This window comes from Camelus bactrianus, chromosome 11, assembly GCF_048773025.1.
Source record: "Camelus bactrianus isolate YW-2024 breed Bactrian camel chromosome 11, ASM4877302v1, whole genome shotgun sequence".
Classification (NCBI taxonomy): Eukaryota; Metazoa; Chordata; class Mammalia; order Artiodactyla; family Camelidae; genus Camelus; species Camelus bactrianus.
Window position 1 is genome coordinate 2,963,259 of NC_133549.1, and position 72,089 is coordinate 3,035,347.

Here is a 72,089-nt window from a genome sequence, read left to right on the forward strand (position 1 = left end):
CTGTAAAACCGATTTGGAGCTAGTACCTCCCCATATATATGTATGGAGTGTAGTTTGCAACTGAAAAGGAACTTTGTGGTCCCAACAATATAGGTGAAGGACGGCTTTCACACACACTAATCTCTCAGAACTGAGCATGTGGAGAGACGTTCGTTCATCTAGCACAAAGGGAACGGGTTGCAGGGGAAACTATTACACTGGTTTCTCAGTCTGTTTCCTTGTGCCGGTTTGAAGTTCCTGCAGTTTTCACTGTAAAACCGAGTTTGAGCTTTTACCTCCCCATATAGATGTATGGATTGTAGTTTGCAACTGAAAAGGAACTTTGTGTTCCCAAAAATCTTGGTGAAGTACGGCTTTCACACACACTTATCTCTCAGAAATGAGCATGTGGAGAGACGTTCGTTCATCTAGCACAAAGGGAACGGGTTGCAGGAGAAACTATTACTCTGGTTTCTCAGTCTGTTTCCTAGTGCCGTTTTGAATTTCCTGCAGTTTTCACTGTATAAATGAGTTGGAGCTATTACTTCCCCATATATATATATGGAGTATAGTTTGCAAATGAAAAGGATATTGGTGTTCCCTACAATCTAGGTGAAGGACGGCTTTCACACACACTTGTCTCTCAGAAATGAGCATGTGGAGAGACGTTCGTTCATCTAGCACAAAGGGAACGGGTTGCAGGGGAATATATTACTCTGGTTTCTCAGTCTGTTTCCTAGTGCCGGTTTGAAGTTCCTGCACTTTTCACTGTAAATCCGAGTTGGAGCTTGTACCTCCCCATATATATATATAGAGTGTAGTTTGCAACTGAAAAGTAACTTTGTTTTCCCAACAATCTAGGTGAAGGACGGCTTTCACACACACTTATCTCTCAGAATTGAGCATGTGGAGAGACGTTCGTTCATCTAGCACAAAGGGAATTGTTTGCAAGGGAACTTTTATTCTGGTTTCTCAGTCTGTATCCTAGTGCCGGTTTGATGTTCCTGAATTTTTCACTGTAAAAATGAGTTGGAGCTTGTAACTCCCCATATATAAGTATGGAGTGTAGTTTGCAACTGAAAAGTAACTTTGTGTTCCCAACAATCAAGGTGAAGGCCGGCTTTCACACACACATATCTCTCAGGACTGAGCATGTGGAGAGACGTTCGTTCATCTAGCACAAAAGGAACGGGTTGCAGGGGAAAATATTTCTCTGGTTTCTCAGTCTGTTTCCTAGTGCCAGTTGGAAGTTCCTGCAGTTTTCACTGTAAATCCGGGTGGAGATTGTACCTCCTCATATATATGTATGGAGTGTAGTTTGCAACTGATAAGGAACTTTGTGTTCCCAAAAATCTAGGTGAAGTACGGCTTTCACACACAAATATCTCTCAGAATTCAGCATGTGTATAGACGTTCGTTCATCTAGCACAAAGGGAACCGGTTGCAGGGGAAACTTTTACTCTGGTCTCTCAGTTTGTTTCCTTTTGCCGGTTTGAAGTTTCTGCAATTTTCTCTGTAAAACCGTGTTGGAACTAGTACCTCCCCATATATATGTATGGAGTGTAGTTTGCAACTGAAAAGGAATTTTGTTTTCCAAACAATCTAGGTGAAGGACGGCTTCACACACACTTATATCTCAGAACTGAGCATGTGGAGAGACGTTCGTTTATCTAGCAAAAATGGAACGGGTTGCAGGGGAAACTTTTACTCTGGTGTCTCAGTCTGTTTCCTAGTGCCGATTTGAATTTCCTGCAGTTTTCAATGTAAAACCGATTTGGAGCTAGTACCTCCCCATATATATGTATTGAGTGTAGTTTGCAACTGAAAAGGAACTTTGTGTTCCCAACAATCTAGGTGAAGGACGGCTTTCACACACACTTATCTCTCAGAACTGAGCATGTGGAGAGACGTTCGTTCATCTAGCACAAAGGGAACGGATTGCAGGGGAAAATATTTCTCTGGTTTCTCAGTCTGTTTCCTAGTGCCAGTTGGAAGTTCCTGCAGTTTTCACTGTAAATCCGAGTGGAGATTGTACCTCCTCATATATATGTATGGAGTGTTGTTTGCAACTGATAAGGAACTTTGTGTTCCCAACAATCTAGGTGAAGAACGGCTTTCACACACAAATATCTCTCAGAACTGAGCATGTGTATAGACGTTCGTTCATCTAGCACAAAGGGAACGGATTGCAGGGGAAACTTTTAATCTGGTTTCTCAGTCTGTTTCCTAGTGCCGGTTTGAAGTTCCTGCATTTTTCACTGTAAAATCAAGTTGGAGCTAGTACTTCCCCATTTATATGTATGGAGTGTAGTTTGCAACTGAAAAGGAACTTTGTGTTCCCAACATTCTAGGTGAAGTACGGCTTTCACACACACTTATCTCTCAGAACTGAGCATGTGGAGAGACGTTCGTTCATCTAGCACATAGGGAACGGGTTGCAGGGGAAACTTTTACTCTGGTTTCTCAGTCTGTTTCCTAGTGCCAGTTTGAAGTTCCTGCAGTTTTCACTGTAAAACCGAGTTGGAGCTAGTACATCCCCATATATATGTATGGAGTGTAGTTTGCAACTGAAAAGGAACTTTGTGTTCCCAACAATCTAGGTGAAGTACGGCTTTCACACACAATTATCTCTCAGAACTGAGCATGTGGAGAGACGTTCGTTCATCTAGCACAAAGGGAAAGGTTTGCAGGGGAAACTTTTACTCTGGTTTCTCAGTCTGTTTCCTAGTGCCGGTTTGAAGTTCCTGCAGTTTTCACTGTAAAACCGATTTGGAGCTAGTACCTCCCCATATATATGTATGGAGTGTAGTTTGCAACTGAAAAGGAACTTTGTGGTCCCAACAATATAGGTGAAGGACGGCTTTCACACACACTTATCTCTCAGAACTGAGCATGTGGAGAGACATTCCTTCATCTAGCACCAAGGGAAAGGGTTGCAGTGGAAACTTTTACTCTGGTTTCTCAGTCTGTTTCCTAGTGCCGGTTTGAAGTTCCTGCAGTTTTCACTGTAAAACCGATTTGTAGCTAGTACCTCCCCATATATATGTATGGAGTGTACTTTGCAACTGAAAAGGAACTTTGTGTTCCCAACAATCTATTTGAAGGACGGCTTTCACACACACTTATCTCTCAGAACTGAGCATGTGGAGAGACGTTCGTTCATCTAGCACAAAGGGAACGGGTTGCAGGGGAAACTATTACACTGGTTTCTCAGTCTGTTTCCTTGTGCCGGTTTGAAGTTCCTGCAGTTTTCACTGTAAAACCGAGTTTGAGCTTGTACCTCCCCATATAGATGTATGGATTGTAGTTTGCAACTGAAAAGGAACTTTGTGTTCCCAAAAATCTTGGTGAAGTACGGCTTTCACACACACTTATCTCTCAGAAATGAGCATGTGGAGAGACGTTCGTTCATCTAGCACAAAGGGAACGGGTTGCAGGAGAAACTATTACTCTGGTTTCTCAGTCTGTTTCCTAGTGCCGTTTTGAATTTCCTGCAGTTTTCACTGTATAAATGAGTTGGAGCTATTACTTCCCCATATATATATATGGAGTATAGTTTGCAAATGAAAAGGATATTGGTTTTCCCAACAATCTAGGTGAAGGACGGCTTTCACACACACTTGTCTCTCAGAAATGAGCATGTGGAGAGACGTTCGTTCATCTAGCACAAAGGGAACGGGTTGCAGGGGAATCTATTACTCTGGTTTCTCAGTCTGTTTCCTAGTGCCGGTTTGAAGTTCCTGCAGTTTTCACTGTATATCCGAGTTGGAGCTTGTACCTCCCCATATATATATATAGAGTGTAGTTTGCAACTGAAAAGTAACTTTGTTTTCCCAACAATCTAGGTGAAGGACGGCTTTCACACACACTTATCTCTCAGAATTGAGCATGTGGAGAGACGTTCGTTCATCTAGCACAAAGGGAATTGTTTGCAAGGGAACTTTTATTCTGGTTTCTCAGTCTGTATCCTAGTGCCGGTTTGATGTTCCTGAATTTTTCACTGTAAAAATGAGTTGGAGCTTGTAACTCCCCATATATAAGTATGGAGTGTAGTTTGCAACTGAAAAGTAACTTTGTGTTCCCAACAATCAAGGTGAAGGCCGGCTTTCACACACACATATCTCTCAGGACTGAGCATGTGGAGAGACGTTCGTTCATCTAGCACAAAAGGAACGGGTTGCAGGGGAAAATATTTCTCTGGTTTCTCAGTCTGTTTCCTAGTGCCAGTTGGAAGTTCCTGCAGTTTTCACTGTAAATCCGGGTGGAGATTGTACCTCCTCATATATATGTATGGAGTGTAGTTTGCAACTGATAAGGAACTTTGTGTTCCCAAAAATCTAGGTGAAGGACGGCTTTCACACACAAATATCTCTCAGAACTCAGCAAGTGTATAGACGTTCGTTCATCTAGCACAAAGGGAACCGGTTGCAGGGGAAACTTTTACTCTGGTCTCTCAGTTTGTTTCCTTTTGCCGGTTTGAATTTTCTGCAGTTTTCTATGTAAAACCGTGTTGGAACTAGTACCTCCCCATATATATGTATGGAGTGTAGTTTGCAACTGAAAAGGAATTTTGTTTTCCAAACAATCTAGGTGAAGGTCGGCTTCACACACACTTATCTCTCAGAACTGAGCATGTGGAGAGACGTTCGTTTATCTAGCAAAAATGGAACGGGTTGCAGGGGAAACTTTTACTCTGGTGTCTCAGTCTGTTTCCTAGTGCCGATTTGAATTTCCTGCAGTTTTCAATGTAAAACCGATTTGGAGCTAGTACCTCCCCATATATATGTATTGAGTGTAGTTTGCAACTGAAAAGGAACTTTGTGTTCCCAACAATCTAGGTGAAGGACGGCTTTCACACACACTTATCTCTCAGAACTGAGCATGTGGAGAGACGTTCGTTCATCTAGCACAAAGGGAACGGATTGCAGGGGAAAATATTTCTCTGGTTTCTCAGTCTGTTTCCTAGTGCCAGTTGGAAGTTCCTGCAGTCTTCACTGTAAATCCGAGTGGAGATTGTACCTCCTCATATATATGTATGGAGTGTTGTTTGCATCTGATAAGGAACTTTGTGTTCCCAACAATCTAGGTGAAGAACGGCTTTCACACACAAATATCTCTCAGAACTGAGCATGTGTATAGACGTTCGTTCATCTAGCACAAAGGGAACGGGTTGCAGGGGAAACTTTTAATCTGGTTTCTCAGTCTGTTTCCTAGTGCCTGTTTGAAGTTCCTGCAGTTTTCACTATAAAACCGAGTTGGAGCTGGTACCTCCCCATATATATGTATGGAGTGTAGTTTGCAACTGAAAAGGAACTTTGTGTTCCCAACAATATAGGTGAAGGACGGCTTTCACACACAATTATCTCTCAGAAATGAGCATGTGGAGAGACCTTCGTTCATCTAGCACAAAGGGAACGGGTTGTAGGGGAATCTTTTACTCTGGTTTCTCAGTCTGTTTCCTAGTGCCGATTAGAAGTTCCTGCAGTTTTCACTGTAAATCCGAGTTGGAGCTTATACCTCCCCATATATATGTATGGTTTGTAGTTTGCAACTGAAAAGGAACTTTGGGTTCCCAAAAATCTAGGTGAAGGACGGTTTTCACACACACTTATCTCTCAGAAATGAGCATGTGGATAGACGTTCGTTCATCTAGCACAAAGGGAACGGGTTGTAAGAGAAACTTTTACTCTGGTTTCTCTGTCTGTTTCCTAGTGCCGGGTGGAAGTTCCTGCCATTTTCACTGTAAAACCGTGTTGGAGATAGTACCTCCCGATATATATGTATGGAGTGTTGTTTGCAACTGAAAAGGAACTTTGTGTTCCCACCAATCTAGGTGAAAGACGGCTTTCACACACAATTGTCTCTCAGAAATGAGCATGTGGAGAGACGTTCTTTCATCTAGCACAAAGGGAACGGGTTGCAGGAGAAACTATTACTCTGGTTTCTCAGTCTGTTTCCTAGTGCCGGTTTGAAGTTCCTGCAGTTTTCACTGTAAAAATGAGTTGGAGCTAGTACCTCCCCGTATATATGTATGGAGTGTAGTTTGCAACTAAAAAGAAACTTTGTGTTCCGAACAATCTAGGTGAAGGACGGCTTTCACACACACTTACATCTCAGAACTGAGCATGTGGAGAGACGTTCGTTCATCTAGCACAAAGGGAACGGGTTGCAGGGGAAACTTTTACCCAGGTGTCTCAGTCTGTTTCCTAGTGCCGGTTTTAATTTCCTGCAGTTTTCACTGTAAAACCGAGTTGGAGCTAGTACCTCCCCATATATATGTATGGAGTGTAGTTTGCAACTGAAAAGGAACTTTGTGTTCCCAACAATCTAGGTGAAGGACGGCTTTCACACACACTTTTCTCTCATAACTGAGCATGTGGAGAGACGTTAGTTCATCTAGCACAAAGGGAAACGTTTGCAGGGGAACTTTTACTCTGGTTTCTCGGTCTGTTTCCTAGTGCCGGTTTGAAGTTCCTGCAGTTTTCACTGTAAAACCGAGTTGGAGCTATTACCTCCTCATATATATGTATGGATTGTAGTTTGCAACTTAAAAGGAACTTTGTGTTCCCAACAATCTAGGTGAAGGACGGCTTTCACACACACTTATGTCACAGAACTGAGCATCTGGAGAGACGTTCGTTCATCTAGCAAAAAGGGAACTGGTTGCAGAGGAAACTTTTACTCTGGTTTCTCAGTCTGTTTCCAAGTGCCAGTTTGAATTTCCTAAGTTTTCACTGTAAATCCGGTTTGGAGCTTGTACTTCCCCATATATATGTACGGAGTGTAGTTTGCAACTGAAAGGGAACTTTGTGTTCCCAACAAGCTAGGTGAAGTACGATATTAACACAAACTTATCTCTCAGAACTGAGTCTGTGGAGAGACGTTTATTCATCAAGCACAAAGGGAAAGGGTTGCAGGAGAAACTTTTACTATGGTTTCTCATTCTGTTTCCTAGTGAAGGTTTGAAATTCCTGCAGTTTTCACTGTAAAACCCAGTTGGAGCTAGTACATCCCCACATATATGTATGGAGTGTAGTTTACAACTGGAAAGGAACTTTGTGTTCCCAACAACCTAGGTGAAGGACTGCTTTAACACAAAGTTTTCTCTCAGAACAGAGCATGTGGAGAGACGTTCGTTCATCTAGCACATAAGGAAATGTTTGCAGGATAAACTTTTACTCTGGATTCTCAGTCTGTTTCTTAGTACCGGTTTGAAGTTCCTGCAGTTTTCACTGTAAAACCGAGTTGGAGCTAGTACAACCCCATATATATGTATGGAGTATAGTTTGAAACTGGAAAGGAACTTTGTATTCCCAACAAGCTAGGTGAAGTACGGCTTTCACACACAATTATCTCTCAGAACTGAGCATGTGGAGAGACGTTCGTTCATCTAGCACAAAGGGAACGGGTTGCAGGAGAAACTTTTACTCTGGATTCTCAGTCTGTTTCCTACTGCCGGTTTGAAGTTCCTGCATTTTTAACTGTAAAATCGTGTTTGAGATAGTACCTACCCATATATATTTATGGAGTGTAGTTTGCAACTGGAAAGGGACTTTGTGTTCCCAACAAGCTAGTTGAATTATGGCTTTCACACACACTTATTTCTCAGAACTGAGCATGTGGAGACACGTTCGTTCATCTAGCACAATTTGAACGTGTTGCAGGAGAAACTTTTACTCTGGTTTCTCAGACTGTTTCCTTGTGCCGGTTTGATGTTCCTGCATTTTTAACTAAAATCGAGTTGGAGATAGTACCTACCCATATATATTTATGGAGTGTAGTTTGCTAATGAAAAGGAACTTTGTGCTCCCAACAATCTAGGTGAAGGACGGCTTTCACACACACTTATCTCTCAGAAATGAGCATGTGGAGGGACGTTCGTTCATCTAGCACAAAGGGAACCGGTTGCAGGGGAAACTTTTACTCTGGTTTCTCAGTGTGTTTCCCAGTGCCGGTTGGAAGTTCCTGCATTTTTCACTGTAAAACTGAGTTGGAGCTAGTACCTCCCCGTATATATGTATGGAGTGTAGTTTGCAACTGAAAGGAACTTTGTGTTCCCAACAAGCTAGGTTAAGGACGGCTTTCACCCACACTTAATTCTCAGAACTGAGCATGGGGAGTAACGTTCGTTCATCTAGCAAAAAGGAACGGGTTGCAGGGGAAAGTTTTACTCTGGATTCTCAGTCTGTTTCGTAGTGCCGGTTTGAAATTCCTGCAACTTTCACTGTAAAACCGATTTGGAGCTATTACTTACCCATATATATGTAAGGAGTGTAGTTTGCAACTGAAAAGGAACTTTGTGTTCCCAACAATATAGGTGAAAAACGGCTTTCACACACACTCATCTCTCAGAACTGAGCATCTGGAGAGACGTTCGTTCATCTAGCACAAAGGGAACCGGTTGCAGAGGAAATTTTTACTCTGGTTTCTCAGTCTGTTTCTTAGTGCCGGTTTGAAGTTCCTGCAGTTTTCACTGTAAAACCGAGTTGGAGCTTGTACCTCCCCATATATATGTATGGAGTGTAGTTTGCAAATTAAAATGATCTTTGTGTTCCCAACAATCTAGTTGAAGGACGGCATTCACACAATTTTCTCTCAGAACTGAGCATGTGGAGAGACGTTCGTTCATCTAGCACAAAGGGAACCGGATGCAGGGGAAATTTTACTCTGGTTTCTCAGTCTGTTTCCTACTGCAGGTTTGAAGTTCCTGCAGTTTTCACTGTAAAACAGAGTTGGAGCTAGTACCTCCCCATATATATGTGTGGAGTGTAGTTTGCAACTGAAAAGGAACTTTGTGTTCCCAACAATCTAGGTGAAGGACGGTTTCACACACACTTATCTCTCAGAACTGAGCATGTGGAGAGACGTTCGTTCAACTAGCACAAAGGGAACGGGTTGCACGGGAAACTTTTACTCTGGTTTCTCAGTCTGTTTCCAAGTGCCAGTTTGAATTTCCTAAGTTTTCACTGTAAATACGGTTTGGAGCTTGTACTTCCCCATATATATGTACGGAGTGTAGTTTGCAACTGAAAAGGAACTTTGTGTTCCCAACAACATAGGTGAAAAACGGCTTTCACACACACTTATCTCTCAGAACTGAGCATGTGGAGAGACGTTCGTTCATCTAGCACAAAGGGAACGGGTTGCAGGGGAAACTTTTACTCTGGATTCTCAGTCTGTTTCCTAGTGCCGGTTTGAAGTTCCTGCATTTTCCACAGTAAAACTGAGTTGGAGCTAGTACCTCCCCATATATATGTATGGAGTGTAGTTTGCAACTGAAAAGGAACTTTGTGTTCCCAACAATCTAAGTGAAGGACGGCTTATACACACACTTATCTCTCAGAACTGAGCATGTGGAGAGACATTCGTTCATCTAGCACAAAGGGAACGGTTTGCAGGTGAAACTTTTACTCTGGTGTCTCAGTCTGTTTCCTAGTGCCGGTTTGAAGTTCCTGCAGTTTTCACTGTAAAACCGATTTGGAGCTAGTACTTCCCCATATATATGTATGGAGTGTAGTTTGCAACAGAAAAGGAACTTTGTGTTCCCAACAATCTAGGTGAAGGACGGCTTTCACACACAATTATCTCTCAGAACTGAGCATGTGGAGAGACGTTCGTTCATCTAGCACAATGGGAACGTGTTGCAGCGGAAAATTTTACTCTGGTTTCTCAGTCTGTTTCCTAGTGCCGATTTGAATTTCCTGCAGTTTTCAATGTAAAACGGTGTTGGAGCTAGTACCTCCCCTTATATATGTGTGGACTGTTGTTTGCAACAGAAAAGGAACTTTGTGTTCCCAACAATCTAGGTGAAGGACGGCTTTCACTCACACTTTTCTCTCAGAACTGAGCATTTGGAGAGACGTTCGTTCATCTAGCACAAAGGGAATGGGTTACAGGGGAAACTTTTACTCTAATTTCTCAGTCCGTTTCCTAGTGCCGGTTTGAAGTTCCAGCAGTTTTCACTGTAAATCCGTGTTTTAGCTAGTACTTTCCCATATATATGTATGGAGTGTAGTTTGCAACTGAAAAGGAACTTTGTGTTCCCAAAAATCTAGGTGAAAGACGGCTTTCACACACACATCTCTCAGAACTGAGCATGTGGAGAGACGTTCGTTCATCTAGCACAAAGGGAACGGATTGCAGGGGAAACTTTTACTCTTTTTTCTCAGTCTGTTTCCTAGTTCCAGTTTAAAGTTCCTGAAGTTTTCACTGTAAATCCGATTTGGAGTAGGTACCTCCCCATATATATGTATGGAGTGTAGTTTGCAACTGAAATGGAACTATGTGTTCCCAACAATCTAGGTGAAGGACGGCTTTTACACACACTTATCTCTCAGAACTGAGCATGTGAAGAGACTTTCGTTCTTCTAGCTCAAAGGGAACTGTTTGCAGGAGAAACTTTTAATCTGGTTTCTCAGTCTGTTTCCTAGTGCCGGTATTAATTTCCTGCAGTTTTCACTGTAAAACCGAGTTGGAGCTAGTACCTCCCCATATATATGTATGGAGAGTAGTTTGCAACTGAAAAGGAACTTTGTGTTCCCAACACTCTAGGTGAAGGACGGCTTTCACACACACTTACCTCTCCGAACTGAGCATGTGGAGAGACGTTCGTTCATCTAGCACAAAGGGAACGGTTTACAGAGAAACTTTTACTCTAATTCTCAGTGTGTTTCCTAGTGTCGGTTTGAATTTCCTGCAGTTTTCACTGTAAAACCGAGTTGGAGATAATACCTCCCATATATATGTATGGAGTATAAATTGCAACTGAAAAGGAACTTTGTGTTCCCAACAATCTAGGTGAAGGGCGGCTTTCACACACACTTATATCTCAGAACTGAGCATGTGGAGAGACGTTCGTTCATCTAGCACAAAGGGAACTCATTGCCGGAGAAACTTTTACTCTGGTTTCTCAGTCTGTTTCCTAGTGCCGGTTTGAAGTTCCTGCAGTTTTCACTGTAAAATCGAGTTGGAGCTAGTACTTCCCCATTTATATGTATGGAGTGTAGTTTGCAACTGAAAAGGAACTTTGTGTTCCCAACATTCTAGGTGAATTACGGCTTTCACACACACTTATCTCTCAGAACTGAGCATGTGGAGAGACGTTCGTTCATCTAGCACAAAGGGAACGGGTTGCAGGGGAAACTTTTACTCTGGTTTCTCAGTCTGTTTCCTAGTGCCAGTTTGAAGTTCCTGCAGTTTTCACTGTAAAACCGAGTTGGAGCTAGTACATCCCCATATATATGTATGGAGTGTAGTTTGCAACTGAAAAGGAACTTTGTGTTCCCAACAATCTAGGTGAAGTACGGGTTTCACACACAATTATCTCTCAGAACTGAGCATGTGGAGAGACGTTCGTTCATCTATCACAAAGGGAAAGGTTTGCAGGGGAAACTTTTACTCTGGTTTCTCAGTCTGTTTCCTAGTGCCGTTTTGAATTTCCTGCAGTTTTCACTGTATAAATGAGTTGGAGCTATTACTTCCCCATATATATATATGGAGTATAGTTTGCAAATGAAAAGGATATTGGTGTTCCCAACAATCTAGGTGAAGGACGGCTTTCACACACACTTGTCTCTCAGAAATGAGCATGTGGAGAGACGTTCGTTCATCTAGCACAAAGGGAACGGGTTGCAGGGGAATCTATTACTCTGGTTTCTCAGTCTGTTTCCTAGTGCCGGTTTGAAGTTCCTGCACTTTTCACTGTAAATCCGAGTTGGAGCTTGTACCTCCCCATATATATATATAGAGTGTAGTTTGCAACTGAAAAGTAACTTTGTTTTCCCAACAATCTAGGTGAAGGACGGCTTTCACACACACTTATCTCTCAGAATTGAGCATGTGGAGAGACGTTCGTTCATCTAGCACAAAGGGAATTGTTTGCAAGGGAACTTTTACTCTGGTTTCTCAGTCTGTATCCTAGTGCCGGTTTGATGTTCCTGAATTTTTCACTGTAAAAATGAGTTGGAGCTTGTAACTCCCCATATATAAGTATGGAGTGTAGTTTGCAACTGAAAATTAACTTTGTGTTCCCAACAATCAAGGTGAAGGCCGGCTTTCACACACACATATCTCTCAGGACTGAGCATGTGGAGAGACGTTCGTTCATCTAGCACAAAAGGAACGGGTTGCAGGGGAAAATATTTCTCTGGTTTCTCAGTCTGTTTCCTAGTGCCAGTTGGAAGTTCCTGCAGTTTTCACTGTAAATCCGGGTGGAGATTGTACCTCCTCATATATATGTATGGAGTGTAGTTTGCAACTGATAAGGAACTTTGTGTTCCCAAAAATCTAGGTGAAGGACGGCTTTCACACACAAATATCTCTCAGAATTCAGCATGTGTATAGACGTTCGTTCATCTAGCACAAAGGGAACCGGTTGCAGGGGAAACTTTTACTCTGGTCTCTCAGTTTGTTTCCTTTTGCCGGTTTGAAGTTTCTGCAGTTTTCTCTGTAAAACCGTGTTGGAACTAGTACCTCCCCATATATATGTATGGAGTGTAGTTTGCAACTGAAAAGGAATTTTGTTTTCCAAACAATCTAGGTGAAGGACGGCTTCACACACACTTATATCTCAGAACTGAGCATGTGGAGAGACGTTCGTTCATCCAGCAGAAAGGGAACTCCTTGCCGGAGAAACTTTTACTCTGGTTTCTCAGTCTGTTTCCTAGTGCCGGTTTGAAGTTCCTGCAGTTTTCACTGTAAAATCGAGTTGGAGCTAGTACTTCCCCATTTATATGTATGGAGTGTAGTTTGCAACTGAAAAGGAACTTTGTGTTCCCAACATTCTAGGTGAATTACGGCTTTCACACACACTTATCTCTCAGAACTGAGCATGTGGAGAGACGTTCGTTCATCTAGCACAAAGGGAACGGGTTGCAGGGGAAACTTTTACTCTGGTTTCTCAGTCTGTTTCCAAGTGCCAGTTTGAAGTTCCTGCAGTTTTCACTGTAAAACCGATTTGGAGCTAGTACCTCCCCATATATATGTATGGAGTGTAGTTTGCAACTGAAAAGGAACTTTGTGGTCCCAACAATATAGGTGAAGGACGGCTTTCACACACACTAATCTCTCAGAACTGAGCATGTGGAGAGACGTTCGTTCATCTAGCACAAAGGGAACGGGTTGCAGGGGAAACTATTACACTGGTTTCTCAGTCTGTTTCCTTGTGCCGGTTTGAAGTTCCTGCAGTTTTCACTGTAAAACCGAGTTTGAGCTTTTACCTCCCCATATAGATGTATGGATTGTAGTTTGCAACTGAAAAGGAACTTTGTGTTCCCAAAAATCTTGGTGAAGTACGGCTTTCACACACACTTATCTCTCAGAAATGAGCATGTGGAGAGACGTTCGTTCATCTAGCACAAAGGGAACGGGTTGCAGGAGAAACTATTACTCTGGTTTCTCAGTCTGTTTCCTAGTGCCGTTTTGAATTTCCTGCAGTTTTCACTGTATAAATGAGTTGGAGCTATTACTTCCCCATATATATATATGGAGTATAGTTTGCAAATGAAAAGGATATTGGTGTTCCCTACAATCTAGGTGAAGGACGGCTTTCACACACACTTGTCTCTCAGAAATGAGCATGTGGAGAGACGTTCGTTCATCTAGCACAAAGGGAACGGGTTGCAGGGGAATATATTACTCTGGTTTCTCAGTCTGTTTCCTAGTGCCGGTTTGAAGTTCCTGCACTTTTCACTGTAAATCCGAGTTGGAGCTTGTACCTCCCCATATATATATATAGAGTGTAGTTTGCAACTGAAAAGTAACTTTGTTTTCCCAACAATCTAGGTGAAGGACGGCTTTCACACACACTTATCTCTCAGAATTGAGCATGTGGAGAGACGTTCGTTCATCTAGCACAAAGGGAATTGTTTGCAAGGGAACTTTTACTCTGGTTTCTCAGTCTGTATCCTAGTGCCGGTTTGATGTTCCTGAATTTTTCACTGTAAAAATGAGTTGGAGCTTGTAACTCCCCATATATAAGTATGGAGTGTAGTTTGCAACTGAAAATTAACTTTGTGTTCCCAACAATCAAGGTGAAGGCCGGCTTTCACACACACATATCTCTCAGGACTGAGCATGTGGAGAGACGTTCGTTCATCTAGCACAAAAGGAACGGGTTGCAGGGGAAAATATTTCTCTGGTTTCTCAGTCTGTTTCCTAGTGCCAGTTGGAAGTTCCTGCAGTTTTCACTGTAAATCCGGGTGGAGATTGTACCTCCTCATATATATGTATGGAGTGTAGTTTGCAACTGATAAGGAACTTTGTGTTCCCAAAAATCTAGGTGAAGTACGGCTTTCACACACAAATATCTCTCAGAATTCAGCATGTGTATAGACGTTCGTTCATCTAGCACAAAGGGAACCGGTTGCAGGGGAAACTTTTACTCTGGTCTCTCAGTTTGTTTCCTTTTGCCGGTTTGAAGTTTCTGCAGTTTTCTCTGTAAAACCGTGTTGGAACTAGTACCTCCCCATATATATGTATGGAGTGTAGTTTGCAACTGAAAAGGAATTTTGTTTTCCAAACAATCTAGGTGAAGGACGGCTTCACACACACTTATCTCTCAGAACTGAGCATGTGGAGAGACGTTCGTTTATCTAGCAAAAATGGAACGGGTTGCAGGGGAAACTTTTACTCTGGTGTCTCAGTCTGTTTCCTAGTGCCGATTTGAATTTCCTGCAGTTTTCAATGTAAAACCGATTTGGAGCTAGTACCTCCCCATATATATGTATTGAGTGTAGTTTGCAACTGAAAAGGAACTTTGTGTTCCCAACAATCTAGGTGAAGGACGGCTTTCACACACACTTATCTCTCAGAACTGAGCATGTGGAGAGACGTTCGTTCATCTAGCACAAAGGGAACGGATTGCAGGGGAAAATATTTCTCTGGTTTCTCAGTCTGTTTCCTAGTGCCAGTTGGAAGTTCCTGCAGTTTTCACTGTAAATCCGAGTGGAGATTGTACCTCCTCATATATATGTATGGAGTGTTGTTTGCAACTGATAAGGAACTTTGTGTTCCCAACAATCTAGGTGAAGAACGGCTTTCACACACAAATATCTCTCAGAACTGAGCATGTGTATAGACGTTAGTTCATCTAGCACAAAGGGAACGGGTTGCAGGGGAAACTTTTAATCTGGTTTCTCAGTCTGTTTCCTAGTGCCTGTTTGAAGTTCCTGCAGTTTTCACTATAAAACCGAGTTGGAGCTGGTACCTCCCCATATATATGTATGGAGTGTAGTTTGCAACAGAAAAGGAACTTTGCGTTCCAACAATCTAGGTGAAGGACGGCTTTCACACACAATTATCTCTCAGAACTGAGCATGTGGAGAGACGTTCGTTCATCTAGCACAATGGGAACGTGTTGCAGCGGAAAATTTTACTCTGGTTTCTCAGTCTGTTTCCTAGTGCCGATTTGAATTTCCTGCAGTTTTCAATGTAAAACCGTGTTGGAGCTAGTACCTCCCCTTATATATGTGTGGACTGTTGTTGGCAACAGAAAAGGAACTTTGTGTTCCCAACAATCTAGGTGAAGGCCGGCTTTCACTCACACTTTTCTCTCAGAACTGAGCATTTGGAGAGACGTTCGTTCATCTAGCACAAAGGGAATGGGTTACAGGGGAAACTTTTACTCTAATTTCTCAGTCCGTTTCCTAGTGCCGGTTTGAAGTTCCAGCAGTTTTCACTGTAAATCCGTGTTTTAGCTAGTACTTTCCCATATATATGTATGGAGTGTAGTTTGCAACTGAAAAGGAACTTTGTGTTCCCAAAAATCTAGGTGAAAGACGGCTTTCACACACACTTATCTCTCAGAACTGAGCATGTGGAGAGACGTTCGTTCATCTAGCACAAAGGGAACGGATTGCAGGGGAAACTTTTACTCTGGTTTCTCAGTCTGTTTCCTAGTTCCAGTTTAAAGTTCCTGAAGTTTTCACTGTAAATCCGATTTGGAGTAAGTACCTCCCCATATATATGTATGGAGTGTAGTTTGCAACTGAAATGGAACTATGTGTTCCCAACAATCTAGGTGAAGGACGGCTTTTACACACACTTATCTCTCAGAACTGAGCATGTGAAGAGACTTTCGTTCTTCTAGCTCAAAGGGAACTGTTTGCAGGAGAAACTTTTAATCTGGTTTCTCAGTCTGTTTCCTAGTGCCGGTTTTAATTTCCTGCAGTTTTCACTGTAAAACCGAGTTGGAGCTAGTACCTCCCCATATATATGTATGGAGAGTAGTTTGCAACTGAAAAGGAACTTTGTGTTCCCAACACTCTAGGTGAAGGACGGCTTTCACACACACTTATCTCTCCGAACTGAGCATGTGGAGAGACGTTCGTTCATCTAGCACAAAGGGAAAGGTTTACAGAGAAACTTTTACTCTAGTTTTCAGTGTGTTTCCTAGTGTCGGTTTGAATTTCCTGCAGTTTTCACTGTAAAACCGAGTTGGAGATAATACCTCCCATATATATGTATGGAGTATAGATTGCAACTGAAAAAGAACTTTGTGTTCCCAACAATCTAGGTGAAGGGCGGCTTTCACACACAATTATCTCTCAGAACTGAGCATGTGGAGAGACGTTCGTTCATCTAGCACAAAGGGAAAGGGTTGCAGGGGAAACTTTTACTCTGGTTTCTCAGTCTGTTTCCTAGTGCCGGTTTGAAGTTCCTGCAGTTTTCACTGTAAAACCGATTTGGAGCTAGTACCTCCCCATATATATGTATGGAGTGTAGTTTGCAACTGAAAAGGAACTTTGTGGTCCCAACAATATAGGTGAAGGACGGCTTTCACACACAATTATCTCTCCGAACTGAGCATGTGGAGAGACTTTCCTTCATCTAGCACCAAGGGAACGGGTTGCAGTGGAAACTTTTACTCTGGTTTCTCAGTCTGTTTCCTAGTGCCGGTTTGAATTTCCTGCAGTTTTCACTGTAAAACCGATTTGTAGCTAGTACCTCCCCATATATATGTATGGAGTGTAGTTTGCAACTGAAAAGGAACTTTGTGTTCCCAACAATCTAGGTGAAGGACGGCTTTCACACACACTTATCTCTCAGAACTGAGCATGTGGAGAGACGTTCGTTCATCTAGCACAAAGGGAACGGGTTGCAGGAGAAACTATTACTCTGGTTTCTCAGTCTGTTTCCTAGTGCCGTTTTGAATTTCCTGCAGTTTTCACTGTATAAATGAGTTGGAGCTATTACTTCCCCATATATATATATGGAGTATAGTTTGCAAATGAAAAGGATATTGGTGTTCCCAACAATCTAGGTGAAGGACGGCTTTCACACACACTTGTCTCTCAGAAATGAGCATGTGGAGAGACGTTCGTTCATCTAGCACAAAGGGAACGGGTTGCAGGGGAATCTATTACTCTGGTTTCTCAGTCTGTTTCCTAGTGCCGGTTTGAAGTTCCTGCACTTTTCACTGTAAATCCGAGTTGGAGCTTGTACCTCCCCATATATATATATAGAGTGTAGTTTGCAACTGAAAAGTAACTTTGTTTTCCCAACAATCTAGGTGAAGGACGGCTTTCACAGACACTTATCTCTCAGAATTGAGCATGTGGAGAGACGTTCGTTCATCTAGCACAAAGGGAATTGTTTGCAAGGGAACTTCTACTCTGGTTTCTCAGTCTGTATCCTAGTGCCGGTTTGATGTTCCTGAAGTTTTCACTGTAAAAATGAGTTGGAGCTTGTAACTCCCCATATATAAGTATGGAGTGTAGTTTGCAACTGAAAAGTAACTTTGTGTTCCCAACAATCAAGGTGAAAGCCGGCTTTCACACACACATATCTCTCAGGACTGAGCATGTGGAGAGACGTTCGTTCATCTAGCACAAAAGGAACGGGTTGCAGGGGAAAATATTTCTCTGGTTTCTCAGTCTGTTTCCTAGTGCAAGTTGGAAGTTCCTGCAGTTTTCACTGTAAATCCGGGTGGAGATTGTACCTCCTCATATATATGTATGGAGTGTAGTTTGCAACTGATAAGGAACTTTGTGTTCCCAAAAATCTAGGTGAAGGACGGCTTTCACACACAAATATCTCTCAGAACTCAGCATGTGTATAGACGTTCGTTCATCTAGCACAAAGGGAACCGGTTGCAGGGGAAACTTTTACTCTGGTCTCTCAGTTTGTTTCCTTTTGCCGGTTTGAAGTTTCTGCAGTTTTCTCTGTAAAACCGTGTTGGAACTAGTACCTCCCCATATATATGTATGGATTGTAGTTTGCAAATGAAAATGAACTTTGTGTTCCCAACAATCTAGGTGAAGGACGGCTTTAACACACACTTATCACTCAGAATTGAGCATGTGGAGAGACGTTCGTTCATCTAGCACAAAGAGAACGGGTTGCAGTGGAAACTTTTACTCTGGGTTCTCAGGGTGTTTCCTAGTGCCGGTTTGAAATTCCTGCAGTTTTCACTGTAAAACCGAATTGGGGCTAGTACCTCCCCATATATATGTATGGAGTGTAGTTTGCAACTGAAAAGGAATTTTGTTTTCCAAACAATCTAGTTGAAGGACGGCTTCACACACACTTATCTCTCAGAACTGAGCATGTGGAGAGACGTTCGTTTATCTAGCAAAAATGGAATGGGTTACAGGGGAAACTTTTACTCTGGTGTCTCAGTCTGTTTCCTAGTGCCGATTTGAATTTCCTGCAGTTTTCAATGTAAAACCGATTTGGAGCTAGTACCTCCCCATATATATGTATTGAGTGTAGTTTGCAACTGAAAAGGAACTTTGTGTTCCCAACAATCTAGGTGAAGGACGGCTTTCACACACACTTATCTCTCAGAAATGAGCATGTGGATAGACGTTCGTTCATCTAACACAAAGGGAACGGATTGCAGGGGAAAATATTTCTCTGGATTCTCAGTCTGTTTCCTAGTGCCAGTTGGAAGTTCCTGCAGTTTTCACTGTAAATCCGAGTGGAGATTGTACCTCCTCATATATATGTATGGAGTGTTGTTTGCAACTGATAAGGAACTTTGTGTTCCCAACAATCTAGTTGAAGGACGGCTTTCACACACAAATATCTCTCAGAACTGAGCATGTGTATAGACGTTCGTTCATCTAGCACAAAGGGAACGGATTGCAGGGGAAACTTTTAATCTGGTTTCTCAGTCTGTTTCCTAGTGCCTGTTTGAAGTTCCTGCAGTTTTCACTATAAAACCGAGTTTGAGCTGGTACCTCCCCATATATATGTATGGAGTGTAGTTTGCAACTGAAAAGGAACTTTGTGTTCCCAACAATATAGGTGAAGGACGGCTTTCACACACAATTATCTCTCAGAAATGAGCATGTGGAGAGACCTTCGTTCATCTAGCACAAAGGGAACGGGTTGTAGGGGAATCTTTTACTCTGGTTTCTCAGTCTGTTTCCTAGTGCCGGTTTGAAGTTCCTGCAGTTTTCACTGTAAATCCGAGTTGGAGCTTATACCTCCCCATATATATGTATGGTTTGTAGTTTGCAACTGAAAAGGAACTTTGGGTTCCCAAAAATCTAGGTGAAGGACGGTTTTCACACACACTTATCTCTCAGAAATGAGCATGTGGATAGACGTTCGTTCATCTAGCACAAAGGGAACGGGTTGTAAGAGAAACTTTTACTCTGGTTTCTCTGTCTGTTTCCTAGTGCCGGGTGGAAGTTCCTGCCATTTTCACTGTAAAACCGTGTTGGAGATAGTACCTCCCGATATATATGTATGGAGTGTTGTTTGCAACTGAAAAGGAACTTTGTGTTTCCACCAATCTAGGTGAAGGACGGCTTTCACACACAATTGTCTCTCAGAAATGAGCATGTGGAGAGACGTTCTTTCATCTAGCACAAAGGGAACTGTTTGCAGGAGAAACTATTACTCTGGTTTCTCAGTCTGTTTCCTAGTGCCGGTTTGAAGTTCCTGCAGTTTTCACTGTAAAAATGAGTTGGAGCTAGTACCTCCCCATATATATGTATGGAGTGTAGTTTGCAACTAAAAAGAAACTTTGTGTTCCGAACAATCTAGGTGAAGGACGGCTTACACACACTTATATCTCAGAACTGAGCATGTGGAGAGACGTTCGTTCATTTAGCACAAAGGGAACGGGTTGCAGGGGAAACTTTTAATCTGGTTTCTCAGTCTGTTTCCTAGTGCCGGTTTGAAGTTCTTGCAGTTTTCACTGTAAAACCGAGTTGGAGCTAGTACCTCCCCATATATATGTGTTGAGTGTAGTTTGCAACTGAAAAGTAACTTTGTTTTCCCAACAATCTAGGTGAAGGCGGCTTTCACACACACTTATCTCTTAGAATTGAGCATGTGGAGAGACGTTCATTCATCTAGCACAAAGGGAACGGGTTGCAGGGGAACTTTTACTCTGGTTTCTCAGTCTGTTTCCTAGTGCCGGTTTGAAGTTCCTGCAGTTTTCACTGTAAAAATGAGTTGGAGCTTGTAACTCCCCATATATATGTATGGAGTGTAGTTTGCAACTGAAAATAAACTTTGTGTTCCCAACAATCAAGGTGAAGGCCGGCTTTCACACACACTTATATCTCAGGACTGAGCATGTGGAGAGACGTTCGTTCATCTAGCACAAAGGGAACGGGTTGCAGGGGAAACTATTTCTCTGGATTCTCAGTCTGTTTCCTAGTGCCATTTGGAAGTTCCTGCAGTTTTCACTGTAAATCCGAGTGGAGATTGTACCTCCCCATATATATGTATGGAGTGTAGTTTGCAACTGATAAGGAACTTTGTGTTCCCAACAATCTAGGTGAAGGACGGCTTTCACACACACTTATCTCTCAGAACTGAGCATGTGGAGAGACGTTCGTTCATCTAGCACAAAGGGAACGGGTTGCAGGAGAAACTTTTACTCTGGTTTCTCTGTCTGTTTCCTAGTGCCGGTTAGAAATTCCTGCAATTTTCACTGTAAAACCTAGTTGGAGCTAGTACCTCCCCATATATATGAATGGAGTGTAGTTTGCAACTGAAAAGGAACTTTGTGTTCCCAACAATCAAGGTGAAGGATGGCTTTCACAAACATTTGTCTCTCAGAAATGAGCATGTGGAGAGACGTTCGTTCATTTAGCACAAAGGGAACGGGTTGTAAGAGAAACTTTTACTCTGGTTTCTCTGTCTGTTTCCTAGTGACGGGTGGAATTTCCTGCCATTTTCACTGTAAAACCGTGTTGGAGATAGTACCTCCCGATATATATGTATGGAGTGTTGTTTGCAACTGAAAAGGAACTTTGTGTTCCCACCAATCTATGTGAAAGACGGCTTTCACACACAATTTTCTCTCAGAAATGAGCATGTGGAGAGACGTTCTTTCATCTAGCACAAAGGGAACGGGTTGCAGGGGAAACTATTACTCTGGTTTCTCAGTCTGTTTCCTAGTGCCGGTTTGAAGTTCCTGCAGTTTTCACTGTAAAAATGAGATGGAGCTAGTACCTCCCCATATATATGTATGGAGTGTAGTTTGCAACTAAAAAGAAACTTTGTGTTCCGAACAATCTAGGTGAAGGACGGCTTTCACACACAATTATCTCTCAGAACTGAGCATGTGGAGAGACGTTCGTTCATCTAGCACAATGGGAACGTGTTGCAGCGGAAAATTTTACTCTGTTTTCTCAGTCTGTTTCCTAGTGCCGATTTGAATTTCCTGCAGTTTTCAATGTAAAACCGTGTTGGAGCTAGTACCTCCCCTTATATATGTGTGGACTGTTGTTTGCAACAGAAAAGGAACTTTGTGTTCCCAACAATATAGGTGAAGGCCGGCTTTCACTCACACTTTTCTCTCAGAACTGAGCATTTGGAGAGACGTTCGTTCATCTAGCACAAAGGGAATGGGTTACAGGGGAAACTTTTACTCTAGTTTCTCAGTCCGTTTCCTAGTGCCGGTTTGAAGTTCCAGCAGTTTTCACTGTAAATCCGTGTTTTAGCTAGTACTTTCCCATATATATGTATGGATTGTAGTTTGCAACTGAAAAGGAACTTTGTGTTCCCAAAAATCTAGGTGAAAGACGGCTTTCACACACACTTATCTCTCAGAACTGAGCATGTGGAGAGACGTTCGTTCATCTAGCACAAAGGGAACGGATTGCAGGGGAAACTTTTACTCTGGTTTCTCAGTCTGTTTCCTAGTTCCAGTTTAAAGTTCCTGAAGTTTTCACTGTAAATCCGATTTGGAGTAGGTACCTCCCCATATATATGTATGGAGGGTAGTTTGCAACTGTAATGGAACTATGTGTTCCCAACAATCTAGGTGAAGGACGGCTTTTACACACACTTATCTCTCAGAACTGAGCATGTGAAGAGACTTTCGTTCTTCTAGCTCAAAGGGAACTGTTTGCAGGAGAAACTTTTAATCTGGTTTCTCAGTCTGTTTCCTAGTGCCGGTTTTAATTTCCTGCAGTTTTCACTGTAAAACCGAGTTGGAGCTAGTACCTCCCCATATATATGTATGGAGAGTAGTTTGCAACTGAAAAGGAACTTTGTGTTCCCAACACTCTAGGTGAAGGACGGCTTTCACACACACTTACCTCTCCGAACTGAGCATGTGGAGAGACGTTCGTTCATCTAGCACAAAGGGAACGGTTTACAGAGAAACTTTTACTCTAGTTCTCAGTGTGTTTCCTAGTGTCGGTTTGAATTTCCTGCAGTTTTCACTGTAAAACCGAGTTGGAGCTAGTACCTCCCCATATATATGTATGGAGTGTAGTTTGCAACTGAAAAGGAACTTTGTGTTCCCAACAATCTAGGTGAAGGGCGGCTTTCACACACACTTATATCTCAGAACTGAGCATGTGGAGAGACGTTCGTTCATCTAGCACAAAGGGAACTCCTTGCAGGAGAAACTTTTACTCTGGTTTCTCAGTCTGTTTCCTATGCCGGTTTGAAGTTCCTGCACTTTTCACTGTAAAATCGAGTTGGAGCTAGTACTTCCCCATTTATATGTATGGAGTGTAGTTTGCAACTGAAAAGGAACTTTGTGTTCCCAACATTCTAGGTGAAGTACGGCTTTCACACACACTTATCTCTCAGAACTGAGCATGTGGAGAGACGTTCGTTCATCTAGCACAAAGGGAACGGGTTGCAGGGGAAACTTTTACTCTGGTTTCTCAGTCTGTTTCCTAGTGTCAGTTTGAAGTTCCTGCAGTTTTCACTGTAAAAATGAGTTGGAGCTAGTACCTCCCCATATATATGTATGGAGTGTAGTTTGCAACTAAAAAGAAACTTTGTGTTCCGAACAATCTAGGTGAAGGACGGCTTACACACACTTATATCTCAGAACTGAGCATGTGGAGAGACGTTCGTTCATTTAGCACAAAGGGAACGGGTTGCAGGGGAAACTTTTAATCTGGTTTCTCAGTCTGTTTCCTAGTGCCGGTTTGAAGTTCTTGCAGTTTTCACTGTAAAACCGAGTTGGAGCTAGTACCTCCCCATATATATGTGTTGAGTGTAGTTTGCAACTGAAAAGTAACTTTGTTTTCCCAACAATCTAGGTGAAGGCGGCTTTCACACACACTTATCTCTTAGAATTGAGCATGTGGAGAGACGTTCATTCATCTAGCACAAAGGGAACGGGTTGCAGGGGAACTTTTACTCTGGTTTCTCAGTCTGTTTCCTAGTGCCGGTTTGAAGTTCCTGCAGTTTTCACTGTAAAAATGAGTTGGAGCTTGTAACTCCCCATATATATGTATGGAGTGTAGTTTGCAACTGAAAATAAACTTTGTGTTCCCAACAATCAAGGTGAAGGCCGGCTTTCACACACACTTATATCTCAGGACTGAGCATGTGGAGAGACGTTCGTTCATCTAGCACAAAGGGAACGGGTTGCAGGGGAAACTATTTCTCTGGATTCTCAGTCTGTTTCCTAGTGCCATTTGGAATTTCCTGCAGTTTTCACTGTAAATCCGAGTGGAGATTGTACCTCCCCATATATATGTATGGAGTGTAGTTTGCAACTGATAAGGAACTTTGTGTTCCCAACAATCTAGGTGAAGGACGGCTTTCACACACACTTATCTCTCAGAACTGAGCATGTGGAGAGACGTTCGTTCATCTAGCACAAAGGGAACGGGTTGCAGGAGAAACTTTTACTCTGGTTTCTCTGTCTGTTTCCTAGTGCCGGTTAGAAATTCCTGCAATTTTCACTGTAAAACCTAGTTGGAGCTAGTACCTCCCCATATATATGAATGGAGTGTAGTTTGCAACTGAAAAGGAACTTTGTGTTCCCAACAATCAAGGTGAAGGATGGCTTTCACAAACATTTGTCTCTCAGAAATGAGCATGTGGAGAGACGTTCGTTCATTTAGCACAAAGGGAACGGGTTGTAAGAGAAACTTTTACTCTGGTTTCTCTGTCTGTTTCCTAGTGACGGGTGGAATTTCCTGCCATTTTCACTGTAAAACCGTGTTGGAGATAGTACCTCCCGATATATATGTATGGAGTGTTGTTTGCAACTGAAAAGGAACTTTGTGTTCCCACCAATCTATGTGAAAGACGGCTTTCACACACAATTTTCTCTCAGAAATGAGCATGTGGAGAGACGTTCTTTCATCTAGCACAAAGGGAACGGGTTGCAGGGGAAACTATTACTCTGGTTTCTCAGTCTGTTTCCTAGTGCCGGTTTGAAGTTCCTGCAGTTTTCACTGTAAAAATGAGATGGAGCTAGTACCTCCCCATATATATGTATGGAGTGTAGTTTGCAACTAAAAAGAAACTTTGTGTTCCGAACAATCTAGGTGAAGGACGGCTTACACACACTTATATCTCAGAACTGAGCATGTGGAGAGACGTTCGTTCATTTAGCACAAAGGGAACGGGTTGCAGGGGAAACTTTTAATCTGGTTTCTCAGTCTGTTTCCTAGTGCCGGTTTGAAGTTCTTGCAGTTTTCACTGTAAAACCGAGTTGGAGCTAGTACCTCCCCATATATATGTGTTGAGTGTAGTTTGCAACTGAAAAGTAACTTTGTTTTCCCAACAATCTAGGTGAAGGCGGCTTTCACACACACTTATCTCTTAGAATTGAGCATGTGGAGAGACGTTCATTCATCTAGCACAAAGGGAACGGGTTGCAGGGGAACTTTTACTCTGGTTTCTCAGTCTGTTTCCTAGTGCCGGTTTGAAGTTCCTGCAGTTTTCACTGTAAAAATGAGTTGGAGCTTGTAACTCCCCATATATATGTATGGAGTGTAGTTTGCAACTGAAAATAAACTTTGTGTTCCCAACAATCAAGGTGAAGGCCGGCTTTCACACACACTTATATCTCAGGACTGAGCATGTGGAGAGACGTTCGTTCATCTAGCACAAAGGGAACGGGTTGCAGGGGAAACTATTTCTCTGGATTCTCAGTCTGTTTCCTAGTGCCATTTGGAAGTTCCTGCAGTTTTCACTGTAAATCCGAGTGGAGATTGTACCTCCCCATATATATGTATGGAGTGTAGTTTGCAACTGATAAGGAACTTTGTGTTCCCAACAATCTAGGTGAAGGACGGCTTTCACACACACTTATCTCTCAGAACTGAGCATGTGGAGAGACGTTCGTTCATCTAGCACAAAGGGAACGGGTTGCAGGAGAAACTTTTACTCTGGTTTCTCTGTCTGTTTCCTAGTGCCGGTTAGAAATTCCTGCAATTTTCACTGTAAAACCTAGTTGGAGCTAGTACCTCCCCATATATATGAATGGAGTGTAGTTTGCAACTGAAAAGGAACTTTGTGTTCCCAACAATCAAGGTGAAGGATGGCTTTCACAAACATTTGTCTCTCAGAAATGAGCATGTGGAGAGACGTTCGTTCATTTAGCACAAAGGGAACGGGTTGTAAGAGAAACTTTTACTCTGGTTTCTCTGTCTGTTTCCTAGTGACGGGTGGAATTTCCTGCCATTTTCACTGTAAAACCGTGTTGGAGATAGTACCTCCCGATATATATGTATGGAGTGTTGTTTGCAACTGAAAAGGAACTTTGTGTTCCCACCAATCTATGTGAAAGACGGCTTTCACACACAATTTTCTCTCAGAAATGAGCATGTGGAGAGACGTTCTTTCATCTAGCACAAAGGGAACGGGTTGCAGGGGAAACTATTACTCTGGTTTCTCAGTCTGTTTCCTAGTGCCGGTTTGAAGTTCCTGCAGTTTTCACTGTAAAAATGAGATGGAGCTAGTACCTCCCCATATATATGTATGGAGTGTAGTTTGCAACTAAAAAGAAACTTTGTGTTCCGAACAATCTAGGTGAAGGACGGCTTTCACACACAATTATCTCTCAGAACTGAGCATGTGGAGAGACGTTCGTTCATCTAGCACAATGGGAACGTGTTGCAGCGGAAAATTTTACTCTGTTTTCTCAGTCTGTTTCCTAGTGCCGATTTGAATTTCCTGCAGTTTTCAATGTAAAACCGTGTTGGAGCTAGTACCTCCCCTTATATATGTGTGGACTGTTGTTTGCAACAGAAAAGGAACTTTGTGTTCCCAACAATATAGGTGAAGGCCGGCTTTCACTCACACTTTTCTCTCAGAACTGAGCATTTGGAGAGACGTTCGTTCATCTAGCACAAAGGGAATGGGTTACAGGGGAAACTTTTACTCTAGTTTCTCAGTCCGTTTCCTAGTGCCGGTTTGAAGTTCCAGCAGTTTTCACTGTAAATCCGTGTTTTAGCTAGTACTTTCCCATATATATGTATGGATTGTAGTTTGCAACTGAAAAGGAACTTTGTGTTCCCAAAAATCTAGGTGAAAGACGGCTTTCACACACACTTATCTCTCAGAACTGAGCATGTGGAGAGACGTTCGTTCATCTAGCACAAAGGGAACGGATTGCAGGGGAAACTTTTACTCTGGTTTCTCAGTCTGTTTCCTAGTTCCAGTTTAAAGTTCCTGAAGTTTTCACTGTAAATCCGATTTGGAGTAGGTACCTCCCCATATATATGTATGGAGGGTAGTTTGCAACTGTAATGGAACTATGTGTTCCCAACAATCTAGGTGAAGGACGGCTTTTACACACACTTATCTCTCAGAACTGAGCATGTGAAGAGACTTTCGTTCTTCTAGCTCAAAGGGAACTGTTTGCAGGAGAAACTTTTAATCTGGTTTCTCAGTCTGTTTCCTAGTGCCGGTTTTAATTTCCTGCAGTTTTCACTGTAAAACCGAGTTGGAGCTAGTACCTCCCCATATATATGTATGGAGAGTAGTTTGCAACTGAAAAGGAACTTTGTGTTCCCAACACTCTAGGTGAAGGACGGCTTTCACACACACTTACCTCTCCGAACTGAGCATGTGGAGAGACGTTCGTTCATCTAGCACAAAGGGAACGGTTTACAGAGAAACTTTTACTCTAGTTCTCAGTGTGTTTCCTAGTGTCGGTTTGAATTTCCTGCAGTTTTCACTGTAAAACCGAGTTGGAGCTAGTACCTCCCCATATATATGTATGGAGTGTAGTTTGCAACTGAAAAGGAACTTTGTGTTCCCAACAATCTAGGTGAAGGGCGGCTTTCACACACACTTATATCTCAGAACTGAGCATGTGGAGAGACGTTCGTTCATCTAGCACAAAGGGAACTCCTTGCAGGAGAAACTTTTACTCTGGTTTCTCAGTCTGTTTCCTATGCCGGTTTGAAGTTCCTGCACTTTTCACTGTAAAATCGAGTTGGAGCTAGTACTTCCCCATTTATATGTATGGAGTGTAGTTTGCAACTGAAAAGGAACTTTGTGTTCCCAACATTCTAGGTGAAGTACGGCTTTCACACACACTTATCTCTCAGAACTGAGCATGTGGAGAGACGTTCGTTCATCTAGCACAAAGGGAACGGGTTGCAGGGGAAACTTTTACTCTGGTTTCTCAGTCTGTTTCCTAGTGTCAGTTTGAAGTTCCTGCAGTTTTCACTGTAAAACCGAGTTGGAGCTAGTATATCCCCATATATATGTATGGAGTGTAGTTTGCAACTGAAAAGGAACTTTGTGTTCCCAACAATCTAGGTGAAGTACGGCTTTCACACACAATTATCTCTCAGAACTGAGCATGTGGAGAGACGTTCGTTCATCTAGCACAAAGGGAAAGGGTTGCAGGGGAAACTTTTACTCTGGTTTCTCAGTCTGTTTCCTAGTGCCGGTTTGAAGTTCCTGCAGTTTTCACTGTAAAACCGATTTGGAGCTAGTACCTCCCCATATATATGTATGGAGTGTAGTTTGCAACTGAAAAGGAACTTTGTGGTCCCAACAATATAGGTGAAGGACGGCTTTCACACACAATTATCTCTCCGAACTGAGCATGTGGAGAGACTTTCCTTCATCTAGCACCAAGGGAACGGGTTGCAGTGGAAACTTTTACTCTGGTTTCTCAGTCTGTTTCCTAGTGCCGGTTTGAATTTCCTGCAGTTTTCACTGTAAAACCGATTTGTAGCTAGTACCTCCCCATATATATGTATGGAGTGTAGTTTGCAACTGAAAAGGAACTTTTTGTTCCCAACAATCTAGGTGAAGGACGGCTTTCACACACACTTATCTCTCAGAACTGATCATGTGAAGAGACTTTCGTTCTTCTAGCTCAAAGGGAACTGTTTGCAGGAGAAACTTTTAATCTGGTTTCTCAGTCTGTTTCCTAGTGCCGGTTTTAATTTCCTGCAGTTTTCACTGTAAAACCGAGTTGGAGATAATACCTCCCATATATATGTATGGAGTATAGATTGCAACTGAAAAAGAACTTTGTGTTCCCAACAATCTAGGTGAAGGGCGGCTTTCACACACACTTATATCTCAGAACTGAGCATGTGAAGAGACTTTCGTTCTTCTAGCTCAAAGGGAACTGTTTGCAGGAGAAACTTTTAATCTGGTTTCTCAGTCTGTTTCCTAGTGCCGGTTTTAATTTCCTGCAGTTTTCACTGTAAAACCGAGTTGGAGCTAGTACCTCCCCATATATATGTATGGAGGGTAGTTTGCAACTGAAATGGAACTATGTGTTCCCAACAATCTAGGTGAAGGACGGCTTTTACACACACTTATCTCTCAGAACTGAGCATGTGAAGAGACTTTCGTTCTTCTAGCTCAAAGGGAACTGTTTGCAGGAGAAACTTTTAATCTGGTTTCTCAGTCTGTTTCCTAGTGCCGGTTTTAATTTCCTGCAGTTTTCACTGTAAAACCGAGTTGGAGCTAGTACCTCCCCATATATATGTATGGAGAGTAGTTTGCAACTGAAAAGGAACTTTGTGTTCCCAACACTCTAGGTGAAGGACGGCTTTCACACACACTTACCTCTCCGAACTGAGCATGTGGAGAGACGTTCGTTCATCTAGCACAAAGGGAACGGTTTACAGAGAAACTTTTACTCTAGTTCTCAGTGTGTTTCCTAGTGTCGGTTTGAATTTCCTGCAGTTTTCACTGTAAAACCGAGTTGGAGATAATACCTCCCATATATATGTATGGAGTATAGATTGCAACTGAAAAAGAACTTTGTGTTCCCAACAATCTAGGTGAAGGGCGGCTTTCACACACACTTATATCTCAGAACTGAGCATGTGGAGAGACGTTCGTTCATCTAGCACAAAGGGAACTCCTTGCAGGAGAAACTTTTACTCTGGTTTCTCAGTCTGTTTCCTATGCCGGTTTGAAGTTCCTGCACTTTTCACTGTAAAATCGAGTTGGAGCTAGTACTTCCCCATTTATATGTATGGAGTGTAGTTTGCAACTGAAAAGGAACTTTGTGTTCCCAACATTCTAGGTGAAGTACGGCTTTCACACACACTTATCTCTCAGAACTGAGCATGAGGAGAGACGTTCGTTCATCTAGCACAAAGGGAACGGGTTGCAGGGGAAACTTTTACTCTGGTTTCTCAGTCTGTTTCCTAGTGTCAGTTTGAAGTTCCTGCAGTTTTCACTGTAAAACCGAGTTGGAGCTAGTATATCCCCATATATATGTATGGAGTGTAGTTTGCAACTGAAAAGGAACTTTGTGTTCCCAACAATCTAGGTGAAGTACGGCTTTCACACACAATTATCTCTCAGAACTGAGCATGTGGAGAGACGTTCGTTCATCTAGCACAAAGGGAAAGGGTTGCAGGGGAAACTTTTACTCTGGTTTCTCAGTCTGTTTCCTAGTGCCGGTTTGAAGTTCCTGCAGTTTTCACTGTAAAACCGATTTGGAGCTAGTACCTCCCCATATATATGTATGGAGTGTAGTTTGCAACTGAAAAGGAACTTTGTGGTCCCAACAATATAGGTGAAGGACGGCTTTCACACACAATTATCTCTCCGAACTGAGCATGTGGAGAGACTTTCCTTCATCTAGCACCAAGGGAACGGGTTGCAGTGGAAACTTTTACTCTGGTTTCTCAGTCTGTTTCCTAGTGCCGGTTTGAATTTCCTGCAGTTTTCACTGTAAAACCGATTTGTAGCTAGTACCTCCCCATATATATGTATGGAGTGTAGTTTGCAACTGAAAAGGAACTTTTTGTTCCCAACAATCTAGGTGAAGGACGGCTTTCACACACACTTATCTCTCAGAACTGAGCATGTGGAGAGACGTTCGTTCATCTAGCACAAAGGGAACGGGTTGCAGGAGAAACTATTACTCTGGTTTCTCAGTCTGTTTCCTAGTGCCGTTTTGAATTTCCTGCAGTTTTCACTGTATAAATGAGTTGGAGCTATTAATTCCCCATATATATATATGGAGTATAGTTTGCAAATGAAAAGGATATTGGTGTTCCCAACAATCTAGGTGAAGGTCGGCTTTCACACACACTTGTCTCTCAGAAATGAGCATGTGGAGAGACGTTCGTTCATCTAGCACAAAGGGAACGGGTTGCAGGGGAATCTATTACTCTGGTTTCTCAGTCTGTTTCCTAGTGCCGGTTTGAAGTTCCTGCAGTTTTCACTGTAAATCCGAGTTGGAGCTTGTACCTCCCCATATATATATATAGAGTGTAGTTTGCAACTGAAAAGTAACTTTGTTTTCAAAACAATCTAGGTGAAGGACGGCTTTCACAGACACTTATCTCTCAGAATTGAGCATGTGGAGAGACGTTCGTTCATCTAGCACAAAGGGAATTGTTTGCAAGGGAACTTCTACTCTGGTTTCTCAGTCTGTATCCTAGTGCCGGTTTGATGTTCCTGAAGTTTTCACTGTAAAAATGAGTTGGAGCTTGTAACTCCCCATATATAAGTATGGAGTGTAGTTTGCAACTGAAAAGTAACTTTGTGTTCCCAACAATAAAGGTGAAGGCCGGCTTTCACACACACATATCTCTCAGGACTGAGCATGTGGAGAGACGTTCGTTCATCTAGCACAAAAGGAACGGGTTGCAGGGGAAAATATTTCTCTGGTTTCTCAGTCTGTTTCCTAGTGCCAGTTGGAAGTTCCTGCAGTTTTCACTGTAAATCCGGGTGGAGATTGTACCTCCTCATATATATGTATGGAGTGTAGTTTGCAACTGATAAGGAACTTTGTGTTCCCAAAAATCTAGGTGAAGGACGGCTTTCATACAAAAATATCTCTCAGAACTCAGCATGTGTATAGACGTTCGTTCATCTAGCACAAAGGGAACCGGTTGCAGGGGAAACTTTTACTCTGGTCTCTCAGTTTGTTTCCTTTTGCCGGTTTGAAGTTTCTGCAGTTTTCTCTGTAAAACCGTGTTGGAACTAGTACCTCCCCATATATATGTATGGAGTGTAGTTTGCAAATGAAAATGAACTTTGTGTTCCCAACAATCTAGGTGAAGGACGGCTTTAACACACACTTATCACTCAGAATTGAGCATGTGGAGAGACGTTCGTTCATCTAGCACAAAGAGAACGGGTTGCAGTGGAAACTTTTACTCTGGGTTCTCAGGGTGTTTCCTAGTGGCGGTTTGAAATTCCTGCAGTTTTCACTGTAAAACCGAATTGGGGCTAGTACCTCCCCATATATATGTATGGAGTGTAGTTTGCAACTGAAAAGGAATTTTGTTTTCCAAACAATCTAGTTGAAGGACGGCTTCACACACACTTATCTCTCAGAACTGAGCATGTGGAGAGACGTTCGTTTATCTAGCAAAAATGGAACGGGTTGCAGGGGAAACTTTTACTCTGGTGTCTCAGTCTGTTTCCTAGTGCCGATTTGAATTTCCTGCAGTTTTCAATGTAAAACCGAGTTGGAGCTAGTACCTCCCCATATATATGTATTGAGTGTAGTTTGCAACTGAAAAGGAACTTTGTGTTCCCAACAATCTAGGTGAAGGACGGCTTTCACACACACTTATCTCTCAGAACTGAGCATGTGGAGAGACGTTCGTTCATCTAGCACAAAGGGAACGGATTGCAGGGGAAAATATTTCTCTGGATTCTCAGTCTGTTTCCTAGTGCCAGTTGGAAGTTCCTGCAGTTTTCACTGTAAATCCGAGTGGAGATTGTACCTCCTCATATATATGTATGGAGTGTTGTTTGCAACTGATAAGGAACTTTGTGTTCCCAACAATCTAGGTGAAGAACGGCTTTCACACACAAATATCTCTCATAACTGAGCATGTGTATAGACGTTCGTTCATCTAGCACAAAGGGAACGGGTTGCAGGGGAAACTTTTAATCTGGTTTCTCAGTCTGTTTCCTAGTGCCTGTTTGAAGTTCCTGCAGTTTTCACTATAAAACCGAGTTGGAGCTGGTACCTCCCCATATATATGTATGGAGTGTAGTTTGCAACTGAAAAGGAACTTTGTGTTCCCAACAATATAGGTGAAGGACGGCTTTCACACACAATTATCTCTCAGAAATGAGCATGTGGATAGACCTTCGTTCATCTAGCACAAAGGGAACGGGTTGTAGGGGAATCTTTTACTCTGGTTTCTCAGTCTGTTTCCTAGTGCCGGTTTGAAGTTCCTGCAGTTTTCACTGTAAATCCGAGTTGGAGCTTATACCTCCCCATATATATGTATGGTTTGTAGTTTGCAACTGAAAAGGAACTTTGGGTTCCCAAAAATCTAGGTGAAGGACGGTTTTCACACACACTTATCTCTCAGAAATGAGCATGTGGATAGACGTTCGTTCATCTAGCACAAAGGGAACGGTTTGTAAGAGAAACTTTTACTCTGGTTTCTCTGTCTGTTTCCTAGTGCCGGGTGGAAGTTCCTGCCATTTTCACTGTAAAACCGTGTTGGAGATAGTACCTCCCGATATATATGTATGGAGTGTTGTTTGCAACTGAAAAGGAACTTTGTGTTTCCACCAATCTAGGTGAAGGACGGCTTTCACACACAATTGTCTCTCAGAAATGAGCATGTGGAGAGACGTTCTTTCATCTAGCACAAAGGGAACTTTTTGCAGGAGAAACTATTACTCTGGTTTCTCAGTCTGTTTCCTAGTGCCGGTTTGAAGTTCCTGCAGTTTTCACTGTAAAAATGAGTTGGAGCTAGTACCTCCCCATATATATGTATGGAGTGTAGTTTGCAACTAAAAAGAAACTTTGTGTTCCGAACAATCTAGGTGAAGCACGGCTTACACACACTTATCTCTCAGAACTGAGCATGTGGAGAGACGTTCGTTCATTTAGCACAAAGGGAACGGGTTGCAGGGGAAACTTTTAATCTGGTTTCTCAGTCTGTTTCCTAGTGCCGGTTTGAAGTTCTTGCAGTTTTCACTGTAAAACCGAGTTGGAGCTAGTACCTCCCCATATATATGTGTTGAGTGTAGTTTGCAACTGAAAAGTAACTTTGTTTTCCCAACAATCTAGGTGAAGGCGGCTTTCACACACACTTATCTCTCAGAATTGAGCATGTGGAGAGACGTTCATTCATCTAGCACAAAGGGAACGGGTTGCAGGGGAACTTTTAATCTGGTTTCTCAGTCTGTTTCCTAGTGCCGGTTTGAAGTTCCTGCAGTTTTCACTGTAAAAATGAGTTGGAGCTTGTAACTCCCCATATATATGTATGGAGTGTAGTTTGCAACTGAAAATAAACTTTGTGTTCCCAACAATCAAGGTGAAGGCCGGCTTTCACACACACTTATATCTCAGGACTGAGCATGTGGAGAGACGTTCGTTCATCTAGCACAAAGGGAACGGGTTGCAGGGGAAACTATTTCTCTGGATTCTCAGTCTGTTTCCTAGTGCCATTTGGAAGTTCCTGCAGTTTTCACTGTAAATCCGAGTGGAGATTGTACCTCCCCATATATATGTATGGAGTGTAGTTTGCAACTGATAAGGAACTTTGTGTTCCCAACAATCTAGGTGAAGGACGGCTTTCACACACACTTATCTCTCAGAACTGAGCATGTGGAGAGACGTTCGTTCATCTAGCACAAAGGGAACGGGTTGCAGGAGAAACTTTTACTCTGGTTTCTCTGTCTGTTTCCTAGTGCCGGTTAGAAATTCCTGCAATTTTCACTGTAAAACCTAGTTGGAGCTAGTAACTCCCCATATATATGAATGGAGTGTAGTTTGCAACTGAAAAGGAACTTTGTGTTCCCAACAATCAAGGTGAAGGACGGCTTTCACAAACATTTGTCTCTCAGAAATGAGCATGTGGAGAGACGTTCGTTCATTTAGCACAAAGGGAACGGGTTGCAGGAGAAACTTTTACTCTAGTTTCTCAGTGTGTTTCCTAGTGCCTGTTTGAATTTCCTGCAGTTTTCACTGTAAAACCGAGTTGGAGCTAGTACCTCCCCATATATATGTATGGAGTGTAGTTTGCAACTGAAAAGGAACTTTGTGTTCCCAACAATCTAGTTGAAGGACGGCTTTCACACACACTTATCTCTCAGAACTGAGAATGTGGAGAGACGTTCGTTCATCTAGCACAAATGGAACGGTTTGCAGGAGAAACTTTTACTCTAGTTTTTCAGTGTGTTTCCTAGTGCCGGTTTGAAGTTCCTGCAGTTTTCACTGTAAAACCGATTTGGAGCTAGTACCTCCCCATATATATGTATGGAGTGTAGTTTGCAACTGAAAAGGAACTTTGTGTTCCCAACAATCTAGTTGAAGGACGGCTTGCACACACACTTATCTCTCAGAACTGAGCATGTGGAGAGACGTTCGTTCATCTAGCACAAAGGGAACGGGTTGCAGGAGAAACTTTTACTCTAGATTTTCAGTGTGTTTCCTAGTGCCGGTTTGAAGTTCCTGCAGTTTTCACTGTAAAACCGAGTTGGAGCTAGTACCTCACCATATATATATATGGAGTGTAGTTTGCAACTGAAAAGGAACTTTGTGTTACCAACAATCTAGGTTAAGGACGGCTTTCACACAAACTTATCTCTCAGAACTGAGCATGTGGAGAGACGTTCGTTCATCTAGCACAAAGGGAACGGGTTGCAGGAGAAACTTTTACTCTAGTTTCTCAGTGTGTTTCCTAGTGCCGGTTTGAAGTTCCTGCAGTTTTCACTGTAAAACCGAGTTGGAGCTAGTACATCCCCATATATATGTATGGAGTGTAGTTTGCAACTGATAAGGAACTTTGTGTTCCCAACAATCTAGGTGAAGAAAGGCTTTCACACACAAATATCTCTCAGAACTGAGCATGTGTATAGACGTTCGTTCATCTAGCACAAAGGGAACGGTTTGCAGGGGAAACTTTTAATCTGGTTTCTCAGTCTGTTTACTAGTGCCTGTTTGAAGTTCCTGCTGTTTTCACTATAAAACCGAGTTGGAGCTGGTACCTCCCCATATATATGTATGGAGTGTAGTTTGCAACTGAAAAGGAACTTTGTGTTCCCAACAATCTAGTTGAAGGACGGCTTGCACACACACATATCTCTCAGAACTGAGCATGTGGAGAGACGTTCGTTCATCTAGCACAAAGGGAACGGGTTGCAGGAGAAACTTTTACCCTAGATTTTCAGTGTGTTTCCTAGTGCCGGTTTGAAGTTCCTGCAGTTTTCACTGTAAAACCGAGTTGGAGCTAGTACCTCACCATATATATGTATGGAGTGTAGTTTGCAACTGAAAAGGAACTTTGTGTTACCAACAATCTAGGTTAAGGACGGCTTTCACACAAACTTATCTCTCAGAACTGAGCATGTGGAGAGACGTTCGTTCATCTAGCACAAAGGGAACGGGTTGCAGGAGAAACTTTTACTCTAGTTTCTCAGTGTGTTTCCTAGTGCCGGTTTGAAGTTCCTGCAGTTTTCACTGTAAAACCGAGTTGGAGCTAGTACCACCCCATATATATGTATGGAGTGTAGTTTGCAACTGATAAGGAACTTTGTGTTCCCAACAATCTAGGTGAAGAAAGGCTTTCACACACAAATATCTCTCAGAACTGAGCATGTGTATAGACGTTCGTTCATCTAGCACAAAGGGAACGGGTTGCAGGGGAAACTTTTAATCTGGTTTCTCAGTCTGTTTACTAGTGCCTGTTTGAAGTTCCTGCTGTTTTCACTATAAAACCGAGTTGGAGCTGGTACCTCCCCTTATATATGTATGGAGTGTAGATTGCAACTGAAAAGGAACTTTGTGTTCCCAAAAATCTAGGTGAAGGACGGTTTTCACACACACTTATCTCTCAGAACTGAGCATGTGGATAGACGTTCGTTCATCTAGCACAAAGGGAACGGGTTGTAAGAGAAACTTTTACTCTGGTTTCTCTGTCTGTTTCCTAGTGCCGGGTGGAAGTTCCTGCCATTTTCACTGTAAAACCGTGTTGGAGATAGTACCTCCCGATATATATGTATGGAGTGTTGTTTGCAACTGAAAAGGAACTTTGTGTTCCCACCAATCTAGGTGAAGGACGGCTTTCACACACAATTGTCTCTCAGAAATGAGCATGTGGAGAGACGTTCTTTCATCTAGCACAAAGGGAACGGGTTGCAGGAGAAACTATTACTCTGGTTTCTCAGTCTGTTTCCTAGTGCCGGTTTGAAGTTCCTGCAGTTTTCACTGTAAAAATGAGTTGGAGCTAGTACCTCCCCATATATATGTATGGAGTGTAGTTTGCAACTGAAAAGAAACTTTGTGTTCCGAACAATCTAGGTGAAGGACGGCTTTCACACACACTTATCTCTCAGATCTGAGCATGTGGAGAGACGTTCGTTCATCTAGCACAAAGGGAAAGGGTTGCAGGGGAAACTTTTAATCGGGTTTCTCAGTCTGTTTCCTAGTGCCGGTTTGAAGTTCTTGCAGTTTTCACTGTAAAACCGAGTTGGAGCTAGTACCTCCCCATATATATGTATTGAGTGTAGTTTGCAACTGAAAAGTAACTTTGTTTTCCCAACAATCTAGGTGAAGGCGGCTTTCACACACACTTATCTCTCAGAATTGAGCATGTGGAGAGACGTTCATTCATCTAGCACAAAGGGAACGGGTTGCAGGGGAACTTTTACTCTGGTTTCTCAGTCTGTTTCCTAGTGCCGGTTTGAAGTTCCTGCAGTTTTCACTGTAAAAATGAGTTGGAGCTTGTAACTCCCCATATATATGTATGGAGTGTAGATTGCAACTGAAAATAAACTTTGTGTTCCCAACAATCAAGGTGAAAGCCGGCTTTCACACACACTTATATCTCAGGACTGAGCATGTGGAGAGACGTTCGTTCATCTAGCACAAAGGGAACGGGTTGCAGGGGAAACTATTTCTCTGGATTCTCAGTCTGTTTCCTAGTGCCATTTGGAAGTTCCTGCAGTTTTCACTATAAATCCGAGTGGAGATTGTACCTCCCCATATATATGTATGGAGTGTAGTTTGCAACTGATAAGGAACTTTGTGTTCCCAACAATCTAGGTGAAGGACGGCTTTCACACACAAATATCTCTCAGAACTGAGCTTGTGGATAGAAGTTCGTTCATCTAGCACAAAGGGAACGGGTTGCAGGGGAAACTTTTAATCTGGTTTCTCAGTCTGTTTCCTAGTGCCTGTTTGAAGTTCCTGCAGTTTTCACTGTAAATCCGAGTTGGAGCTTGTACCTCCCCATATATATGTATGTTTTGTAGTTTGCAACTGAAAATGAACTATGAGTTCCCAAAAATCTAGGTGAAGGGCGGCTTTAACACACACTTATCTCTCAGAAATGACCATGTGGAGAGACGTTCGTTCATCTAGCACAAAGGGAACGGGTTGCAGGAGAAACTTTTACTCTGGTTTCTCTGTCTGTTTCCTAGTGCCGGTTAGAAATTCCTGCAATTTTCACTGTAAAACCTAGTTGGAGCTAGTACCTCCCGATATATATGAATGGAGTGTAGTTTGCAACTGAAAAGGAACTTTGTGTTCTCAACAATCAAGGTGAAGGACGGCTTTCACAAACACTTGTCTCTCAGAAATGAGCATGTGGAGAGACGTTCGTTCATCTAGCACAAAGGGAACGGGTTGCAGGGGCAAGTATTACTCTGGTTTCTCAAACTGTTTCCTAGTGCCATTTTGAATTTCCTGCAGTTTTCACTGTAAAAATGAGTTGGAGCTATTACTTCCCCATATATATATATGGATTATAGTTTGCAACTGAAAAGGAACTTTGTGTTCCCAACAATCTAGGTGAAGGACGGCTTTCACACACACATGTCTCTCAGAAATGAGCATGTGGAGAGACGTTCGTTCATCTAGCATAATGGGAACGGGTTGCAGGGGAAACTATTACTCTGGTTTCTCAGTCTGTTTCCTAGTGCCGGTTGGAATTTCCTGCAGTTTTCACTGTAACACCGAGTTGGAGCTTGTACATCACCATATATATGTATGGGGTGTAGTTTGCAACTGATAAGGAACTATTTGTTCCCAAGAATCTAGGTGAAGGACGGCTTTCACACACAATTATCACTCAGATCTGAGCATGTGGAGAGACGTTCGTTCATTTAGCACAAAGGGAACGGGTAGCAGGAGAAACTTTTAATCTGGTTTCTCAGTCTGTTTCCTAGTGCCGGTTTGAAGTTCTTGCATTTTTCACTGTAAAATCGAGTTGGAGCTAGTACCTCCCCATATATATGTATTGAGTGTAGTTTGCAACTGAAAAGGAACTTTGTGTTCCCAACAATCTAGGTGAAGTACGGCTTTCACACACACTTATCTCTCAGAATTCAGCATGTGGAGAGACGTTCGTTCATCTAGCTCAAAGGGAACGGGTTGCAGGAGAAACTTTTACTCTAGTTTTTCAGTGTGTTTCCTAGTGCCGGTTTGAAGTTCCTGCAGTTTTCACTGTAAAACCGAGTTGGAGCTAGTACCTCCCCATATATATGTATGGAGTGTAGTTTGCAACTGAAAAGGAACTTTGTGTTCCCAACAATCTATTTGAAGGACGGTTTTCACACACACTTATCTCTCAGAACTGAGCATGTGGAGAGACGTTCGTTCATCTAGCACAAAGGGAACGGGTTGCAGGAGAAACTTTTACTCTAGTTTTTCAGTGTGTTTCCTAGTGCCGGTTTGAAGTTCCTGCAGTTTTCACTGTAAAACCGAGTTGGAGCTACTACCTCCCCATATATATGTAAGGAGTGTAGTTTGCAACTGAAAAGGAACTTTGTGTTCCCAACAATCTAGTTGAAGGACGGCTTTCACACACACATATCTCTCAGAACTGAGCATGTGGAGAGACGTTCGTTCATCTAGCACAAAGGGAACGGGTTGCAGGAGAAACTTTTACTCTAGTTTTTCAGTGTGTTTCCTAGTGCCGGTTTGAAGTTCCTGCAGTTTTCAGTGTAAAACCGAGTTGGAGCTAGTACCTCCCCATATATATGTATGGAGTGTAGTTTGCAACTGAAAAGGAACTTTGTGTTCCCAACAATCTAGTTGAAGGACGGCTTTCACACACACTTATCTCTCAGAACTGAGCATGTGGAGAGACGTTCGTTCATCTAGCACAAAGGGAACGGGTTGCAGGAGAAACTTTTACTCTAGTTTCTCAGTGTGTTTCCTAGTGCCGTTTTGAAGTTCCTGCAGTTTTCACTGTAAAACCGAGTTGGAGCTAGTACCTCCCCATATATATGTATGGAGTGTAGTTTGCAACTGAAAAGGAACTTTGTGTTCCCAACAATCTAGTTGAAGGACGGCTTTCACACACACTTATCTCTCAGAACTGAGCATGTGGAGAGACGTTCGTTCATCTAGCACAAAGGGAACGGGTTGCAGGAGAAACTTTTACTCTAGTTTTTCAGTGTGTTTCCTAGTGCCGGTTTGAAGTTCCTGCAGTTTTCACTGTAAAACCGAGTTGGAGCTAGTACCTCCCCATATATATTTATGGAGTGTAGTTTGCAACTGAAAAGGAACTTTGTGTTCCCAACAATCTAGTTGAAGGACGGCTTTCACACACACTTATCTCTCAGAACTGAGCATGTGGAGAGACGTTCGTTCATCTAGCACAAAGGGAACGGGTTGCAGGAGAAACTTTAACTCTAGTTTCTCAGTGTGTTTCCTAGTGCCGGTTTGAAGTTCCTGCAGTTTTCACTGTAAAACCGAGTTGGAGCTAGTACCTCCCCATATATATGTATGGAGTGTAGTTTGCAACTGAAAAGGAACTTTGTGTTCCCAACAATCTAGTTGAAGGACGGCTTTCACACACACTTATCTCTCAGAACTGAGCATGTGGAGAGACGTTCGTTCATCTAGCAAAAAGGGAACGGGTTGCAGGAGAAACTTTTACTCTAGTTTCTCAGTGTGTTTCCTAGTGCCGGTTTGAAGTTCCTGCAGTTTTCACTGTAAAACCGAGTTGGAGCTACTACCTCCAAATATATATGTATGGAGTGTAGTTTGCAACTGAAAAGGAACTTTGTGTTCCCAACAATCTAGTTGAAGGACGGCTTTCACACACACTTATCTCTCAGAACTGAGCATGTGGAGAGACGTTCGTTCATCTAGCACAAAGGGAACGGGTTGCAGGAGAAACTTTTACTCTAGTTCTCAGTGTGTTTCTTAGTGCCGGTTTGAAGTTCCTGCAGTTTTCACTGTAAAACCGAGTTGGAGCTAGTACCTCCCCATATATATGTATGGAGTGTAGTTTGCAACTGAAAAGGAACTTTGTGTTCCCAACAATCTAGTTGAAGGACGGCTTTCACACACACTTATCTCTCAGAACTGAGCATGTGGAGAGACGTTCGTTCATCTAGCACAAAGGGAACGGGTTGCAGGAGAAACTTTTACTCTAGTTTCTCAGTGTGTTTCCTAGTGCCGGTTTGAAGTTCCTGCAGTTTTCACTGTAAAACCGAGTTGGAGCTAGTACCTCCCCATGTATATGTATGGAGTGTAGTTTGCAACTGAAAAGGAACTTTGTGTTCCCAACAATCTAGTTGAAGGACGGCTTTCACACACACTTATCTCTCAGAACTGAGCATGTGGAGAGACGTTCGTTCATCTAGCACAAAGGGAACGGGTTGCAGGATAAACTATTACTCTAGTTTTTCAGTGTGTTTCCTAGTGCCGGTTTGAAGTTCCTGCAGTTTTCAGTGTAAAACCGAGTTGGAGCCAGTACCTCCCCATATATATGTACGGAGTGTAGTTTGCAACTGAAAAGGAACTTTGTGTTCCCAACAATCTAGTTGAAGGATGGCTTTCACACACACTTATCTCTCAGAACTGAGCATGTGGAGAGACGTTCGTTCATCTAGCACAAAGGGAACGGGTTGCAGGAGAAACTTTTACTCTAGTTTTTTACTGTGTTTCCTAGTGCCGGTTTGAAGTTCCTGCAGTTTTCAGTGTAAAACCGAGTTGGAGCTAGTACCTCCCCATATATATGTATGGAGTGTTGTTTGCAACTGAAAAGGAACTTTGTGTTCCCAACAATCTAGTTGAAGGACGGCTTTCACACACACTTATCTCTCAGAACTGAGCATGTGGAGAGACGTTCGTTCATCTAGCACAAAGGGAACGGGTTGCAGGAGAAACTTTTACTCTAGTTTCTCAGTGTGTTTCCTAGTGCCGGTTTGAAGTTCCTGCAGTTTTCACTGTAAAACCGAGTTGGAGCTAGTACCTCCCCATATATATGTATGGAGTGTAGTTTGCAACTGAAAAGGAACTTTGTGTTCCCAACAATCTAGTTGAAGGACGGCTTTCACACACACTTATCTCTCAGAACTGAGCATGTGGAGAGACGTTCGTTCATCTAGCACAAAGGGAACGGGTTGCAGGAGAAACTTTTACTCTAGTTTTTCAGTGTGTTTCCTAGTGCCGGTTTGAAGTTCCTGCAGTTTTCACTGTAAAACCGAGTTGGAGCTAGTACCTCCCCATATATATGTATGGAGTGTAGTTTGCAACTGAAAAGGAACTTTGTGTTCCCAACAATCTAGTTGAAGGACGGCTTTCACACACACTTATCTCTCAGAACTGAGCATGTGGAGAGACGTTCGTTCATCTAGCACAAAGGGAACGGGTTGCAGGAGAAACTTGTACTCTAGTTTCTCAGTGTGTTTCCTAGTGCCGGTTTGAAGTTCCTGCAGTTTTCACTATAAAACCGAGTTGGAGCTAGTACCTCCCCAGTTATATATATGGTGTGTAGTTTGCAACTGAAAAGGAACTTTGTGTTCCCAACAATCTAGTTGAAGGACGGCTTTCACACACACTTATCTCTCAGAACTGAGCATGTGGAGAGACGTTCGTTCATCTAGCACAAAGGGAACGGGTTGCAGGAGAAACTTTTACTCTAGTTTCTCAGTGTGTTTCCTAGTGCCGGTTTGAAGTTCCTGCAGTTTTCACTGTAAAACCGAGTTGGAGCTAGTACCTCCCCATATATATGTATGGAGTGTTGTTTGCAACTGAAAAGGAACTTTGTGTTCCCAACAATCTAGTTGAAGGACGGCTTTCACACACACTTATCTCTCAGAACTGAGCATGTGGAGAGACGTTCGTTCATCTAGCACAAAGGGAACGGGTTGCAGGAGAAACTTTTACTCTAGTTTCTCAGTGTGTTTCCTAGTGCCGGTTTGAAGTTCCTGCAGTTTTCACTGTAAAACCGAGTTGGAGCTAGTACCTCCCCATATATATGTATGGAGTGTAGTTTGCAACTGAAAAGGAACTTTGTGTTCCCAACAATCTAGTTGAAGGACGGCTTTCACACACACTTATCTCTCAGAACTGAGCATGTGGAGAGACGTTCGTTCATCTAGCACAAAGGGAACGGGTTGCAGGAGAAACTTTTACTCTAGTTTTTCAGTGTGTTTCCTAGTGCCGGTTTGAAGTTCCTGCAGTTTTCACTGTAAAACCGAGTTGGAGCTAGTACCTCCCCATATATATGTATGGAGTGTAGTTTGCAACTGAAAAGGAACTTTGTGTTCCCAACAATCTAGTTGAAGGACGGCTTTCACACACACTTATCTCTCAGAACTGAGCATGTGGAGAGACGTTCGTTCATCTAGCACAAAGGGAACGGGTTGCAGGAGAAACTTGTACTCTAGTTTCTCAGTGTGTTTCCTAGTGCCGGTTTGAAGTTCCTGCAGTTTTCACTATAAAACCGAGTTGGAGCTAGTACCTCCCCAGATATATATATGGTGTGTAGTTTGCAACTGAAAAGGAACTTTGTGTTCCCAACAATCTAGTTGAAGGACGGCTTTCACACACACTTATCTCTCAGAACTGAGCATGTGGAGAGACGTTCGTTCATCTAGCACAAAGGGAACGGGTTGCAGGAGAAACTTTTACTCTAGTTTCTCAGTGTGTTTCCTAGTGCCGGTTTGAAGTTCCTGCAGTTTTCACTGTAAAACCGAGTTGGAGCTAGTACCTCCCCATATATATGTATGGAGTGTAGTTTGCAACTGAAAAGGAACTTTGTGTTCCCAACAATCTAGTTGAAGGACGGCTTTCACACACACTTATCTCTCAGAACTGAGCAAGTGGAGAGACGTTCGTTCATCTAGCACAAAGGGAACGGGTTGCAGGAGAAACTTTTACTCTAGTTTCTCAGTGTGTTTCCTAGTGCCGGTTTGAAGATCCTGCAGTTTTCACTGTAAAACCGAGTTGGAGCTAGTACCTCCCCATATATACGTATGGAGTGTAGTTTGCAACTGAAAAGGAACTTTGTGTTCCCAACAATCTAGTTGAAGGACGGCTTTCACACACACTTATCTCTCAGAACTGAGCATGTGGAGAGACGTTCGTTCATCTAGCACAAAGGGAACGGGTTGCAGGAGAAAATTTTACTCTAGTTTCTCAGTGTGTTTCCTAGTGCCGGTTTGAAGTTCCTGCAGTTTTCACTGTAAAACCGAGTTTGAGCTAGTACCTCCCCATATATATGTATGGAGTGTAGTTTGCAACTGAAAAGGAACTTTGTGTTCCCAACAATCTAGTTGAAGGACGGCTTTCACACACACTTATCTCTCAGAACTGAGCATGTGGAGAGACGTTCGTTCATCTAGCACAAAGGGAACGGGTTGCAGGAGAAACTTTTACTCTAGTTTTTCAGTGTGTTTCCTAGTGCCGGTTTGAAGTTCCTGCAGTTTTCACTGTAAAACCGAGTTGTAGCTAGTACCTCCCCATATATATGTATGGATTGTAGTTTGCAACTGAAAAGGAACTTTGTGTTCCCAACAATCTAGTTGAAGGACGGCTTTCACACACACTTATCTCTCAGAACTGAGCATGTGGACAGACGTTCATTCATCTAGCACAAAGGGAACGGGTTGCAGGAGAAACTTTTACTCTAAATTCTCAGTGTGTTTCCTAGTGCCGGTTTGAAGTTCCTGCAGTTTTCACTGTAAAACCGAGTTGGAGCTAGTACCTCCCCATATATATGTATGGAGTGTAGTTTGCAACTGAAAAGGAACTTTGTGTTCCCAACAATCTAGTTGAAGTACGGCTTTCACACACACTTATCTCTCAGAACTGAGCATGTGGAGAGACGTTCGTGCATCTAGCACAAAGGGAACGGGTTGCAGGAGAAACTTTTACTCTAGTTTCTCAGTGTGTTTCCTAGTGCCGTTTTGAAGTTCCTGCAGTTTTCACTGTAAAACCGAGTTGGAGCTAGTACCTCCCCATATATATGTATGGAGTGTAGTTTGCAACTGAAAAGGAACTTTGTGTTCCCAACAATCTAGTTGAAGGACGGCTTTCACACACACTTATCTCTCAGAACTGAGCATGTGGAGAGACGTTCGTTCATCTAGCACAAAGGGAACGGGTTGCAGGATAAACTTTTACTCTAGTTTTTCAGTGTGTTTCCTAGTGCCGGTTTGAAGTTCCTGCAGTTTTCACTGTAAAACCGAGTTGGAGCTAGTACCTCCCCATATATATGTATGGAGTGTAGTTTGCAACTGAAAAGGAACTTTGTGTTCCCAACAATCTAGTTGAAGGACGGCTTTCACACACACTTATCTCTCAGAACTGAGCATGTGGAGAGACGTTCGTTCATCTAGCACAAAGGGAACGGGTTGCAGGAGAAACTTTTACTCTAGTTTCTCAGTGTGTTTCCTAGTGCCGGTTTGAAGTTCCTGCAGTTTTCACTGTAAAACCGAGTTGGAGCTAGTACCTCCCCATATATATGTATGGAGTGTAGTTTGCAACTGAAAAGGAACTTTGTGTTCCCAACAATCTAGTTGAAGGACGGCTTTCACACACACTTATCTCTCAGAACTGAGCATGTGGAGAGACGTTCGTTCATCTAGCACAAAGGGAACGGGTTGCAGGAGAAACTTTTACTCTAGTTCTCAGTGTGTTTCTTAGTGCCGGTTTGAAGTTCCTGCAGTTTTCACTGTAAAACCGAGTTGGAGCTAGTACCTCCCCATATATATGTATGGAGTGTAGTTTGCAACTGAAAAGGAACTTTGTGTTCCCAACAATCTAGTTGAAGGACGGCTTTCACACACACTTATCTCTCAGAACTGAGCATGTGGAGAGACGTTCGTTCATCTAGCACAAAGGGAACGGGTTGCAGGAGAAACTTTTACTCTAGTTTCTCAGTGTGTTTCCTAGTGCCGGTTTGAAGTTCCTGCAGTTTTCACTGTAAAACCGAGTTGGAGCTAGTACCTCCCCATGTATATGTATGGAGTGTAGTTTGCAACTGAAAAGGAACTTTGTGTTCCCAAAAATCTAGTTGAAGGACGGCTTTCACACACACTTATCTCTCAGAACTGAGCATGTGGAGAGTCGTTCGTTCATCTAGCACAAAGGGAACGGGTTGCAGGAGAAACTTTTACTCTAGTTTCTCAGTGTGTTTCCTAGTGCCGGTTTGAAGTTCCTGCAGTTTTCAGTGTAAAACCGAGTTGGAGCCAGTACCTCCCCATATATATGTATGGAGTGTAGTTTGCAACTGAAAAGGAACTTTGTGTTCCCAACAATCTAGTTGAAGGATGGCTTTCACACACACTTATCTCTCAGAACTGAGCATGTGGAGAGACGTTCGTTCATCTAGCACAAAGGGAACGGGTTGCAGGAGAAACTTTTACTCTAGTTTTTCAGTGTGTTTCCTAGTGCCGGTTTGAAGTTCCTGCAGTTTTCAGTGTAAAACCGAGTTGGAGCTAGTACCTCCCCATATATATGTATGGAGTGTTGTTTGCAACTGAAAAGGAACTTTGTGTTCCCAACAATCTAGTTGAAGGACGGCTTTCACACACACTTATCTCTCAGAACTGAGCATGTGGAGAGACGTTCGTTCATCTAGCACAAAGGGAACGGGTTGCAGGAGAAACTTTTACTCTAGTTTCTCAGTGTGTTTCCTAGTGCCGGTTTGAAGTTCCTGCATTTTTCAGTGTAAAACCGAGTTGGAGCTAGTACCTCCCCATATATATGTATGGAGAGTAGTTTGCAACTGAAAAGGAACTTTGTGTTCCCAACAATCTAGTTGAAGGACGGCTTTGACTCATACTTATCTCTCAGAACTGAGCATGTGGAGAGACGTTCGTTCATCTAGCACAAAGGGAACGGGTTGCAGGAGAAACTTTTACTCTTGTTTCTCAGTGTGTTTCCTAGTGCCGGTTTGAAGTTCCTGCAGTTTTCAGTGTAAAACCGAGTTGGAGCTAGTACCTCCCCATATATATGTATAGATTGTAGTTTGCAACTGAAAAGGAACTTTGTGTTCCCAACAATCTAGTTGAAGGACGGCTTTCACACAAACTTATTTCTCAGAACTAAGCATGTGGAGAGACGTTCGTTCATCTAGCACAAAGGGAACGGGTTGCAGGAGACACTTTTACTCTAGTTTCTCAGTGTGTTTCCTAGTGCCGGTTTGAAGTTCCTGCAGTTTTCACTGTAAAACCGAGTTGGAGCTAGTACCTCCCCATGTATATGTATGGAGTCTTGTTTGCAACTGAAAAGGAACTTTGTGTTCCCAACAATCTAGTTGAAGGACGGCTTTCACACACACATATCTCTCAGAACTGAGCATGTGGAGAGACGTTCGTTCATCTAGCACAAAGGGAACGGGTTGCAGGAGAAACTTTTACTCTAGTTTCTCAGTGTGTTTCCTAGTGCCGGTTTGAAGTTCCTGCAGTTTTCACTGTAAAACCGAGTTGGAGCTATTACCTCCCCATGTATATGTATGGAGTGTTGTTTGCAACTGAAAAGGAACTTTGTGTTCCCAACAATTTAGTTGAAGGACGGCTTTCACACACACTTATCTCTCAGAACTGAGCATGTGGACAGACGTTCGTTCATCTAGCACAAAGGGAACGGGTTGCAGGAGAAACTTTTACTCTAGTTTCTCAGTGTGTTTCCTAGTGCCGGTTTGAAGTTCCTGCAGTTTTCACTGTAAAACCGAGTTGGAGCTATTACCTCCCCATATATATGTATGGAGTGTAGTTTGCAACTGAAAAGGAACTTTGTGTTCCCAACAATCTAGTTGAAGGACGGCTTTCACACACACTTATCTCTCAGAACTGAGCATGTGGAGAGACGTTCGTTCATCTAGCACAAAGGGAACGGGTTGCAGGAGAAACTTTTACTCTAGTTTCTCAGTGTGTTTCCTAGTGCCGGTTTGAAGTTCCTGCAGTTTTCAGTGTAAAACCGAGTTGGAGCTAGTACCTCCCCATATATATGTATGGAGTGTAGTTTGCAACTGAAAAGGAACTTTGTGTTCCCAACAATCTAGTTGAAGGACGGCTTTCACACACACTTATCTCTCAGAACTGAGCATGTGGAGAGACGTTCGTTCATCTAGCACAAAGGGAACGGGTTGCAGGAGAAACTTTTACTCTAGTTTCTCAGTGTGTTTCCTAGTGCCGGTTTGAAGTTCCTGCAGTTTTCACTGTAAAACCGAGTTGGAGCTAGTACCTCCCCATATATATGTATGGAGTGTAGTTTGCAACTGAAAAGGAACTTTGTGTTCCCAACAATCTAGTTGAAGGACGGCTTTCACACACACTTATCTCTCAGAACTGAGCATGTGGAGGGACGTTCGTTCATCTAGCACAAAGGGAACGGGTTGCAGGAGAAACTTTTACTCTAGTTTTTCAGTGTGTTTCCTAGTGCCGGTTTGAAGTTCCTGCAGTTTTCACTGTAAAACCGAGTTGGAGCTAGTACCTCCCCATATATATGTATGGAGTGTAGTTTGCAACTGAAAAGGAACTTTGTGTTCCCAACAATCTAGTTGAAGGACGGCTTTCACACACACTTATCTCTCAGAACTGAGCATGTGGAGAGACGTTCGTTCATCTAGCACAAAGGGAACGGGTTGCAGGAGAAACTTTTACTCTAGTTTTTCAGTGTGTTTCCTAGTGCCGGTTTCAAGTTCCTGCAGTTTTCACTGTAAAACCGAGTTGGAGCTAGTACCTCCCCATATATATGTATGGAGTGTAGTTTGCAACTGAAAAGGAACTTTGTCTTCCCAAAAATCTAGCTGAAGGACGGCTTTCACACACACTTATCTCTCAGAACTGAGCATGTGGAGAGTCGTTCGTTCATCTAGCACAAAGGGAACGGGTTGCAGGAGAAACTTTTACTCTAGTTTCTCAGTGTGTTTCCTAGTGCCGGTTTGAAGTTCCTGCAGTTTTCACTGTAAAACCGAGTTGGAGCTAGTACCTCCCCATATATATGTATGGAGTGTAGTTTGCAACTGAAAAGGAACTTTGTGTTCCCAACAATCTAGTTGAAGGACGGCTTTCACACACACTTATCTCTCAGAACTGAGCATGTGGAGAGACGTTCGTTCATCTAGCACAAAGGGAACGGGTTGCAGGAGAAACTTTTACTCTAGTTTTTCAGTGTGTTTCCTAGTGCCGGTTTGAAGTTCCTGCAGTTTTCACTGTAAAACCGAGTTGGAGCTAGTACCTCCCCATATATATGTATGGAGTGTAGTTTGCAACTGAAAAGGAACTTTGTGTTCCCAACAATCTAGTTGAAGGACGGCTTTCACACACACTTATCTCTCAGAACTGAGCATGTGGAGAGACGTTCGTTCATCTAGCACAAAGGGAACGGGTTGCAGGAGAAACTTTTACTCTAGTTTCTCAGTGTGTTTCCTAGTGCCGGTTTGAAGTTCCTGCAGTTTTCAGTGTAAAACCGAGTTGGATCTAGTACCTCCCCATATATATGTATGGAGTGTAGTTTGCAACTGAAAAGGAACTTTGTGTTCCCAACAATCTAGTTGAAGGACGGCTTTCACACACACTTATCTCTCAGAACTGAGCATGTGGAGAGACGTTCGTTCATCTAGCACAAAGGGAACGGGTTGCAGGAGAAACTTTTACTCTAGTTTTTCAGTGTGTTTCCTAGTGCCGGTTTGAAGTTCCTGCAGTTTTCACTGTAAAACCGAGTTGGAGCTAGTACCTCCCCATATATATGTATGGAGTGTAGTTTGCAACTGAAAAGGAACTTTGTGTTCCCAACAATCTAGTTGAAGGACGGCTTTCACACACACTTATCTCTCAGAACTGAGCATGTGGAGAGACGTTCGTTCATCTAGCACAAAGGGAACGGGTTGCAGGAGAAACTTTTACTCTAGTTTCTCAGTGTGTTTCCTAGTGCCGGTTTGAAGTTCCTGCAGTTTTCAGTGTAAAACCGAGTTGGAGCTAGTACCTCCCCATATATATGTATGGAGTGTAGTTTGCAACTGAAAAGGAACTTTGTGTTCCCAACAATCTAGTTGAAGGACGGCTTTCACACACACTTATCTCTCAGAACTGAGCATGTGGAGAGACGTTCGTTCATCTAGCACAAAGGGAACGGGTTGCAGGAGAAACTTTTACTCTAGTTTCTCAGTGTGTTTCCTAGTGCCGGTTTGAAGTTCCTGCAGTTTTCACTGTAAAACCGAGTTGGAGCTAGTACCTCCCCATATATATGTATGGAGTGTAGTTTGCAACTGAAAAGGAACTTTGTGTTCCCAACAATCTAGTTGAAGGACGGCTTTCACACACACTTATCTCTCAGAACTGAGCATGTGGAGAGACGTTCGTTCATCTAGCACAAAGGGAACGGGTTGCAGGAGAAACTTTTACTCTAGTTTTTCAGTGTGTTTCCTAGTGCCGGTTTGAAGTTCCTGCAGTTTTCACTGTAAAACCGAGTTGGAGCTAGTACCTCCCCATATATATGTATGGAGTGTAGTTTGCAACTGAAAAGGAACTTTGTCTTCCCAAAAATCTAGCTGAAGGACGGCTTTCACACACACTTATCTCTCAGAACTGAGCATGTGGAGAGTCGTTCGTTCATCTAGCACAAAGGGAACGGGTTGCAGGAGAAACTTTTACTCTAGTTTCTCAGTGTGTTTCCTAGTGCCGGTTTGAAGTTCCTGCAGTTTTCACTGTAAAACCGAGTTGGAGCTAGTACCTCCCCATATATATGTATGGAGTGTAGTTTGCAACTGAAAAGGAACTTTGTGTTCCCAACAATCTAGTTGAAGGACGGCTTTCACACACACTTATCTCTCAGAACTGAGCATGTGGAGAGACGTTCGTTCATCTAGCACAAAGGGAACGGGTTGCAGGAGAAACTTTTACTCTAGTTTTTCAGTGTGTTTCCTAGTGCCGGTTTGAAGTTCCTGCAGTTTTCACTGTAAAACCGAGTTGGAGCTAGTACCTCCCCATATATATGTATGGAGTGTAGTTTGCAACTGAAAAGGAACTTTGTGTTCCCAACAATCTAGTTGAAGGACGGCTTTCACACACACTTATCTCTCAGAACTGAGCATGTGGAGAGACGTTCGTTCATCTAGCACAAAGGGAACGGGTTGCAGGAGAAACTTTTACTCTAGTTTTTCAGTGTGTTTCCTAGTGCCGGTTTGAAGTTCCTGCAGTTTTCACTGTAAAACCGAGTTGGAGCTAGTACCTCCCCATATATATGTATGGAGTGTAGTTTGCAACTGAAAAGGAACTTTGTCTTCCCAAAAATCTAGCTGAAGGACGGCTTTCACACACACTTATCTCTCAGAACTGAGCATGTGGAGAGTCGTTCGTTCATCTAGCACAAAGGGAACGGGTTGCAGGAGAAACTTTTACTCTAGTTTCTCAGTGTGTTTCCTAGTGCCGGTTTGAAGTTCCTGCAGTTTTCACTGTAAAACCGAGTTGGAGCTAGTACCTCCCCATATATATGTATGGAGTGTAGTTTGCAACTGAAAAGGAACTTTGTGTTCCCAACAATCTAGTTGAAGGACGGCTTTCACACACACTTATCTCTCAGAACTGAGCATGTGGAGAGACGTTCGTTCATCTAGCACAAAGGGAACGGGTTGCAGGAGAAACTTTTACTCTAGTTTTTCAGTGTGTTTCCTAGTGCCGGTTTGAAGTTCCTGCAGTTTTCAGTGTAAAACCGAGTTGGAGCTAGTACCTCCCCATATATATGTATGGAGTGTAGTTTGCAACTGAAAAGGAACTTTGTGTTCCCAACAATCTAGTTGAAGGACGGCTTTCACACACACTTATTTCTCAGAACTGAGCATGTGGAGAGACGTTCGTTCATCTAGCACAAAGGGAACGGGCTGCAGGAGAAACTTTTACTCTAGTTTTTCAGTGTGTTTCCTAGTGCCGGTTTGAAGTTCCTGCAGTTTTCACTGTAAAACCGAGTTGGAGCTAGTACCTCCCCATATATATGTATGGAGTGTAGTTTGCAACTGAAAAGGAACTTTGTGTTCCCAACAATCTAGTTGAAGGACGGCTTTCACACACACTTATCTCTCAGAACTGAGCATGTGGAGAGACGTTCGTTCATCTATCACAAAGGGAACGGGTTGCAGGAGAAACTTTTACTCTAGTTTCTCAGTGTGTTTCCTAGTGCCGGTTTGAAGTTCCTGCAGTTTTCACTGTAAAACCGAGTTGGAGCTAGTACCTCCCCATATATATGTATGGAGTGTAGTTTGCAACTGAAAAGGAACTTTGTGTTCCCAACAATCTAGTTGAAGGACGGCTTTCACACACACTTATCTCTCAGAACTGAGCATGTGGAGAGACGTTCGTTCATCTAGCACAAAGGGAACGGGTTGCAGGAGAAACTTTTACTCTTGTTTTTCAGTGTGTTTCCTAGTGCCGGTTTGAAATTCCTGCAGTTTTCACTGTAAAACCGGGTTGGAGCTAGTACCTCCCCATATATATGTATGGAGTGTAGTTTGCAACTGAAAAGGAACTTTGTGTTCCCAACAATCTAGTTGAAGGACGGCTTTCACACACACTTATCTCTCAGAACTGAGCATGTGGAGAGTCGTTCGTTCATCTAGCACAAAGGGAACGGGTTGCAGGAGAATCTTTTACTCTAGTTTCTCAGTGTGTTTCCTAGTGCCGGTTTGAAGTTCCTGCAGTTTTCACTGTAAAACCGAGTTGGAGCTAGTACCTCCCCATATATATGTATGGAGTGTAGTTTGCAACTGAAAAGGAACTTTGTGTTCCCAACAATCTAGTTGAAGGACGGCTTTCACACACACTTATCTCTCAGAACTGAGCATGTGGAGAGACGTTCGTTCATCTAGCACAAAGGGAACGGGTTGCAGGAGAAACTTTTACTCTAGTTTTTCAGTGTGTTTCCTAGTGCCGGTTTGAAGTTCCTGCAGTTTTCACTGTAAAACCGAGTTGGAGCTAGTACCTCCCCATATATATGTATGGAGTGTAGTTTGCAACTGAAAAGGAACTTTGTGTTCCCAACAATCTAGTTGAAGGACGGCTTTCACACACACTTATCTCTCAGAACTGAGCATGTGGAGAGACGTTCGTTCATCTAGCACAAAGGAAACGGTTTGCAGGGGAAACTTTTACTCTAGTTTTTCAGTGTGTTTCCTAGTGCCGGTTTGAAGTTCCTGCAGTTTTCAGTGTAAAACCGAGTTGGAGCTAGTACCTCCCCATATATATGTATGGAGTGTAGTTTGCAACTGAAAAGGAACTTTGTGTTCCCAACAATCTAGTTGAAGGACGGCTTTCACACACACTTATCTCTCAGAACTGAGCATGTGGAGAGACGTTCGTTCATCTAGCACAAAGGGAACGGGTTGCAGGAGAAACTTTTCTCTAGTTTTTCAGTGTGTTTCCTAGTGCCGGTTTGAAGTTCCTGCAGTTTTCACTGTAAAACCGAGTTGGAGCTAGTACCTCCCCATATATATGTATGGAGTGTAGTTTGCAACTGAAAAGGAACTTTGTGTTCCCAACAATCTAGTTGAAGGACGGCTTTCACACACACTTATTTCTCAGAACTGAGCATGTGGAGAGACGTTCGTTCATCTAGCACAAAGGGAACGGGTTGCAGGAGAAACTTTTACTCTAGTTTTTCAGTGTGTTTCCTAGTGCCGGTTTGAAGTTCCTGCAGTTTTCACTGTAAAACCGAGTTGGAGCTAGTACCTCCCCATATATATGTATGGAGTGTAGTTTGCAACTGAAAAGGAACTTTGTGTTCCCAACAATCTAGTTGAAGGACGGCTTTCACACACACTTATCTCTCAGAACTGAGCATGTGGAGAGACGTTCGTTCATCTAGCACAAAGGGAACGGGTTGCAGGAGAAACTTTTACTCTAGTTTCTCAGTGTGTTTCCTAGTGCCGGTTTGAAGTTCCTGCAGTTTTCACTGTAAAACCGAGTTGGAGCTAGTACCTCCCCATATATATGTATGGAGTGTAGTTTGCAACTGAAAAGGAACTTTGTGTTCCCAACAATCTAGTTGAAGGACGGCTTTCACACACACTTATCTCTCAGAACTGAGCATGTGGAGAGTCGTTCGTTCATCTAGCACAAAGGGAACGGGTTGCAGGAGAAACTTTTACTCTAGTTTCTCAGTGTGTTTCCTAGTGCCGGTTTGAAGTTCCTGCAGTTTTCACTGTAAAACCGAGTTGGAGCTAGTACCTCCCCATATATATGTATGGAGTGTAGTTTGCAACTGAAAAGGAACTTTGTGTTCCCAACAATCTAGTTGAAGGACGGCTTTCACACACACTTATCTCTCAGAACTGAGCATGTGGAGAGACGTTCGTTCATCTAGCACAAAGGGAACGGGTTGCAGGAGAAACTTTTACTCTAGTTTCTCAGTGTGTTTCCTAGTGCCGGTTTGAAGTTCCTGCAGTTTTCACTGTAAAACCGAGTTGGAGCTAGTACCTCCCCATATATATGTATGGAGTGTAGTTTGCAACTGAAAAGGAACTTTGTGTTCCCAACAATCTAGTTGAAGGACGGCTTTCACACACACTTATCTCTCAGAACTGAGCATGTGGAGAGACGTTCGTTCATCTAGCACAAAGGAAACGGTTTGCAGGGGAAATTTTACTCTAGTTTTTCAGTGTGTTTCCTAGTGCCGGTTTGAAGTTCCTGCAGTTTTCACTGTAAAACCGAGTTGGAGCTAGTACCTCCCCATATATATGTATGGAGTGTAGTTTGCAACTGAAAAGGAACTTTGTGTTCCCAACAATCTAGTTGAAGGACGGCTTTCACACACACTTATCTCTCAGAACTGAGCATGTGGAGAGACGTTCGTTCATCTAGCACAAAGGGAACGGGTTGCAAGAGAAACTTTTACTCTAGTTTCTCAGTGTGTTTCCTAGTGCCGGTTTCAAGTACCTGCAGTTTTCACTGTAAAACCGAGTTGGAGCTTGTACCTCCCCATATATATGTATGGAGTGTAGTTTGCAACTGAAAAGGAACTTTGTGTTCCCAACAATATAGTTGAAGGACGGCTTTCACACACACTTATCTCTCAGAACTGAGCATGTGGAGAGACTTTCGTTCATCTAGCACAAAGGGAACGGGTTGCAGGAGAAACTTTTACTCTGGTTTTTCAGTGTGTTTCCTAGTGCCGGTTTGAAGTTCCTGCAGTTTTCAGTGTAAAACCGAGTTGGAGCTAGTACCTCCCCATATATATGTATGGAGTGTAGTTTGCAACTGAAAAGGAACTTTGTGTTCCCAACATTCTAGTTGAAGGACGGCTTTCACACACACTTATCTCTCAGAACTGAGCATGTGGAGAGACGTTCGTTCATCTAGCACAAAGGGAACGGGTTGCAGGAGAAACTTTTACTCTAGTTTCTCAGTGTGTTTCCTAGTGCCGGTTTGAAGTTCCTGCAGTTTTCACTGTAAAACCGAGTTGGAGCTAGTACCTCCCCATATATATGTATGGAGTGTAGTTTGCAACTGAAAAGGAACTTTGTGTTCCCAACAATCTAGTTGAAGGACGGCTTTCACACACACTTATCTCTCAGAACTGAGCATGTGGAGAGACGTTCGTTCATCTAGCACAAAGGGAACGGGTTGCAGGAGAAACTTTTACTCTAGTTTTTCAGTGTGTTTCCTAGTGCCGGTTTCAAGTTCCTGCAGTTTTCACTGTAAACCCGAGTTGGAGCTAGTACCTCCCCATATATATGTATGGAGTGTAGTTTGCAACTGAAAAGGAACTTTGTGTTCCCAACAATCTAGTTGAAGGACGGCTTTCACACACATTTATCTCTCAGAACTGAGCATGTGGAGAGACGTTCGTTCATCTAGCACAAAGGGAACGGGTTGCAGGAGAAACTTTTACTCTGGTTTTTCAGTGTGTTTCCTAGTGCCGGTTTGAAGTTCCTGCAGTTTTCAGTGTAAAACCGAGTTGGAGCTAGTACCTCCCCATATATATGTATGGAGTGTAGTTTGCAACTGAAAAGGAACTTTGTGTTCCCAACAATCTAGTTGAAGTACGGCTTTCACACACACTTATCTCTCAGAACTGAGCATGTGGAGAGACGTTCGTTCATCTAGCACAAAGGGAACGGGTTGCAGGAGAAACTTTTCTCTAGTTTTTCAGTGTGTTTCCTAGTGCCGGTTTGAATTTCCTGCAGTTTTCACTGTAAAACCGAGTTGGAGCTAGTACCTCCCCATATATATGTATGGAGTGTAGTTTGCAACTGAAAAGGAACTTTGTGTTCCCAACAATCTAGTTGAAGGACGGCTTTCACACACACTTATTTCTCAGAACTGAGCATGTGGAGAGACGTTCGTTCATCTAGCACAAAGGGAACGGGTTGCAGGAGAAACTTTTACTCTAGTTTTTCAGTGTGTTTCCTAGTGCCGGTTTGAAGTTCCTGCAGTTTTCACTGTAAAACCGAGTTGGAGCTAGTACCTCCCCATATATATGTATGGAGTGTAGTTTGCAACTGAAAAGGAACTTTGTGTTCCCAACAATCTAGTTGAAGGACGGCTTTCACACACACTTATCTCTCAGAACTGAGCATGTGGAGAGACGTTCGTTCATCTAGCACAAAGGGAACGGGTTGCAGGAGAAACTTTTACTCTAGTTTCTCAGTGTGTTTCCTAGTGCCGGTTTGAAGTTCCTGCAGTTTTCACTGTAAAACCGAGTTGGAGCTAGTACCTCCCCATATATATGTATGGAGTGTAGTTTGCAACTGAAAAGGAACTTTGTGTTCCCAACAATCTAGTTGAAGGACGGCTTTCACACACACTTATCTCTCAGAACTGAGCATGTGGAGAGACGTTCGTTCATCTAGCACAAAGGGAACGGGTTGCAGGAGAAACTTTTACTCTTGTTTTTCAGTGTGTTTCCTAGTGCCGGTTTGAAGTTCCTGCAGTTTTCACTGTAAAACCGGGTTGGAGCTAGTACCTCCCCATATATATGTATGGAGTGTAGTTTGCAACTGAAAAGGAACTTTGTGTTCCCAACAATCTAGTTGAAGGACGGCTTTCACACACACTTATCTCTCAGAACTGAGCATGTGGAGAGTCGTTCGTTCATCTAGCACAAAGGGAACGGGTTGCAGGAGAAACTTTTACTCTAGTTTCTCAGTGTGTTTCCTAGTGCCGGTTTGAAGTTCCTGCAGTTTTCACTGTAAAACCGAGTTGGAGCTAGTACCTCCCCATATATATGTATGGAGTGTAGTTTGCAACTGAAAAGGAACTTTGTGTTCCCAACAATCTAGTTGAAGGACGGCTTTCACACACACTTATCTCTCAGAACTGAGCATGTGGAGAGACGTTCGTTCATCTAGCACAAAGGGAACGGGTTGCAGGAGAAACTTTTACTCTAGTTTTTCAGTGTGTTTCCTAGTGCCGGTTTGAAGTTCCTGCAGTTTTCACTGTAAAACCGAGTTGGAGCTAGTACCTCCCCATATATATGTATGGAGTGTAGTTTGCAACTGAAAAGGAACTTTGTGTTCCCAACAATCTAGTTGAAGGACGGCTTTCACACACACTTATCTCTCAGAACTGAGCATGTGGAGAGACGTTCGTTCATCTAGCACAAAGGGAACGGGTTGCAGGAGAAACTTTTACTCTAGTTTTTCAGTGTGTTTCCTAGTGCCGGTTTGAAGTTCCTGCAGTTTTCACTGTAAAACCGAGTTGGAGCTAGTACCTCCCCATATATATGTATGGAGTGTAGTTTTCAACTGAAAAGGAACTTTGTGTTCCCAACAATCTAGTTGAAGGACGGCTTTCACACACACTTATCTCTCAGAACTGAGCATGTGGAGAGACGTTCGTTCATCTAGCACAAAGGGAACGGGTTGCAGGAGAAACTTTTACTCTAGTTTTTCAGTGTGTTTCCTAGTGCCGGTTTGAAGTTCCTGCAGTTTTCACTGTAAAACCGAGTTGGAGCTAGTACCTCCCCATATATATGTATGGAGTGTAGTTTGCAACTGAAAAGGAACTTTGTGTTCCCAACAATCAAGTTGAAGGACGGCTTTCACACACACTTATCTCTCAGAACTGAGCATGTGGAGAGACGTTCGTTCATCTAGCACAAAGGGAACGGGTTGCAGGAGAAACTTTTACTCTGGTTTTTCAGTGTGTTTCCTAGTGCCGGTTTGAAGTTCCTGCAGTTTTCACTGTAAAACCGAGTTGGAGCTAGTACCTCCCCATATATATGTATGGAGTGTAGTTTGCAACTGAAAAGGAACTTTGTGTTCCCAACAATCTAGTTGAAGGACGGCTTTCACACACACTTATTTCTCAGAACTGAGCATGTGGAGAGACGTTCGTTCATCTAGCACAAAGGAAACGGTTTGCAGGGGAAACTTTTACTCTAGTTTTTCAGTGTGTTTCCTAGTGCCGGTTTGAAGTTCCTGCAGTTTTCACTGTAAAACCGAGTTGGAGCTAGTACCTCCCCATATATATGTATGGAGTGTAGTTTGCAACTGAAAAGGAACTTTGTGTTCCCAACAATCTAGTTGAAGGACGGCTTTCACACACACTTATCTCTCAGAACTGAGCATGTGGAGAGACGTTCGTTCATCTAGCACAAAGGGAACGGGTTGCAAGAGAAACTTTTACTCTAGTTTTTCAGTGTGTTTCCTAGTGCCGGTTTGAAGTTCCTGCAGTTTTCACTGTAAAACCGAGTTGGAGCTTGTACCTCCCCATATATATGTATGGAGTGTAGTTTGCAACTGAAAAGGAACTTTGTGTTCCCAACAATATAGTTGAAGGACGGCTTTCACACACACTTATCTCTCAGAACTGAGCATGTGGAGAGACGTTCGTTCATCTAGCACAAAGGGAACGGGTTGCAGGAGAAACTTTTACTCTGGTTTTTCAGTGTGTTTCCTAGTGCCGGTTTGAAGTTCCTGCAGTTTTCAGTGTAAAACCGTGTTGGAGCTAGTACCTCCCCATATATATGTATGGAGTGTAGTTTGCAACTGAAAAGGAACTTTGTGTTCCCAACATTCTAGTTGAAGGACGGCTTTCACACACACTTATCTCTCAGAACTGAGCATGTGGAGAGACGTTCGTTCATCTAGCACAAAGGGAACGGGTTGCAGGTGAAACTTTTACTCTAGTTTCTCAGTGTGTTTCCTAGTGCCGGTTTGAAGTTCCTGCAGTTTTCACTGTAAAACCGAGTTGGAGCTAGTACCTCCCCATATATATGTATGGAGTGTAGTTTGCAACTGAAAAGGAACTTTGTGTTCCCAACAATCTAGTTGAAGGACGGCTTTCACACACACTTATCTCTCAGAACTGAGCATGTGGAGAGACGTTCGTTCATCTAGCACAAAGGGAACGGGTTGCAGGAGAAACTTTTACTCTAGTTTTTCAGTGTGTTTCCTAGTGCCGGTTTCAAGTTCCTGCAGTTTTCACTGTAAAACCGAGTTGGAGCTAGTACCTCCCCATATATATGTATGGAGTGTAGTTTGCAACTGAAAAGGAACTTTGTGTTCCCAACAATCTAGTTGAAGGACGGCTTTCACACACATTTATCTCTCAGAACTGAGCATGTGGAGAGACGTTCGTTCATCTAGCACAAAGGGAACGGGTTGCAGGAGAAACTTTTACTCTGGTTTTTCAGTGTGTTTCCTAGTGCCGGTTTGAAGTTCCTGCAGTTTTCAGTGTAAAACCGAGTTGGAGCTAGTACCTCCCCATATATATGTATGGAGTGTAGTTTGCAACTGAAAAGGAACTTTGTGTTCCCAACAATCTAGTTGAAGGACGGCTTTCACACACACTTATCTCTCAGAACTGAGCATGTGGAGAGACGTTCGTTCATCTAGCACAAAGGGAACGGGTTGCAGGAGAAACTTTTCTCAATTTTTTCAGTGTGTTTCCTAGTGCCGGTTTGAAGTTCCTGCAGTTTTCACTGTAAAACCGAGTTGGAGCTAGTACCTCCCCATATATATGTATGGAGTGTAGTTTGCAACTGAAAAGGAACTTTGTGTTCCCAACAATCTAGTTGAAGGACGGCTTTCACACACAATTATTTCTCAGAACTGAGCATGTGGAGAGACGTTCGTTCATCTAGCACAAAGGGAACGGGTTGCAGGAGAAACTTTTACTCTAGTTTTTCAGTGTGTTTCCTAGTGCCGGTTTGAAGTTCCTGCAGTTTTCACTGTAAAACCGAGTTGGAGCTAGTACCTCCCCATATATATGTATGGAGTGTAGTTTGCAACTGAAAAGGAACTTTGTGTTCCCAACAATCTAGTTGAAGGACGGCTTTCACACACACTTATCTCTCAGAACTGAGCATGTGGAGAGACGTTCGTTCATCTAGCACAAAGGGAACGGGTTGCAGGAGAAACTTTTACTCTAGTTTCTCAGTGTGTTTCCTAGTGCCGGTTTGAAGTTCCTGCAGTTTTCACTGTAAAACCGAGTTGGAGCTAGTACCTCCCCATATATATGTATGGAGTGTAGTTTGCAACTGAAAAGGAACTTTGTGTTCCCAACAATCTAGTTGAAGGACGGCTTTCACACACACTTATCTCTCAGAACTGAGCATGTGGAGAGACGTTCGTTCATCTAGCACAAAGGGAACGGGTTGCAGGAGAAACTTTTACTCTTGTTTTTCAGTGTGTTTCCTAGTGCCGGTTTCAAGTTCCTGCAGTTTTCACTGTAAAACCGGGTTCGAGCTAGTACCTCCCCATATATATGTATGGATTGTAGTTTGCAACTGAAAAGGAACTTTGTGTTCCCAACAATCTAGTTGAAGGACGGCTTTCACACACACTTATCTCTCAGAACTGAGCATGTGGAGAGTCGTTCGTTCATCTAGCACAAAGGGAACGGGTTGCAGGAGAAACTTTTACTCTAGTTTCTCAGTGTGTTTCCTAGTGCCGGTTTGAAGTTCCTGCAGTTTTCACTGTAAAACCGAGTTGGAGCTAGTACCTCCCCATATATATGTATGGAGTGTAGTTTGCAACTGAAAAGGAACTTTGTGTTCCCAACAATCTAGTTGAAGGACGGCTTTCACACATACTTATCTCTCAGAACTGAGCATGTGGAGAGACGTTCGTTCATCTAGCACAAAGGGAACGGGTTGCAGGAGAAACTTTTACTCTAGTTTTTCAGTGTGTTTCCTAGTGCCGGTTTGAAGTTCCTGCAGTTTTCACTGTAAAACCGAGTTGGAGCTAGTACCTCCCCATATATATGTATGGAGTGTAGTTTGCAACTGAAAAGGAACTTTGTGTTCCCAACAATCTAGTTGAAGGACGGCTTTCACACACACTTATCTCTCAGAACTGAGCATGTGGAGAGACGTTCGTTCATCTAGCACAAAGGGAACGGGTTGCAGGAGAAACTTTTACTCTAGTTTTTCAGTGTGTTTCCTAGTGCCGGTTTGAAGTTCCTGCAGTTTTCACTGTAAAACCGAGTTGGAGCTAGTACCTCCCCATATATATGTATGGAGTGTAGTTTTCAACTGAAAAGGAACTTTGTGTTCCCAACAATCTAGTTGAAGGACGGCTTTCACACACACTTATCTCTCAGAACTGAGCATGTGGAGAGACGTTCGTTCATCTAGCACAAAGGGAACGGGTTGCAGGAGAAACTTTTACTCTAGTTTTTCAGTGTGTTTCCTAGTGCCGGTTTGAAGTTCCTGCAGTTTTCACTGTAAAACCGAGTTGGAGCTAGTACCTCCCCATATATATGTATGGAGTGTAGTTTGCAACTGAAAAGGAACTTTGTGTTCCCAACAATCTAGTTGAAGGACGGCTTTCACACACACTTATCTCTCAGAACTGAGCATGTGGAGAGACGTTCGTTCATCTAGCACAAATGGAACGGGTTGCAGGAGAAACTTTTACTCTGGTTTTTCAGTGTGTTTCCTAGTGCCGGTTTGAAGTTCCTGCAGTTTTCACTGTAAAACCGGGTTGGAGCTAGTACCTCCCCATATATATGTATGGAGTGTAGTTTGCAACTGAAAAGGAACTTTGTGTTCCCAACAATCTAGTTGAAGGACGGCTTTCACACACACTTATCTCTCAGAACTGAGCATGTGGAGAGACGTTCGTTCATCTAGCACAAAGGGAACGGGTTGCAGGAGAAACTTTTACTCTAGTTTCTCAGTGTGTTTCCTAGTGCCGGTTTGAAGTTCCTGCAGTTTTCAGTGTAAAACCGAGTTGGAGCTAGTACCTCCCCATATATATGTGTGGATTGTAGTTTGCAACTGAAAAGGAACTTTGTGTTCCCAACAATCTAGTTGAAGGACGGCTTTCACACACACTTATCTCTCAGAACTGAGCATGTGGAGAGACGTTCGTTCATCTAGCACAAAGGGAACGGGTTGCAGGAGAAAATTTTACTCTGGTTTTTCAGTGTGTTTCCTAGTGCCGGTTTGAAGTTCCTGCAGTTTTCACTGTAAAACCGGGTTGGAGCTAGTACCTCCCCATATATATGTATGGAGTGTAGTTTTCAACTGAAAAGGAACTTTGTGTTCCCAACAATCTAGTTGAAGGACGGCTTTCACACACACTTATCTCTCAGAACTGAGCATGTGGAGAGACGTTCGTTCATCTAGCACAAAGGGAACGGGTTGCAGGAGAAACTTTTACTCTAGTTTCTCAGTGTGTTTCCTAGTGCCGGTTTGAAGTTCCTGCAGTTTTCAGTGTAAAACCGAGTTGGAGCTAGTACCTCCCCATATATATGTATGGAGTGTAGTTTGCAACTGAAAAGGAACTTTGTGTTCCCAACAATCTAGTTGAAGGACGGCTTTCACACACACTTATCTCTCAGAACTGAGCATGTGGAGAGACGTTCGTTCATCTAGCACACAGGGAACGGGTTGCAGGAGAAACTTTTACTCTAGTTTCTCAGTGTGTTTCCTAGTGCCGGTTTGAAGTTCCTGCAGTTTTCACTGTAAAACCGAGTTTGAGCTAGTACCTCCCCATATATATGTATGGAGTGTAGTTTGCAACTGAAAAGGAACTTTGTGTTCCCAACAATCTAGTTGAAGGACGGCTTTCACACACACTTATCTCTCAGAACTGAGCATGTGGAGAGACGTTCGTTCATCTAGCACAAAGGGAACGGGTTGCAGGAGAAACTTTTACTCTTGTTTTTCAGTGTGTTTCCTAGTGCCGGTTTGAAGTTCCTGCAGTTTTCACTGTAAAACCGGGTTGGAGCTAGTACCTCCCCATATATATGTATGGAGTGTAGTTTGCAACTGAAAAGGAACTTTGTGTTCCCAACAATCTAGTTGAAGGACGGCTTTCACACACACTTATCTCTCAGAACTGAGCATGTGGAGAGTCGTTCGTTCATCTAGCACAAAGGGAACGGGTTGCAGGAGAAACTTTTACTCTAGTTTCTCAGTGTGTTTCCTAGTGCCGGTTTGAAGTTCCTGCAGTTTTCACTGTAAAACCGAGTTGGAGCTAGTACCTCCCCATATATATGTATGGAGTGTAGTTTGCAACTGAAAAGGAACTTTGTGTTCCCAACAATCTAGTTGAAGGACGGCTTTCACACACACTTATCTCTCAGAACTGAGCATGTGGAGAGACGTTCGTTCATCTAGCACAAAGGGAACGGGTTGCAGGAGAAACTTTTACTCTAGTTTTTCAGTGTGTTTCCTAGTGCCGGTTTGAAGTTCCTGCAGTTTTCACTGTAAAACCGAGTTGGAGCTAGTACCTCCCCATATATATGTATGGAGTGTAGTTTGCAACTGAAAAGGAACTTTGTGTTCCCAACAATCTAGTTGAAGGACGGCTTTCACACACACTTATCTCTCAGAACTGAGCATGTGGAGAGACGTTCGTTCATCTAGCACAAAGGGAACGGGTTGCAGGAGAAACTTTTACTCTAGTTTTTCAGTGTGTTTCCTAGTGCCGGTTTGAAGTTCCTGCAGTTTTCACTGTAAAACCGAGTTGGAGCTAGTACCTCCCCATATATATGTATGGAGTGTAGTTTTCAACTGAAAAGGAACTTTGTGTTCCCAACAATCTAGTTGAAGGACGGCTTTCACACACACTTATCTCTCAGAACTGAGCATGTGGAGAGACGTTCGTTCATCTAGCACAAAGGGAACGGGTTGCAGGAGAAACTTTTACTCTAGTTTCTCAGTGTGTTTCCTAGTGCCGGTTTGAAGTTCCTGCAGTTTTCACTGTAAAACCGAGTTGGAGCTAGTACCTCCCCATATATATGTATGGAGTGTAGTTTGCAACTGAAAAGGAACTTTGTGTTCCCAACAATCTAGTTGAAGGACGGCTTTCACACACACTTATCTCTCAGAACTGAGCATGTGGAGAGACGTTCGTTCATCTAGCACAAAGGGAACGGGTTGCAGGAGAAATTTTACTCTGGTTTTTCAGTGTGTTTCCTAGTGCCGGTTTGAAGTTCCTGCAGTTTTCACTGTAAAACCGGGTTGGAGCTAGTACCTCCCCATATATATGTATGGAGTGTAGTTTGCAACTGAAAAGGAACTTTGTGTTCCCAACAATCTAGTTGAAGGACGGCTTTCACACACACTTATCTCTCAGAACTGAGCATGTGGAGAGACGTTCGTTCATCTAGCACAAAGGGAACGGGTTGCAGGAGAAACTTTTACTCTAGTTTCTCAGTGTGTTTCCTAGTGCCGGTTTGAAGTTCCTGCAGTTTTCAGTGTAAAACCGAGTTGGAGCTAGTACCTCCCCATATATATGTATGGAGTGTAGTTTGCAACTGAAAAGGAACTTTGTGTTCCCAACAATCTAGTTGAAGGACGGCTTTCACACACACTTATCTCTCAGAACTGAGCATGTGGAGAGACGTTCGTTCATCTAGCACAAAGGGAACGGGTTGCAGGAGAAACTTTTACTCTGGTTTTTCACTGTGTTTCCTAGTGCCGGTTTGAAGTTCCTGCAGTTTTCACTGTAAAACCGGGTTGGAGCTAGTACCTCCCCATATATATGTATGGAGTGTAGTTTGCAACTGAAAAGGAACTTTGTGTTCCCAACAATCTAGTTGAAGGACGGCTTTCACACACACTTATCTCTCAGAACTGAGCATGTGGAGAGACGTTCGTTCATCTAGCACAAAGGGAACGGGTTGCAGGAGAAACTTTTACTCTAGTTTCTCAGTGTGTTTCCTAGTGCCGGTTTGAAGTTCCTGCAGTTTTCACTGTAAAACCGAGTTGGAGCTAGTACCTCCCCATATATATGTATGGAGTGTAGTTTGCAACTGAAAAGGAACTTTGTGTTCCCAACAATCTATTTGAAGGACGGCTTTCACACACACTTATCTCTCAGAACTGAGCATGTGGAGAGACGTTCGTTCATCTAGCACAAAGGGAACGGGTTGCAGGAGAAACTTTTACTCTAGATTTTCAGTGTGTTTCCTAGTGCCGGTTTGAAGTTCCTGCAGTTTTCACTGTAAAACAGAGTTGGATCTAGTACCTCCCCATATATATGTATGGAGTGTAGTTTGCAACTGAAAAGGAACTTTGTGTTCCCAACAATCTAGTTGAAGGACGGCTTTCACACACACTTATCTCTCAGAACTGAGCATGTAGAGAGACGTTCGTTCATCTAGCACAAAGGGAACGGGTTGCAGGAGAAACTTTTACTCTGGTTTTTCAGTGTGTTTCCTAGTGCCGGTTTGAAGTTCCTGCAGTTTTCACTGTAAAACCGGGTTGGAGCTAGTACCTCCCCATTTATATGTATGGAGTGTAGTTTGCAACTGAAAAGGAACTTTGTGTTCCCAACAATCTAGTTGAAGGACGGCTTTCACACACACTTATCTCTCAGAACTGAGCATGTGGAGAGACGTTCGTTCATCTAGCACAAAGTGAACGGGTTGCAGGAGAAACTTTTACTCTAGTTTCTCAGTGTGTTTCCTAGTGCCGGTTTGAAGTTCCTGCAGTTTTCACTGTAAAACCGAGTTGGAGCTAGTACCTCCCCATATATATGTATGGAGTGTAGTTTGCAACTGAAAAGGAACTTTGTGTTCCCAACAATCTAGTTGAAGGACGGCTTTCACACACACTTATCTCTCAGAACTGAGCATGTGGAGAGACGTTCGTTCATCTAGCACAAAGGGAACGGGTTGCAGGAGAAACTTTTACTCTAGTTTTTCAGTGTGTTTCCTAGTGCCGGTTTGAAGTTCCTGCAGTTTTCACTGTAAAACCGAGTTGGAGCTAGTACCTCCCCATATATATGTATGGAGTGTAGTTTGCAACTGAAAAGGAACTTTGTGTTCCCAACAATCTAGTTGAAGGACGGCTTTCACACACACTTATCTCTCAGAACTGAGCATGTGGAGAGACGTTCGTTCATCTAGCACAAAGGGAACGGGTTGCAGGAGAAACTTTTACTCTAGTTTTTCAGTGTGTTTCCTAGTGCCGGTTTGAAGTTCCTGCAGTTTTCACTGTAAAACCGAGTTGGAGCTAGTACCTCCCCATATATATGTATGGAGTGTATTTTGCAACTGAAAAGGAACTTTGTGTTCCCAACAATCTAGTTGAAGGACGGCTTTCACACACACTTATCTCTCAGAACTGAGCATGTGGAGAGACGTTCGTTCATCTAGCACAAAGGGAACGGGTTGCAGGAGAAACTTTTACTCTAGTTTCTCAGTGTGTTTCCTAGTGCCGGTTTGAAGTTCCTGCAGTTTTCACTGTAAAACCGAGTTGGAGCTAGTACCACCCCATATATATGTATGGAGTGTAGTTTGCAACTGAAAAGGAACTTTGTGTTCCCAACAATCTAGTTGAAGGACGGCTTTCACACACACTTATCTCTCAGAACTGAGCATGTGGAGAGACGTTCGTTCATCTAGCACAAAGGGAACGGGTTGCAGGAGAAACTTTTACTCTAGTTTCTCAGTGTGTTTCCTAGTGCCGGTTTGAAGTTCCTGCAGTTTTCACTGTAAAACCGAGTTGGAGCTAGTACCACCCCATATATATGTATGGAGTGTAGTTTGCAACTGAAAAGGAACTTTGTGTTCCCAACAATCTAGTTGAAGGACGGCTTTCACACACACTTATCTCTCAGAACTGAGCATGTGGAGAGACGTTCGTTCATCTAGCACAAAGGGAACGGGTTGCAGGAGAAACTTTTACTCTAGTTTCTCAGTGTGTTTCCTAGTGCCGGTTTGAAGTTCCTGCAGTTTTCACTGTAAAACCGAGTTGGAGCTAGTACCACCCCATATATATGTATGGAGTGTAGTTTGCAACTGAAAAGGAACTTTGTGTTCCCAACAATCTAGTTGAAGGACGGCTTTCACACACACTTATCTCTCAGAACTGAGCATGTGGAGAGACGTTCGTTCATCTAGCACAAAGGGAACGGGTTGCAGGAGAAACTTTTACTCTAGTTTTTCAGTGTGTTTCCTAGTGCCGGTTTGAAGTTCCTGCAGTTTTCACTGTAAAACCGAGTTGGAGCTAGTACCTCCCCATATATATGTATGGAGTGTAGTTTGCAACTGAAAAGGAACTTTGTGTTCCCAACAATCTAGTTGAAGGACGGCTTTCACACACACTTATCTCTCAGAACTGAGCATGTGGAGAGACGTTCGTTCATCTAGCACAAAGGGAACGGGTTGCAGGTGAAACTTTTACTCTAGTTTTTCAGTGTGTTTCCTAGTGCCGGTTTGAATTTCCTGCAGTTTTCACTGTAAAACCGAGTTGGAGCTAGTACCTCCCCATATATATGTATGGAGTGTAGTTTGCAACTGAAAAGGAACTTTGTGTTCCCAACAATCTAGTTGAAGGACGGCTTTCACACACACTTATCTCTCAGAACTGAGCATGTGGAGAGACGTTCGTTCATCTAGCACAAAGGGAACGGGTTGCAGGAGAAACTTTTACTCTAGTATTTCAGTGTGTTTCCTAGTGCCGGTTTGAAGTTCCTGCAGTTTTCACTGTAAAACCGAGTTGGAGCTAGTACCTCCCCATATATATGTATGGAGTGTAGTTTGCAACTGAAAAGGAACTTTGTGTTCCCAACAATCTAGTTGAAGGACGGCTTTCACACACACTTATCTCTCAGAACTGAGCATGTGGAGAGACGTTCGTTCATCTAGCACAAAGGGAACGGGTTGCAGGAGAAACTTTTACTCTAGTTTCTCAGTGTGTTTCCTAGTGCCGGTTTGAAGTTCCTGCAGTTTTCACTGTAAAACCGAGTTGGAGCTAGTACCACCCCATATATATGTATGGAGTGTAGTTTGCAACTGAAAAGGAACTTTGTGTTCCCAACAATCTAGTTGAAGGACGGCTTTCACACACACTTATCTCTCAGAACTGAGCATGTGGAGAGACGTTCGTTCATCTAGCACAAAGGGAACGGGTTGCAGGAGAAACTTTTACTCTAGTTTCTCAGTGTGTTTCCTAGTGCCGGTTTGAAGTTCCTGCAGTTTTCACTGTAAAACCGAGTTGGAGCTAGTACCACCCCATATATATGTATGGAGTGTAGTTTGCAACTGAAAAGGAACTTTGTGTTCCCAACAATCTAGTTGAAGGACGGCTTTCACACACACTTATCTCTCAGAACTGAGCATGTGGAGAGACGTTCGTTCATCTAGCACAAAGGGAACGGGTTGCAGGAGAAACTTTTACTCTAGTTTCTCAGTGTGTTTCCTAGTGCCGGTTTGAAGTTCCTGCAGTTTTCACTGTAAAACCGAGTTGGAGCTAGTACCACCCCATATATATGTATGGAGTGTAGTTTGCAACTGAAAAGGAACTTTGTGTTCCCAACAATCTAGTTGAAGGACGGCTTTCACACACACTTATCTCTCAGAACTGAGCATGTGGAGAGACGTTCGTTCATCTAGCACAAAGGGAACGGGTTGCAGGAGAAACTTTTACTCTAGTTTTTCAGTGTGTTTCCTAGTGCCGGTTTGAAGTTCCTGCAGTTTTCACTGTAAAACCGAGTTGGAGCTAGTACCTCCCCATATATATGTATGGAGTGTAGTTTGCAACTGAAAAGGAACTTTGTGTTCCCAACAATCTAGTTGAAGGACGGCTTTCACACACACTTATCTCTCAGAACTGAGCATGTGGAGAGACGTTCGTTCATCTAGCACAAAGGGAACGGGTTGCAGGAGAAACTTTTACTCTAGTTTTTCAGTGTGTTTCCTAGTGCCGGTTTGAATTTCCTGCAGTTTTCACTGTAAAACCGAGTTGGAGCTAGTACCTCCCCATATATATGTATGGAGTGTAGTTTGCAACTGAAAAGGAACTTTGTGTTCCCAACAATCTAGTTGAAGGACGGCTTTCACACACACTTATCTCTCAGAACTGAGCATGTGGAGAGACGTTCGTTCATCTAGCACAAAGGGAACGGGTTGCAGGAGAAACTTTTACTCTAGTTTTTCAGTGTGTTTCCTAGTGCCGGTTTGAAGTTCCTGCAGTTTTCACTGTAAAACCGAGTTGGAGCTAGTACCTCCCCATATATATGTATGGAGTGTAGTTGGCAACTGAAAAGGAACTTTGTGTTCCCAACAATCTAGTTGAAGGACGGCTTTCACACACACTTATCTCTCAGAACTGAGCATGTGGAGAGACGTTCGTTCATCTAGCACAAAGGGAACGGGTTGCAGGAGAAACTTTTACTCTAGTTTTTCAGTGTGTTTCCTAGTGCCGGTTTGAAGTTCCTGCAGTTTTCACTGTAAAACCGAGTTGGAGCTAGTACCTCCCCATATATATGTATGGAGTGTAGTTTGCAACTGAAAAGGAAATTTGTGTTCCCAACAATCTAGTTGAAGGACGGCTTTCACACACACTTATCTCTCAGAACTGAGCATGTGGAGAGACGTTCGTTCATCTAGCACAAAGGGAACGGGTTGCTGGAGAAACTTTTACTCTAGTTTCTCAGTTTGTTTCCTAGTGCCGGTTTGAAGTTCGTGCAGTTTTCACTGTAAAACCGAGTTGGAGCTAGTACCTCCCCATATATATGTATGGAGTGTAGTTTGCAACTGAAAAGGAACTTTGTGTTCCCAACAATCTAGTTGAAGGACGGCTTTCACACACACTTATCTCTCAGAACTGAGCATGTGGAGAGACGTTCGTTCATCTAGCACAAAGGGAACGGGTTGCAGGAGAAACTTTTACTCTAGTTTCTCAGTGTGTTTCCTAGTGCCGGTTTTTAAGTTCCTGCAGTTTTCACTGTAAAACCGAGTTGGAGCTAGTACCTCCCCATATATATTTATGGAGTGTAGTTTGCAACTGAAAAGGAACTTTGTGTTCCCAACAATCTAGTTGAAGGACGGCTTTCACACACACTTATCTCTCAGAACTGAGCATGTGGAGAGACGTTCGTTCATCTAGCACAAAGGGAACGGGTTGCAGGAGAAACTTTTACTCTAGTTTTTCAGTGTGTTTCCTAGTGCCGGTTTCAAGTTCCTGCAGTTTTCACTGTAAAACCGAGTTGGAGCTAGTACCTCCCCATATATATGTATGGATTGTAGTTTGCAACTGAAAAGGAACTTTGTGTTCCCAACAATCTAGTTGAAGGACGGCTTTCACACACACTTATCTCTCAGAACTGAGCATGTGGACAGACGTTCATTAATCTAGCACAAAGGGAACGGGTTGCAGGAGAAACTTTTACTCTAGTTTCTCAGTGTGTTTCCTAGTGCCGGTTTGAAGTTCCTGCAGTTTTCACTGTAAAACCGAGTTGGAGCTAGTACCTGCCCATATATATGTATGGAGTGTAGCTTGCAACTGAAAAGGAACTTTGTGTTCCCAACAATCAGGTGGAAGGACGGCTTTCACACACACTTATCTCTCAGAACTGAGCATGTGGAGAGATGTTCGTTCATCTAGCACAAAGGGAACGGGTTGCAGGAGAAACTTTTACTCTAGTTTCTCAGTGTGTTTCCTAGTGCCGGTTTGAAGTTCCTGCAGTTTCCACTGTAAAACCGAGTTGGAGCTAGTACCTCCCCATATATATGTAAGGAGTGTTGTTTGCAACTGAAAAGGAACTTTGTGTTCCCAACAATCTAGTTGAAGGACGGCTTTCACACACACTTATCTCTCAGAACTGAGCATGTGGAGAGACGTTCGTTCATCTAGCACAAAGGGAACGGGTTGCAGGAGAAACTTTTACTCTAGTTTCTCAGTGTGTTTCCTAGTGCCGGTTTGAAGTTCCTGCAGTTTTCACTGTAAAACCGAGTTGGAGCTAGTACCTCCCCATATATATGTATGGAGTGTAGTTTGCAACTGAAAAGGAACTTTGTGTTCCCAACAATCTAGTTGAAGGACGGCTTTCACACACACTTATCTCTCAGAACTGAGCAGGTGGAGAGACGTTCGTTCATCTAGCACAAAGGGAACGGGTTTCAGGAGAAACTTTTACTCTAGTTTTTCAGTGTGTTTCCTAGTGCCGGTTTGAAGTTCCTGCAGTTTTCACTGTAAAACCGAGTTGGAGCTAGTACCTCCCCATATATATGTATGGAGTGTAGTTTGCAACTGAAAAGGAACTTTGTGTTCCCAACAATCTAGTTGAAGGACGGCTTTCACACACCCTTATCTCTCAGAACTGAGCAGGTGGAGAGACGTTCGTTCATCTAGCAGAAAGGGAACGGGTTGCAGGAGAAACTTTTACTCTAGTTTTTCAGTGTGTTTCCTAGTGCCGGTTTGAAGTTCCTGCAGTTTTCACTGTAAAACCAAGTTGGAGCTAGTACCTCCCCATATATATGTATGGAGTGTAGTTTGCAACTGAAAAGGAACTTTGTGTTCCCAACAATCTAGTTGAAGGACGGCTTTCACACACACTTATCTCTCAGAACTGAGCATGTGGACAGACGTTCGTTCATCTAGCACAAAGGGAACGGGTTGCAGGAGAAACTTTTACTCTAGTTTCTCAGTGTTTTTCCTAGTGCCGGTTTGAAGTTCCTGCAGTTTTCACTTTAAAACCGAGTTGGAGCTAGTACCTCCCCATATATATGTATGGAGTGTAGTTTGCAACTGAAAAGGAACTTTGTGTTCCCAACAATCTAGTTGAAGGACGGCTTTCACACACACTTATCTCCTAGAACTGAGCATGTGGAGAGATGTTCGATCATCTAGCACAAAGAAAACGGGTTGCAGGAGAAACTTTTACTCTAGTTTCTCAGTGTGTTTCCTAGTGCCTGTTTGAAGTTCCTGCAGTTTTCACTGTAAAACCGAGTTGGAGCTAGTACCTCCCCTTATATATGTATGGAGTGTAATTTGCAACTGAAAAGGAACTTTGTGTTCCCAACAATCTAGTTGAAGGACGGCTTTCACACACACTTATCTCTCAGAACTGAGCATGTGGAGAGACGTTCGTTCATCTAGCACAAAGGGAACGGGTTGCAGGAGAAACTTTTACTCTAGTTTTTCAGTG